At 41.6% G+C, this 53,939-nt stretch overlaps 1 protein-coding gene across 3 annotated transcripts; it reads left to right on the top strand.

Annotated features, from left to right (window-relative positions):
* Positions 1-25,580: 25,580 nt before the first annotated feature.
* Positions 25,581-53,677, top strand: dazap2 (DAZ associated protein 2). 3 transcript variants are annotated; one of them, XM_069906421.1, is made up of 5 exons: positions 25,603-25,686; positions 37,951-38,314; positions 39,661-39,791; positions 51,515-51,745; positions 53,334-53,677. In XM_069906421.1, exons 3-5 carry the CDS (start codon positions 39,696-39,698, stop codon positions 53,460-53,462), a joined length of 456 nt encoding a protein of 151 aa, XP_069762522.1. In that variant the 5' UTR covers positions 25,603-25,686; positions 37,951-38,314; positions 39,661-39,695; the 3' UTR covers positions 53,463-53,677. The 3 variants fall into 3 exon arrangements, with proteins under 3 accessions (XP_069762521.1, XP_069762520.1, XP_069762522.1); XM_069906420.1 differs by lacking the exon at positions 37,951-38,314 and having other exon boundaries at positions 25,581-25,686; positions 39,661-39,779; XM_069906419.1 differs by lacking the exon at positions 37,951-38,314 and having other exon boundaries at positions 25,581-25,686.
* The last annotated feature ends 262 nt before the right edge of the window (positions 53,678-53,939 follow it).

Below are 53,939 nucleotides of genomic sequence, written 5' to 3'. Positions count from 1 at the left end.
TTGGAGAGTGCCCAGACAGAAAAATCAAGTGTTGTTCCTCCAATTTACAGATGGTCTTGATGGGACCATGAGGCCGTGGACAAACATGTGAGCATGGGAGTGGGGAGCAGAATTGAAGTGGTCGGCTGCTGGGAGATCCCTGTCACTGATGTGGACAGAGTGAAGGTGCGAAGCGAAGCGATCTCCCAGTCTGCACCTAGTCTTTCCGATGTAGAGAAGGTCATAAAGGGAGCACCAGATGCAGTAGACGACACCCACAGATGTACAGGTGAAATGTTGCTTCACTTGGGAAGACTGTTTGGGGGCCTGAATGGTGGTGAGGAAAGAGGGGTGAGTGCAAGTGTGACATTTCCTGTGGCCACAGGGGAAGGTGTTGGGGGGGGGGGGGGAGATTGGTGGGGAGGGATGAGTGCATGAGGGAGTCATGGAGGGAGAGTTCCCTGTGAAAGGCCAAGAGGGGAGGAGAAGGAAAAATGTGTCTGGTGGTGAGATCCTGTAGTAAGTGCTGGAAATTCCAGAGAATAATGTGTTGGATGCGGAGGCTGGTGGGGTGGTAGGTGAGGATAAGGGGGATTCTATGTTTGTTGCATCTGGGGGCAGAGGGGACCAGGACAGATGAGCGGGAAATGGAGGAGATGTGAGTGAGTGGTGGAGAGGAAGCTACATTTGTGGAAGAAGACAGACATTTCGGAAGATCTGGACTGGAAGACCTTATCTTGGGAACAAATGTGATGGAGAAATTGAGAGAAGGGGATAGAATCCCTGCAGAGGACAGGGTGTGAGGAAGTGTAGTCCAGGTAGTTGTGGGAGTTGGTGGGATTGTAAAATGTCTCCCAAGACGGAGATAGAGAGATCCAGGAAGGGGAGAGTGTTATCGGAGATGGACCAGGAAAGTTTGAGATCAGGGTGAAAGTCGGCTGCAAAGTGGATAAAGGTGCAGGTGCATGAGGCAGCCCTGATGTAGCCATTGATATACTGGAGGAAGAGGTGAGGGGTCTTGCCTGAGTAGGCTCGTAGCGTGGATTGCTCCACAAAACCCACAAACAGGCAGGCTTAGCTGGGGCCCATGCAGGTTCCCATGGCTACTCCTTTGATTTTGAGGAAGTGAGACGAGTTAAAGGAGAAATTGTTTAAAGTGAGGACAAGTTCTACCAGGCAGAGGAGGGTGGTGGTAGAGGGTCTCTAATCTAGACAGAAGTGGTGTGCTTTAAGACCTTCTGTATGATGGATGGAGGTACTAAAGGGATTGGACATCCTTCGTGATGATGAGGCAGTCCTGTTCAGGAAATCTGAAGTCACTGAAGAGAAGGAAGGCATGTGAGGTGTCCCAGATGTAGGCAGGGAGGGATTGGACCAGTGTAGAAAAGATAGTCAAGGTAGGATGAAACTAGTTCGGTGGGACAGGAGCAGGCAGAAACAATGGGTCTGCCTGGATGGTTGGGTTTGTTTCTTGGGGAGAAGGTAGAAATGAGCAGTGTGGGGATGGGAGATAGAGGTTGGCGGCCATGGGAGGGAGATAAGCAGAGGTGATGAGGTTGGAGATGGTGTTGGAGACAGTGGCTTGACGAGTCGTGCTGGGGTCCTGTGGGAGGGGTAGCGAGGAGGAGGTGTCTGAGAGCTGTGGTCTGGCCTCAGCAAGGTAGAGGTTAGTGCACCAGACCACAACAGTACCATCCTTGTCTGCAATTTTGATGGTGAGGTTGGGATTGTTGTGGAGAAGGTGGAGGGGAGAGCGTTCTGAGGAGGTGAGATTAGAATAAGTGAAAGAAGTGGAAATAAAAAGATCCAGAGTGGGCAGCTGGCCAGGACGAGGTGTCCAGGAGGAGGAAGAAGGCTTGAAGCAGGATAAGGGGTCTTGGGTGGGGGATGGAGAGTCATGGTCATGGAAGCGAGCCCAGAGATGGAGGCGATGGAAGAAGAGTTCAGCATCGAGACGAGGGTTGGGGAGAGGTTTGGGGAGGTGGGGGGGTCACTGGAGAGGAGGAGAGATGAGAGGGTCTGGGGGTTGGGGATTTTAAAGAAAAGGGGAGCTCAGAGGGGGAGTTTGGCGTAGAGTAGGAAGAGGTGTAGGCGGATAGTGAAGGGTAAGGAGTGATAGTAGTTGGGGGGATTGGAGAGATAATGATCCTGTGGGATCCAGCAGTGAGGTCAGGATTGCGATAAGTATCTGCGTCATCGGGAACAAGTGAGAGTCGGCGTCGGACACTCTGGCCCGAGGGTGTCCGGGGTCCAGAGTGAGTTGGCGTGAGAGTAGCAGGGAGCTCTGGAGGGCGGGCGGCCAGGTACTAGGCAGTCATCACCGTCTGAGGCATTGGGAGCTCCAGTAGGCCAAAGGCCTATACCCATATTTCAACTTTATTAATGTCTTCTTGTGGTCTATTGCAATCCACCTCGAACGATCTGTTCTGTTACTTTTCCAATGACTGCACACTTTGACTGGATTTATTAGTTTAATAATTGAGTTCAACACTTCATTATCCCACACAGCAGGTCATAAATGTGCTTAATTTAGACAAAAAAAACCTTAAGTGAAATACAGAATCAATCTTGATCAATCCCAAGGTCTGAGATCTAGTTCAGTATTCAAAGGACAGCAACCTCTGGCGATTAAGCCGACAGATCCCACAAGGATCTGTTCTGGGCCCCTTGCTCTTTATAAATGACCTGGACAAAGAGGAGGAGGGATGTGCCAGTAAGTCTGCAGATGATACGAAGTTTGGAGGTGTCGTGGATCATGCTGAAGGTTGTCGTAGGTTACTAAAGGGCTCGGCTAGCGCAACGCTGTTACAGCACCAGCGACTGGGGTTCAAATCCCGCGCTGTCTGAAAGGTGTTTGTATGTTCTCCCCGTGTCTGCGTGGGTTTTTCCCGGGGGCTCCGGTTTCCTCCCACCGTTTGAAACGTACCGGGGTTTGCAAGCTAATTGGGCAGCATGAGCTGGTGGGCTGAAATGGCCTGTTACCATCTAACATAACAATAACATAACAATTACAGCATGGAAACAGGCCATTAGGCCCTTCTAGTCTGCACCGAACCAAACACCCCTTTCTAATCCCACCTCCCTGCACAATGCCCAATAATAACATAACATAACATAACAATTACATTTAAAATTTAGAAAGGATGCAGAATTTGGCAGAAAAGTGGCAGATGGAGTTCAATCCGGATAAGTGTGAGGTGATGTATTTTGGAAGGACAAACCAGAAGGCTGGGTACAGGGTTAATGGTCGGATACTTAACAGTGTGGAGGAACAGAGGGACCTTGGGGTTCAAATCCATACAAGGTCACCAGGCATGTTGATAGGATAATTAAGAAGGCCTATGCTATGCTGGCCTTCACTAGTCAGGGAGATTGAGTTCAGGAGTCGTGAGGTAATGTCACGGCTCTATAAATCTCTGGGGAAACCACACCCAGCAGCACAGAAACAGATCCTCCCCCCCCCCCATCATCAGATTTCTGACTGGACAGAATGGTGCACCAACAACAACCTCTCACTCAATGTCACCAAACCAAGGAGCTAATTGTTGATTTCAGGAAGGAAAAGCCAGAGATGGACGATCCAGTGATCATTGGGGGATCAGAGGTGGAGAGGGTGACCAAATGTAGGTTCTTGGAAGTCACTATCTCCGGGGATCTTTCCTGGACCCAACACACTAATGGCATCGTGAAGAAAGCACGTCAGCGCCTCTACTTCCTCAGGGGTTTGCAGAGGTTCAGTATGACATCAGAAACCCTGGCAAACTTCTACAGAAGTGTGGTGGAAAGTGTGCTGACCGGCTGCATCACGGTCTGGTCTGGGGACACCAATACCCCTGAGTGTAAAGCCCTGTAAAAGGTAGTGGACACAGCCCAGGGCATTGCAGGCAAAGCCTTCCCCACCATCAAGAACATCTATGGGGAACGCTACCGTTGGAGAGCAGCAGCGATCATCAAGGACCCACACCACCTAGCACACGCTCTGTTCTCACTGCTGCCATCAGGAAAGAGGCGTAGGTACCCCAAGACTCGCACCAGCCGGTTCAGGAACAGCTGCTCCCCCTCCACCATCAGACTCCTCAACAACAAACTCAATCAGGGACTCATTTGAGGACTCATACTTTTGCACTTTATTGACATTTTTTATTCTCTCTGTATTGCGGAGTCTGTTTGCGTTCATTATCCGTTTACATGTGTACATTCAGTATAGATTTTTTTACACACCCAATAAGTGGTATTTCTGCCTGGCCCACAGGAAAAGGAATCTCAGGGCTGTATGTGATGTCATGTATGTACTCTGACAATAAATCTGAATCTGAATGCCAATTCTCAATGCATGTCACTATGTTATCCCCAGTTCCAAAAGCTCTAATCTGTGTAAATTCCTTTTGAAAAACACTACATCTCCAGGTTTCCCCATATCAAGCCAACATCTGCAGCTTTTGTGTTTCTCTAGGAGCCTGTATTCTGCTCTGAAGACCAGAAGACCATAAGACATAGGAGCAGAGAAAGGCCATTCAGCCCATCGAGTCTGCCTCATCATTTAATCCTGAGCTGATCCATTCTTCTTCTCAGCCCCACTGCCCGGCCTTCTCCCCATAACATTTGATGCCCTGGCTAATCAAGAACCTGTCAATCTCTGCCAATACACCCCCAATAAACCTGTCAATACACCCAATGATCCGGCCTCCACAACCTCCTGTGACAACAAATCCCACAGATTCACCGCCCTCTGGCTGAAGAAATTCCTCCGCATCTCTATTCTAAGCGAACGCCCTTCAATCCTGAAGTTGTCCCCTCTTGTCCTGGACTCTCCCACCATGGGAAACAACCTTTCAACATCTGCCCTGTCCATGCCTTTCAATATTCAAAATGTTTCAGTGAGATCCCACCCTCATTCTCTTAAATTCCAACGAGTACAGGCCAAGAGCTGTCAAACATTCCTCGTATGACAACCCTTTTATTCCCGGAATCATCCTTGTGAACCATCTCTGAACCCTCTTCAATGTCAGCATATCCTTTCTTAAATGAGGAATCCAAAACTACTCACACTATTCCAAGTGAGGTCTCACCAGGGCCTTATAAAGCCTCAATATCACATCCCTGCTCTTATATTCTAATCCTCTTGAAATGAATACCAGCATCGCATTTGCCTTCTTCACCACCGACATGCAAGTTTCTTTTCAGGCGATCCTGTACGAGGACTCTTAGGTCTCTTTGCATCTACGTATTTTCAATTTTATCCCTATTTAATAAAAAAGTCTGCCTGTTTATTTTGAGAAGAATGTGGGGAGATCATTTAAATGAGTGTAATTTTAATGTGCTTAACAGGTGCGACATTTCCTCTGGCTGGGATGCCTGACTCCGAGAGTCAGTCTCAAAATTAGCAGGGGTCCACTTGGGATAGAGATGAAAAGAGATGTTTAATTCTGAGAATGATGAATCTTTGGATTTTACTGGCTGGAGGGCTGTGGTGGTTCAATCACTGAAAATAATACTTTGGGGCAGCATAGTTAAGGTAGCGGATCGTGACCGGGGTTCAAATCCTGCGCTGTCTGCAAGGAGTCTGTACGCTCTCCCCATATCAGCGTGGGTTTCCTCTGGGTGCTCTGGATTCCTCCCACCATTTGAAATGTACTGGGGGTGTAGGTTAATTGGAGTTTTCTTGGGGGGGGTGGGCTCATGGCCGGAAGGGCCTTTTACCGTGCTGTATGTCTAAAATTTAAAAAAAAACATATAGGTTATTGCAGGAAGTTGGTGCTGAGGTAAAAGGTCTTTGCTGTATAAAGGACACTGTGTGGAGCACACAATAACCTGAGCATAACTGATACACGACTTGGATAGGTTCCAGGTACAGGAGCAAGTGGGGGGAACAAGTCCGGGCACACCAGCCTTTATTGGGAAGTCCAGGGAGGAGACAAGGGAAGGTCAGGGAGGTTCGGATTGGCCAATCCATACATTTATGCAAATACCTTTCACCACACACTGTTTGACCTGCTGAGTTTCTCTAGCATCGTGTTTATAGTTCAACCACGGTGTCTGCAGACTGACATGTTTCACATGATTCAGTTTCACATTCAGTTTCAGTGACACATTCTGAAACCAAGGTCTTAGACTTAAACAAAGGCCAATTATAGAGGTGCGGGAGGGTGTGGCGACAGTAGAGTAAACCATTCCTCCCTGCTCAGACATTGATGGAGAAACTCAACAGGTCACACAGCATACGTTATAGAGCAAAGATAAAGATACATAACCAACGTTTTGGGCTTGAGCCCCTCATCAAGGTCTGGAGGTGGGCACCTGAATTGGTGGGGGGAGGGGCAAAGGGAGGCCCACAGGCAGGAGGGATGAGGGAGGGAGGGCAGGTGAAAATTAAAAATTCCAGGATGAGGGGTGATGCACCATCAATCACTCAGGAGACTATTGTGGAGACACCAATAGGCTTTTATTCACTTGAAGACACAGCACATCCCCACTGTTCGACTGTCCTGCACTGAGGAGGGGGCTGTGGAACAGCCACCTTTATACAGGAGCCTGTAGGGAGGGGCCACAGGTACAACTGGCCAATAGGCGTGCGCGACCAGATAATTATACACAGTAGTGATTTACCACAAGGGGTCCAAGAGGAAAAAGATGGCTTAAGGCAAGAGAAGTCTTCAATTAGGATTTTTTTCTCTTTTTTTGCCCTCCCTCCCTTATCCACCTCTTGCCAGTGGCCTTGTGCTCCTCTCCCTACCCCCCCCCCCCATCTCACCACCACCATTTTATTCAGACACCTCCGTACATTTTGTTCATACCTTGAGGAAGGGCTCAAGCCCTTTATTTTTGCTACATAAAGGACACTGTTTGACTTGCTGAATTTCTCCAGTCATCGTGAATCATGTTATGTTTGTTCTTCCCCAGAGGGCAAATTTACCGTGAGTTTCCGATTACCTGTCCATATCCAAAATACAATAAAAGCATTGTCATCTGGCATTTTACAATCTGGCACGCTGCAATATTTTAGATGGAGAACGGCAAGGAAAACGTTCAGGGCATTGGTGAGGTCGCCTGGGTCAACTCTTGCCACCTGGTACTTGTGTGAGGTACCAAAGTCTGTCTCCTGATTCGTCCACAACACAAGAGTTCCAGGAAATGGTCTCACATGCATTTTATGAACCTGCACTTATGGCTACTCATGGCAATTTGTCTCTCCAGTTTACATTCAAACTGGGAAGTGTGACGCTGACACAGCATCAGTGACCTGGGTTCGAATCTAGCGCTTTCTGGAAGGAGTTTGTGCGTTCTCTCCCTGTGTCTGCGTGAGTTTTCCCAGGAGGGCTCTGGTTTCCTCCCACCGTTCAATCCGTACCGGGGGTTGTAGGTCAATGGGATGGAAATTGGGTGGAAAAGGCTCGTGGCCTGTTACCGTGCTATATGTCTAAATGTGACATTTTTTAAATATAAATTTTTTTAAAATTAAGTTAAAATGCCTATGACTGGGGTGCGTGACAAGATGGCGTAGGGCGAAGACGTGGGAAATTATCTCTCCCTAACTGGACAGTTTAAAACCCGAAATTACTGGACTGATTAATATCTGAATAATTAAGGAAAAGTTCCTTCCACTCTAAGAATGAAAGAAGCAAGAAGAGGAAGAGTACAACAATCAAAAAAACTACATTTTAAAGTATTGGGAAAAAAGGAAAAATCTTTTCCTACCGAAGAATTGAAGCCTCAGGATTGATTTCCGATGGACCAGAAGCCACAGCGTACTTCTCCAGCAAGGTTGGGTGAAGCAGCAGCGCCCTCTGTGCGTGTAGCAATGCAAGATGGCGCTGCCGCAATCTCCCTGGCATCGTTCCAGGAAGCCCACGGGAGCAGTGAGTCGGGCGTAGCTGGTAGCGTGGCCGAGCGCGGGGGGGCAGGGGGACGTGAGCATGTGTGCGTTAGCGGGTCATTGGGCTCACCGGTACGTAGTGACGCACCTTCCCTGGAGGCTCATTCTTGCGCAACCGGAAACTCTGGAGCAGGTCCGGGCTGTGGGGGAGCCCATCCATCGCCACGTTGACGATGTCGGCCCGGCGTGGAGAGGGGTTCAGACCCACAGCCAGGCAGCCAGAGAGGTGATTCTAGTACCTGAGGAGGAGGAGGAAGAAAGTGCTGATTATTTGGATGAAGAGGATCATGAGCTACTTATGGCTGCTGTTAACATTATGGAAGGGAAGCCTAGAACCTTAAAGGTACCTTCATCATATACATCTCCAAGTCTGCAGAGCTCTTCGCCTGGACCTGATGTGGTAACTAACTAAGCAAAATGAAAATATGATGGATTATATGTCTATCAGTTTTCATAACACTGATGACATGTCTGGAGATATTGCTTCAATGAAATTGGATATTAATAAATGTTTGACAGCTGTTGATGTGGTTCAAGTGAAGAATGTTGAAGACAGAGTTGCTCAGATTGAAGAATCGATTACTGGATGGCAAATGGAGAATAATTTTTTTACAGAAAATGGATTCACTGGAAAATGAAAGTCATTGGAATAATATTAAAATAGTGGGTCTACCTGAGGGTATTGAGGAAGCAAATCCTACAAGGTTTTTTAAGGAGTGGATTACTGATGTATTGGGATCTGAATATTTTCCTGAAGGTTTGGAACTAGATAGGGCTCATCATGCTTTAAGAAGGAAACCCTTTCCAGGTCAGCCTCCGCGGACAGTATTGGTTAGATGTCTTAGGTATCAGGATCGGGAGATGATTTGACATGTGGCAATCCAGCAAGGTCATATGAATCAGGGCCCGATGATGGTACAGGGTAATAAAGTTTTTTTTCTATGCAGATTTGAAAGAAATTTAATTCAGCTAAAGTGGTGTTAAAACTGCTTTTCGATATCCAGCAATTTTGAAGGTCTTTTATCAATCACAATTTTTTCAAAAGGCACAAGGTGCATTAATCTTTGCTAATTCTTTGCCAGATTCCGTTGACTCAAGATCTTTCTACAAAACCTTTCGTGACCATAGATAAAGCTGGATATGGACGGGGGAGTAGGAAGTTGGAAACTGAACAATTGGTGGATTTGGAGGTGGAGCTTCCAACTACATCTGAATCTTGATTGGACTATGTATTTCATTACTGAGTTGTCTGGTTGGGGAGAAGATGATGACCCAGTTGTTTCCAAAGTCATCAGCCACTGTTGGTATTAACCGCATCCAGTTAATAGAGGGGGGTACTGCACTTGCAATTTTTTTTTAGGGGGGGATATTTTTGTTTTAGTTTAGAGCAGGGGTGTCAAACTCAAATTCACAGAGGGCCAAAATTAAAAACTTGGACTAAGTCGAGGGCCGAACTAAATATTTATTGAAAATTTTCAACAACATCTGCATATTTTCTCTTCTTTCAACATATGTAATGTTAAACTTTAGGATATAACTTTAGCAGGATAATGTTACAGGTCAGGAGTAGGTAGCTCAAATTCACCCTTTGCTTGACCTGAGGGAAACCTATTTGGTCCCTGTGGAGATGTAGTCAGCATTCACAGGCTGTGTCCATTTTGGCCTGCATCAGGACTCAGCATTTCCTGCTCACTCCTCAGGCTCTAGGCCTCTATTCACCCTCGACCCACCATCCCTCTACCTGACCAGTCCTTTACCCAACCTCTACTCACCCCTCACTCCACTCACTCTGCCTCTACCCACCCCATCCTATACACGCCCCTCTACTGCCTCTCCCCTCAACCTGTTCCTCCCTCTACCCGTCTCTCACCCTCTAATCACCCCTCCCCTACTCGCCCTGCCCCTCCCCTTTTACCTCTTCTTTATCCACCCCTCCTTCTACTCATCCCTCCCTCTAACTGCCCCTCGCACCACCATAACTTCCCCTGCCCATTACTCCTCACCTACACCCTCTGCCCACCCCTGCTTACCCACCCACTCAGGCCCAGCGCGCTGCCGATCAGCATTTGCGGACAGCCACCATCTCTCTCTTCACGTGCAGGGCCGAACCAGCCGTCCCTGGGGTCCACGCGGGTGCAAGCGCTGAAGGCCGTGGCGACCGGGAGAAGTGCGCTCGCGCTGTGGAAGGGCCGTCTGGTGCCAGTCGCGCGGGGCTCGCGCTGCCCGAGGGCCGTGCGCAGCCTGCCATGCCCGTTGCGGCGACAGGAAATCCGCCGCACCGCTCGACAGGTGGGAGAAGTGATTGGTTGTGCGGGGAGCCTTCCAACCGGCTTGCCGGCTGATGACATCGACAGACTTCTCGTGTTACAATTTCTCGTGTTACAATGGGGAAGGATGTGCAATGAAGGGGGAGGATGGTGGGGGTGACATTACCAAAAAACAGCATTGGCTCTCGCTGCAGGGCGGGCCACCTCTAATACATTTTTGAAATGATCTTGCGGGCCAAATATAATTATATCCCGCGGGCCAGAGTTTGACATGTGTGGTTTAGAGGGTTTTTTGTGGGTTTTTTTTCATATAACTTAAAAGTAGTTTGGAGCCTTAGTTGAACTTGTATTTTTATTGTGTGCCTGATTTATCGTAATTACAATGTATAACTTAAATTTTGCACCTTTTCATGTTAAGGGTTTGAATAATTCGATAAAAAGAAAGTGTGTATTAGCTTATATTAAGAAAATGAAAGTGGATATCACTTTTTTACAAGAAACTCATTTGACTGAAAAAGAACATTTAAAATTGAAAAGGGACTGGGTTGGCCAAGTTATTTCATCTTCTTTTAATTCTAAAGCTTGTGGAGTGGCAATTTTAATTTATAAAAATTTGCCTTTTGCATTCGGAAAAGAAGGGCAGGGTATTGATGGTTAATTGTAAGATTTTTTTCTGAAGCATGGACGTTGTTAAATGTTTATGGCCCTAATGTCGATGAGGAAAAGTTTATTACTGAAATTTTATTGGGATTGAATCAAGCGAATGATTCTGTGGGAGGAGATTTTAATTTTTGTCTGGAACCTTTTTTGGATAAATCCCCAAAGCCGGTATGAAAATTAAAGATGGCGGAGCATTTGGCAGAGGTTATGAAATATTTAAATTTGGTGGATATTTGGAGAAGGTTGAATCCGACTGAAAAAGATTTTTTATTTTATTCGCCTAGACATGAATCTTTTTCAAGAATTGATTTTTTTAATAACATCCACTCAATTGCAAGGAAGAAGAGTTAGTGCTGATTATAAAAGTTGAACGTTATCAGATCATTCACTCTTATTAATTTCATGTACTAGTTCTCATATGGTTCCAACCAGTTATAGAAGGAGATTTAATATTGCATTGTTGAAACAGCCAGAATTTCTTACTTTTATTCGAGATCAAATGAATATGTTTTTACAATTAAATGAAAATTCAGTGCAAAGCAAATTTGTATTATGGGATGCTCTGAAAGCATATTTAAGAGGTCAAATTATTAGTTATACATCTAAACTTAGAAAAAAATACTTGGCAGATAGCAATAGGCTTGAGGAAGAGATTTAAGACTGAGAGAAAGATTTACAGAGGAATGTTTCTGAATATAAAAAGATGAGACCATCCAATTTGAAAATGCATAATAATACTTTAAAAACGTATCAGTATGAGAAATTAATCTAAAGATCTAGACAGTGGTATTATGAATTGGGAGAAAGAGCTTATAAATTTTTAGCTTGGCAGTTGAAAACGGAACAGGTTTCTAGGATGATAAATGCTGTAAAAAGAGGTACAAAATTTACTTATAACCCTCAGAAAATTAATGACGTATTTTGCTCTTTTTATCAAGATTTATATGTCAGAGGTTGAACAAGATACAGATCGAGTAGAATCTTTTTTGGTTGGGTTAGATCATCCATTTTTAAATCATTTAGAAATTCAGGAGTTAGACTTTTTTAACGGATTTGGAAATTAAAGAAGTATTACAAATGATGCCTAATGGAAAGTCACCTGGAGAAGATGGATTTACATTGGAATTTTATAAGGAATTTTATAATTTATTACTTCCGATATTTCAACAAGTATTAAGGCAAGCTGCAGAAACATCTTCTCTTCCAGATTCTTTTTCTAGAGCATTGATTACAGTTATTCCAAAAAAAGATAGAGGTCCGTTTAAAGTAGCTTCATATAGACCAATTTCTTTGTTAAATGCAGATTATAAAATTGTGGCTAAAATGTTGTCAAATAGGATAGTGAAATATTTAACAAAATTAATTCATATAGATCAAGTAGGTTTTATTAAAAATCATTATTTAGCCAATAATGTTGTTAAATTAATTACATTAGTAAATGCTTCTAGAGAACAACATAATTTACTTTTGGTAGCGGCTTTAGGCGCAGTAAAAGCTTTTGACCGTGTTGAACGGCGTTTTTTGTTTAAAGTTTTGGAACATTTTAAATTTGGTCTGTCTTTTATTGGTTGGATAAAAATTCTATATAACAATTCTTCAGCTAAGGTAGTAACAAATGGATAAATTTTTTCTTCATTTGCTTTATCAAGATTAACTAGACAGGGTTGTCCATTACCTCTGGCTTTGTTTGCTTTGGTGATTGAACCTTTGTTAATTAACCTATGTTAATATTAAAGGTATTAGTGTAGGGGAAGATTAATATAAAATTAATTTATTTGCGGATGATGTGTTAATTTATTTAACAAACCCTAAATAATCTTGGGAGGAGTCACGTGATGGAGTAGTGGCCGGTCAGGGAATTCCAGCCCTCTCCCGAAAAGTTTAAAAAAAACACAAAGCACAAAGGTACAAGATTAAAATTTATAATAAAGTAAAAATAAAGGTGAGAAGAAAATGGCAGCGAAGAGAGAAAAGTCGAAAACAACGGGAAGAAAAGAGGAAGAAAGAATGTCGGAAGAAGAAGGTGAAGGCCTTACCTGTCCGAAGAGGCCCGCCGCGGAGAGAGAAGCCTGCTCCCTCAGGTCAGTGGAAGTCCCGGGCTCGGGACTACAAAAATAGCTCGCAGAGCCGACTAAAAGTGCGCAACCGCGCATGAAAAAAAACACACTGATGGGAGGGGGGAACAGCTGCGGAATCGATCTCCACAGCTGAGAGGGACACCTGCTGCTGTGCTGCAGGTGCAGAACACAGACAATAACGACAACAAGAAAGAAGAGGGTAAAAAGAAAACAAGGAAACAACAGATGGTCAACCCAGAGGAAGAAGAAGAAGAAGAACAGAAAGAAATGGAAGAAGAAGAGAAAGGCAAGACAATGGATGTATCTTTTTTTAAAGAATATATGGAATCAGTGAAAGAATGGCAATTACAAGAATTTAATGAGATAAAAAGAAGAATTAAGAATGCAGAAGAAAAAATGAATAAAATAGAAATGGCCATGTTAGAGATAGGAAAAAGAGTGGAAAATATGGAAGAATGAGAAATAATTGTAGAAATAGAAGTAGAGGACTTAAAAAATAAATTAGAAGAATCTAATAAAAAAGTTAAAGAGGCACATGAGCTGTTAGCTCAGAAGATAGATATAATAGAAAACTATAATAGAAGAAATAATATAAAGATAGTGGGCCTTAAGGAAGATGAAGAAGGCAAGAATATGAGAGAATTTATAAAAGATTGGATCCCCAGGGTCCGAGGAAGACCAGAATTACAGGAAGAAATGGAAATAGAGAGTGCACATAGAACTTTAGCCCCGAAACCACAACCGCAGCAAAAACCAAGATCCATTTTAGTAAAATTCTTAAGATATACAACAAGAGAAAATATATTGGAGAAAGCAATGAAGAAAGTAAGAGAAGACAAAAAGCCACTGGAATATAAAGGTCAAAAAATTTTTTTCTATCCAGACATAAATTTTGAACTCCTGAAGAAGAGGAAGGAGTTCAATACAGCAAAAATGATCTTATGGAAAAAAGGATATAAATTTATGTTAAAGTACCCAGCGGTACTTAAAATAGTTATTCCAGGGCAACAAAACAGACTATTCTCGGATCCAGAGGAAGCAAGGAAATTTGCAGAACAACTACAAAACAAACAGAGAGATGAAGACATGTAATAAGAGTAAAAATGACCACGAACTATATGTATGTGTGTAAAGGGGTATATATGTGTATATATATATATAGTGTGTATACATGAATGTATCCGTATTTAGAGGAAAATATATAGAGTATAGAAAAGAATTAATAAGGGAGGGAAAGGGAATAGAGGGAATAAGGAGGGAATTAAAAGAGTGACCTTTGTTACATATGAAAATTGAAATCTTTTCTGGGGGGGGCTGGGTGGGGAGGAATTACGGTCACTGCAAAATCAGTTAATGTTTGCGAGTGAATTCGCAAATCCAAATGGAGAGGGGAGATGTGGTTGCCCAACAAGGGATAAAGGGCAACTCAAGAGGGGGAGGGGAGAATGGGGTTAAAGAAGTTTTATATAGGAGAATAAGGAAAATGCTTGATGTTTTAGAAATGTTGTCTTATAAAGTGTTCAAAACAAGAAAGCAGAAATGGATAAGAAGGAAAGGTGATGATGGAGAAACGGAAAAGGAAGATAAACAAAGTATGAAATGGCTACGCTGAACTATATGACTTTAAATATTAACGGAATACAAAACCAAATTAAAAGGGAGAAACTGCTAAATTTACTGAAAAAAGAAAAAATTGATATAGCATTTGTGCAAGAGACACATTTAAGTGAATTGGAGCACAAGAAATTAAAGAGAGATTGGGTAGGACATGTAACAGCAGCGTTGTATAATTCAAAAGCAAGAGGAGTAGCTATATTAATTAGTAAAAATGTGCCAATTAAAATAGAAGAGGAAATAATAGATCCAGCAGGGAGATATGTAATGATAAAATGTCAGATATATTCAGAGTTTTGGAATCTACTCAATGTATATTCACCTAACGAAGAAGATCAAAAGTTTATCCAAGATATTTTTTTGAAGATAGCAGATACGCAAGGGAACATATTAATAGGAGGGGATTTCAACCTGAATTTGGATTCAAATATGGACAAAACTGGGAAAAAAAATTAACAGAAAGAATGAAGAAACCAAATTTATAATTAAATCGATGGAAGAAATGCAACTTTTGGCTATATGGAGGAAACAACACCCAAATGAAAAGGAATATTCATATTACTCGGGTAGACATAAAACATACTCAAGAATAGACCTATTTTTGTTATCAGCTCGTATGCAAGATAGAGTAAGAAAAACAGAATATAAAGCTAGAATACTATCGGACCATTCACCCTTAATATTGACAGTAAAGCTAGAGGACATCCCTCCAAGAATGTATAGCTGGAGATTAAACCCCATGTTACTTAAAAGGCAGGATTTTAGAGAATTTATTGAAAAACAAATAAAAATGTATTTTGAAATAAATACGGAATCAGTGGAAGATAAGTTTATACTATGGGATGCAATGAAAGCATTCATTAGAGGGCAAATAATAAGTTATGTAACCAAGATGAAGAAGGACTATAATCAGGAAACAGAGCAGTTGGAAAGGGAAATAGTAAATATAGAAAAAGAATTAGCAATTAAGGAAGATACAACTAAAAGAAGAGAATTGGCAGATAAAAAAATAAAATATGAAACACTACAAACATATAAGGTGGAGAAGAACATAATGAAGACAAAACAGAAATATTATGAACGCGGGGAAAAAACGCACAAAATTCTAGCATGGCAGCTTAAGACAGAACAAGCTAAGAAAATGGTATTGGCATCAAGGAAAAAAGACAAACAAATCACATATAATCCAACGGAGATCAAAGAAAACTTTAGAGAATTCTATGAACAATTATACCAAACTGAAAACGAAGGGAAAGAAGGGAAAATAGATGAAATTTTAACTAAAATTGAACTACCAAAATTACAAATAGAGGAACAAAATAAATTAACAGAACCATTTGAAATAGTAGAAATACAAGAGATAATAAAAAAATTACCAAATAATAAAACACCAGGAGAGGATGAATAGAATTCTATAAAACATTTAAAAATTTATTAATTCCTCACCTCCTGGAAGTAATCAACCAGATTGATAAAACACAAAGCTTACCAGATTCATATAAAACAGCAATAATTACAGTAATACTAAAGCAAGGGAAAGATCCACTCGCACCAGCGTCATATAGACCAATATTATTACTTAACACAGATTATAAGATAATAGCTAAACTATTAGCAAACAGATTAGCAGAGTATGTACCTAAAATGGTAAATCTAGACCAAACTGGATTTATTAAAAAAAGACGCACAACAGACAATATTTGTAAATTTATTAACTTAATTCATGCAGTAGAAGGGAGTAAAGCGCCAACAGTAGCAGTTGCTTTAGACGCAGAGAAGGCCTTTGACAGTGTAGAATGGAATTATTTATTCAAAGTATTGCAAAAATTCAGTTTACCAGAGAAGTATATTAATTGGATTAAACCATTATATAAGGGGCCATTGGCGAAAGTGACAGTAAATGGATATATATCAAAGCAATTTAACTTAAGCAGGTCAACACGGCAGGGATGCCCACTATCACCCTTATTGTTCGCGTTAGCTATAGAACCACTAGCAGAATTGATAAGAACAGAAAATAATATAAAAGGGATAAAAACAAAAGACAAGGAATATAAAATCAGTTTATTTGCGGATGATGTTATAGTATACTTAACAGAACCAGAACTATCAATAAAAGAATTAGATAAAAAATTGAAGGAATATGGAGAAGTGTCGGGTTACAAGATTATCGTAAATAAAAGTGAAGCAATGCCAATGAATAATGCGGATTTCTCAAAATTTAAGAAGGAATCACCATTCAGATGGCAAATGCAAGCAATAAGATACCTAGGTATACAAATAAATAAAAATCTCGGCCATCTATATAAACTCAATTATTATCCACTAATGAAAAAATTACAGGACGATTTAGAGCATTGGAAAGATTTACCATTAACACTAATAGGAAGGATAAACTGTTTTAAAATGAACATTTTCCCAAGGATATTATACCTATTTCAGGCATTGCCAATACACTTGACAGAGAAATTCTTCAAGGAGTTAAAGATAATAATAAGGAAATTTTTATGGAAAGGGGGGAAACCGAGGATAGCATTAGATAAATTAACAGAATGGTATAAACAAGGAGGCTTACAACTGCCAAACTTTAAAAATTATTATAGAGCCGCACAATTAAGATACCTATCAGATTTTTATCAAACAAGGGAAAAGCCAGATTGGACTAGATTAGAATTAGATAAAATAGGGGAAAAGATACCTGAACACATATTATATAAATGGGATGAAAAATTGTTACAATGTAGGAGTTCTCCAGTATTACATCATCTACTCAATATTTGGAAAAAGATTCATGTAGAAAGGAATAAAACAAATTACCAATTACCAAACTAATATTGACGCAAAATAAGTTACTCCCTTTTACAATAGATAACCTTTCCTTTAGAGAATGGGAGAAAAAAGGGATCAAAAGAATAGAAAATTGTTTTTCAGGAAATAGATTATTATCCTTTGAACAAATGAAAGATAAATACAATATAACTCAAGATACAGTGCTGGCATATTACCAATTGAGATCCTACTTGAAGGATAAATTAGGAAGCAGTCTGAGGTTACCAAAGGGAAGTAACTTTGAATATGTGATTACAGATACAATGATAATCAAAAGATTTATAACAAATAAACTACAAGAAAAGGAGAATGAGGAAACAAATGGTAAAACTAAACAAAAATGGGAACAAGATCTAAACATAAAGATAAGGAAGGAAACATGGGAGAAGTTATGCTCTGGAACTATGAGAAATACAATAAATACAAGGTTACATATGATACAATATAACTGGATACACAGGCTATATATTACTCCTCAAAAGTTAAATAAATGGGACCCAACAGTATCTGACAGATGTTTTCGATGTAAAAAAGAAATGGGAACAACAATTCATGCAATCTGGACATGTGAGAAAGTAGAAAAATTTTGGGAAAATCTAAACCAAATATTAAATAAAATTACAGAAAACAATATATACCAAAAAATCCAGAGATCTTCCTCCTTAGTAACATAAAAAACAAAGAATTTGGAATTGATTTGGATGGTGCACAAAAAAGATTTGTTAAGATAGCTCTAGCCGTAGCAAAAAAATGTATTATGTCAATCTGGAAATTGGAAGATAATTTGAAAATACAACAATGGTATATAGAAATGAATAAATGTATTCCATTAGAAAAAATAACATATAATTTAAGAAATAATATTGAAATATTTGAACAAATATGGGAGCCTTACATGAAACACAATAGAGAAAACCTACCGGGGACATTCACTACCTAAATTAACGAAAGGAGAAGGAAATGAAAAGAATTGACTCAGTGGAATTTCTTGTTTATTTTTATTGAATGACAACATTGTTTGACTGGTTTAATATATCTTAGATTTTGTACTTTAAATGGATGGGGGGGAGGTAGGGAGGGTGGGATGGGAGGAGGGAGGGGGGGAGAAAATGGCACTGCATATATTTGAAAAGGTAAATGTATGTATCATGGTCAATGTGGTTTATGGCGTGAAAAATAAAATATTTAAAAAATTTTTTTAAAAACCTAAATAATCTTTAGTACATTTGCAGACATGTTTGTAATAGTCTGGAAAAAAAGTCTGGGTATAAAATTAATTGGGATAAGTGAATTATTACCAGTTTCAAATGAAGATTACTTGGAGTGTAAACAGATTACCCAGTTTTGTTGGTCTGATAAGATAAAGTATTTAGGAGTGATAATAAATGTGGAATACCATCAGTTGTATCAGTTGAATTATATACCTCTGTTAAGAAAAATCAAAGCAGATTTGAAGTGGAAAGATTTACCTTTAACTTTTATAGGAAGGGTGTATTGTATTAAAATGAATGTGTTTTCTCATATACAGTATCTTTTTTTTAAGGATTCTTACTTTTGTGCTTTATTGTTTTTTTCTCTCTCTGTATTGCACAGTCAGTTTATTTACATTTATTTATTTGTTTACACTACCAAAAGTGGTAATTATGCCTCGCCCACAGGAAAAAGAATCTCAAGGTTGCATGTAATGAAATTGATGTACTCTGGCAATAAATTTGAACTTTGAACTTTGCATAGAATTATTAAGATTATTGAGTTCATTATCAGCTTTAAAACCTAGGAGAATATTTGGTGAAAACTATGGTGATTAAAATCAGTCAAAAACCTGCAGCAATCCACTCTGTTGACAAATTCTTGCAAAACTCCATAACACAAGATCAATCCAGCCATTGGATCCCAATGCATCGCCAACAAAACCACTCATCTCGTGGAGCAATCCACTTGGACCTTGGATCTCATCTCAAAACCTTCCAGATTACAATGAACTCAGACCTCCTGACTCATAATCACGACCTTGAGATTCATGCCTTCCAGAGAGCAAGACTTGCAAATTATACTATCTTCCAATAAGCATCTTATTTAAACAAATGTATTGTGAAAAGTCTGCAGACGCCATAGATAAAGTAAAAACACAATGTTGCAGAACCTCAGTGAAAACCATGTACTTTATAGAGCAAAGATAAAGATGCATAACCAATGTTTGTGAAGATAAACTTATCCCTCCATTCATTTAATTATTTTTATACTCACATTAATGAATTTTTATACTCACATCAATGAATTTAAAATAGTTAATGAAGTCACAGAATAGAATTGCTGAACATATGTAATGAAAAATCACATCCTTCTTGAAGCAATCCGCTTATCTAAAATGACAATGGCAAAACTATTTTTAAATACAATTATCTTTGCTGAAATATTTATCTTTTTTTTTTAATTTTTTATTTTTCACACCATAAACCACATTGATCAAGATACATACATTTTTCTTTTCAAATATATAGTGTCGTTTTCTCCCCCCCCCCCTCTTCCCATCCCACCCTCCCTACCTCCCTCCCATTCATTTAAAGTTCAGAATCTAAGATACATTAAACCCGTCAAACAATGTTGTCACTCAATAAAAATAAACAAGAAATTCCACTGAGTCAATTCTTTTCATTTCCTTCTCCTTCTGTCATTTTAGGTGGTAGATGTCCCTGGCAGGTTTTCTCTATTGTGTTTCATGTATGGCTCCCATATTTGTTCAAATATTGTAATATTATTTCTTAAATTATATGTTAATTTTTCTAATGGAATACATTTATTCATTTCTATATACCATTGTTATATTCTCAAGTTATCTTCTAATTTCCAGGCTGACCTAATACATTTTTTTGCTACGGCTAGGGCTATCCTAACAAATCTTTTTTGTGCACCATCCAAATCAAGTCCAAATTCTTTGTTTTTTATGTTACTTAGGAGGAAGATCTCTGGGTTTTTTGGTATATTGTTTTCTGTAATTTTATTTAATATCTGGTTTAGATCTTCCCAAAATTTTTCTACTTTCTCACATGTCCAGATTGCATGAATTGTTCCCATTTCATTTTTACAGCGAAAACATCTGTCAGATACTGTTGGGTCCCATTTATTTAACTTTTGAGGTGTAATGTATATCCTGTGTATCCAGTTATATTGTATCATACGTAACCTCGTGTTTATTGTATTTCTCATAGTTCCAGAGCAAAACTTCTCCCATGTTTCCTTCTTTACCTTTATGTTTAAATCTTGTTCCCATTTTTGTTTAGTTTTACCATTTGTTTCCTCATTCTCCTTTTCTTGCAGTTTAATATACATATTTGTTATAAATTTTTTGATTATCATTGTGTCTGTAATCACATATTCAAAATTACTTCCCTCTGGTAACCTCAGACTGCTTCCCAATTTGTCCTTCAAGTAGGATTTCAGTTGAGGGAGTCACGTGATGCAGCAGTGGCCGGTCAGGGAACTCCAGCCCTCTCCGGAAAAGTTTTTAAAAAATACACAAAACACAAAGTCACAAGAATAAAAATTAAAACAAAGTGAAAGTAAAGGTGGGAAGAAAATGGCAGCGAAGAAAGAAAAGTCGAAAGCGACGGGAAGAAGAGAAGAAGAAAGAAGAAGAAGGTGAAGGCCTTACCTGTTCGAGGAGGCCCGCCGCGGAGAGAGAAGCCCGCTCCCTAAGGTCAGTGGAAGTCCCGAGCTCGGGACTACAAAAATGGCTCACGGAGCCAAGTAAAAGTGCGCAACCACACATGCGCGACAGTCATTAGCGACCATCAACGTGGTGGCTGTGTTTCTTCCACTGCTCACACCCCCACAGTGGTGACCCCCAACAAGCCCAGACATTTTTCTGGACTCAAAACACCATGGATTCAGCAGAGATTAACGCTGTTTCCATCAAGCCTCCCCATTTTTGGACCCACCGACTGAGAACGTAGTTCGGGCAGGCGGAAGCACAATTTCAACTCTGCAACATCTCCTCAGACGCCACGATCTTTTATCATGTCATGAGTGCTCTGGACCAAGATACAGCAGCGAGGGTGGACGACATCATCCACCACCCCCCGGCTACGGGCAAATACACCGCCCTCAAAGACATGCTGCTTGGAACTTTCAGGCTAACTCCCCAGCAACGGGCTTCCAGGCTCCTTCACCTAGATGGGCTTGGGCACTGTAGTCCGTCAGCGCTGATGGACGAAATGCTGGCCCTGGCGGACGACCACAAGCCTTGTTTTCTCTTCCACCAGATTTTCCTGGAACAGATGCTGGAAAATATCCAGCTGGTCCTCACAGATGAAGACTTCTCGAACCCGAGGAGAGTGGCAGCCTGTGCGGATGCCCTCTGACGCACGAAGAGGGAGAACAAGGTAGCCCTCAACCAGGTGGCACGACCAGGAGCCAGCTGACCACAAGCCGCTCCCAAGACCAAGCTAGAGGAGGACCAGTCGACCTGGTGTTTCTACCGCCAGCGCTGAGGAGCACAAGCCTGTAAGTGCCGCCAGCCCTGCAGGTTTCAGGGAAACAACCAGGCTAGCCGCCATTGATGGCTGCGACGGCTGGACACACAGCCTCCTTCATGTGATGGACAATCCATCGGCCGCTGATTCCCGGTGGACACAGGGGCTGAGCTCAGCATCCCTTCCCCCCACATCATTAGAGACTCGCACCCGATCTCAAGGTCCAACCCTGCAGGTGGCCAACAGCTCCACTATCAGGACCTACGGCACCTGCAGGGCACAGATCCAGATCGAGAAGGAGAAGTTGTTTGGGGCCGACTTCCTCAGAGTTGACGGCCTACTGGTTGACATGAAGGGCAAAAGGTTGGTCAATGCCCAAATGTTCCACTCCACCCAACTGGACACAGCAGAAGCCCGCAGCCCCGAAATTGCCACCGTAGCGTCTGCCAGGGACGAGTTCGATGAGATCCTCCACGAATTCCCTGCCATCTTAGAGCCACAGTTCAACACCGCCCTCTCTGGACCAGACAGGGTGGATGAACTACCCTGGATCCTCCTCGGGATTAGGACGGCACCCAAGGAGGACCTGCAGGCTTCAGCAGCGAAGATAGTCTATGGCGCACCGCTTTCCCTGCCGGGTGAGTTTTTCAGCCCAGACCCTGACACCACAGCCACCGACAAAAACCTGCTGGCAGACCTATGCAGGCGACTGGCCTCCCTAGCTCTCCCACCCCTGGCACCCGGCCGTTTCATCTCCCCAAAGAGCTCAACTCGGCCCAGTTCATTTTCGTGCAGAGGGGACCATACGAGGGGCCATACAAAGTCTTGCACCGGTGCGGTGGAACCTTCACCCTGGACATTGGGGGACGAGAGGAACTTTTTACGGTGGACCGCCTGAAGGCGGCCCACCTAGACTTATTACAGCCAGTGCTGACGGCCGTGCCCAAGCGTCGGGGCCGGCCACCAAAGCGACAGGACACGTAGCCGGTTCTGGGGGGGGAGGTGTTGTGTGACGGTGCACATCCTCACGGCGAACCGGCCCCGCTTGTATCGCCACGTGGCGGGGCAGCCATGGGGAAATGGCATCGTCAGAGGTTTCTCTCTGACTCCAGCATCCCTTCCAGCGCGCACCCTGGGCAGCGATTATGATGTCACAATGCACCAGGTGACTGAGCTCATGCTGCCCTTAAAGGGGAGCGCTGAATGCGAATAAAAACAGTCGTTAACGACCCTCAACGTGGTGGCTGTGATTCTTCCACTGGTCACACCGTCACAAGATATAGTTTAGTTAATTATAATTTCTTACATCATTTATATTTGACACCGGAGAAGTTGAAAAGATATGGTTTTAGGGATTCAGATTCATGTTTTCGGTGCGGAATACAAAAAGGGACTTCTTACACTCTTGGTCATGTGAAAAGGTGCAAAATCTTTGATTAAAAGTTAGACAATTTTTAGAATGTTTCTATAATATTCAGTTATTACTTACCATATAACCATATAACCATTTACAGAGCAGAAACAGGCCATGTTGGCCTTTCGAGTCCGCACCGGTTCACTGATTTTGTGCGCCCTCTTCAGGCATTGGTCCTTGATCCTTTATTATCTTTATTGGGATTTATGATGGACTTAAAGGGATTGAAATTGAATAAATTTCAAATTCCTTTTATTCGTTTGGCTTTAGCTGTAGCAAGAAAATGTATAGCAGTAATGTGAAAAGATGATGTAGAGATAAGTATTCAAAGATGGCACAGAATTGAAATCATGTATCTGTTTAGAAAAAAATAACATGTAGCTTACATCATAATTTTTTTTTACTAAAATGTGGGTTTCATATTTAACATGTATGGGTCTTAGAATATAGTAATGAGCATGTTAATTACTTTTTATATATGTAATGTTGAGGCACTTCTTATTTTTGTAAAAGGCTCCATTATTATGCAGAAGTAGGGGTAATTTGGATTTTTTTAGGGGGTGGAGGGGTGGGGGGATGGGTTGTTTATTAATCTACTAATTTATGATTTTGTTTTTTACTAATGTATTTTTGTAATGGGTTTTTTATTGCATTATTTTTTCTTTTTAAAAAAATTATAAATAAAGTTTTCCAAAAAATGCCTACGACCATTTTTCCTGTTTTTGCTGCCTTTAAAGGAATACCTTCACATTTAGCCATTGCTGACTTACCCCTCTATATAGTTTCCAAATTTTCAATAATCTGATTCCTCATTTTGTACCCTTAAGATCATGGTTTCAGGTTGAATTTGCTCACTTTTGGTCTTTATATGCAATTCTGTCATGTTCTGATTATTGTTTTCCAAAGGCCCCTTCACTACCAGATCATCATGAGCCCCTTCTCATGAGAAATACAGTCACAGGAACAGTAGCCTGTTCCCTCCTCGGTTCCTCACTCCACTGGTGAGACCTCACTTGGAGTATTATGAGCAGTTTTGGGCTCCTCATTGAAGAAAGGATATGCTGATGTTGGAGAGAGTTCAGAGGAGGTTCACAAGAATGGTTCTGGGAATGAAAAGTCAAGTTTATTGTTGTCTGATTGTACAAGTACAACCTGACAAAACAGCGTTCTCTGGTTCTCAATGCAAAACACCCAGACATAACACACACATGGACAAACATTACATACGCAGGACAAGTATTCATCTCTACAGATAAATATTGTTTCATGAAATGAGTCTGGGAGGGTGAGTGTGAGCAGTTCCTTGGGTCGTTCACATTCTCACTGCCCGTGGGAAGAAGCTGATCCTCAGCCTGGTGGTGCTGGCTCTGATCCTCCTGGATCTCTTCCCTGATGCCAGCAGCTGTGTGCAGGATGGAAGGGGTCCTCAATGATATTGTGCGCTCTCTTTAGACAATGATCCTGGTCGATCATGTCGATGGAGGAGTGGGAAACTCCAGTGATCCTCTCTGGCCCTCTTATGGTCCTGTCGATTGACCTCCGATCCATTTCTCTGCAGCAACTGGACCAACCAACCAACCAACAAAAAGCTCATCATATGAACTTTTGCACGTTGGAATTTAGGAGGATGAAGGGGTGCGGTCGGGGGGGATCTCATTGAAACATTTTGAATGTTGAAAGGTGTGGACAGAGTAGATGTAGAAAGGTTGTTTCCCGTGGAGAGAGAGCCTCAGATATGAGGGGACAACTTCAGGATTGAAGGGTGTCCATAGAAAACAGAAATGTGGACAGAGTCAACATCAGATCTAATCAGGCTAACCACAGGGTGGGGGGGGGGGCAAAAAAGGCCGTTCGAGAACTCACTTAGCAGGTGGGGGGGGGAAGCGGATGCCACACCTGCCATGGATCTCCTCCGCCTGCCACGCCATCACACATCCCCCTCCCTCCGGCAATTCAGACAAACGCGCGCAGAGATGAAACCACGTGATTCATTTTGGTGACCCCCCCCTCCTGATGGCGTCACCCCATGCGTCCCACAACCCCCCCTAGTGATGCTAGTGCTGCGGGTGGGTGGGCACAATAACTCATTTGGGGTGTGGGGGGGTGGCAGGGCAGCTGTGGAGGGCAAGTCACTGGGTGGATTTAAGGCTGAGATTGGTCGGATCTAGATTAGCCAGGGCATCAAAAGAGGTCAGGCAGTGGGGAAATGGATCCACTCATGATTCAATGGTGGGGCAGCCTCGATGGGCTGAACGGCCTATTTCTAGTCCTATACTATAAAATGCAGCAAAACGAACCCAGCAGAAAGGCTTTTTTTTCCCCCCAAAAAATGCATTGATAGCTTAACAGGGTAAATGTCCCTTTAAGAGCTTGGGATTGTTTCCAAGCGTCAAATGCAAAACTGTCACGTCGCCTGAATAAGGAAGTAAGAGGGAAGCAGCGAACGAACAACAAGCTGTGCGGCCGATATCTGCGTTTCGTTGCATCATGAGTAAAAAAGGTAATGCGGGGTATTGATGAGCTGACTGGGGCCGCGGGCAGAAGCAGGAGCCGCAGATCTACCCTCGCTGCGCAGACGAATGATTGACAGCTCGCCCAGGGCCAGCGGACGCCAATCCTTGTCGGTCTGCGACAAAGCGTTATACAGGGGCTTAAAAAAAGCAACGGGAGAGGAAGATCTTTTATTTTCAAATGATCTGCAGAAGCATATTTTCTAAAAATTTTTTTTGGCAGTCGACACGAATGTTTGTGCAACTTTTGTTCAGCCCTGGAGAGAAACTTGTTGTTGCACTTTTTTTTCCCCCGAGGGCCATTCAGCCCTATGGGTGTGCCAAGCCCTTCAATCATGAGCCGATCTGTTCGCCCAATTGTAACCTTTGATGCTCTGGCTAATCAAGAACCTGCCTTAGATACACCCAATGACCCGGCCTCCACAACCGCCTGGGGCCAACACTCCACAGATTCACCCACCCCTAGCTGAAGAAGTATCTCCGTCTCTCAGTCCAAAGGGGACGCTTAGATCTGGGTGTGGGGGGGTTGCATTCTGGTAAAAAACGATACACGCTCCAATCATTTGTTGCCTCTGCTTCTGTGCACAAAGTGATTCCCGTCGACTCCATCCAGTGGCCAGGTCTTATAGTTTCGTTTCCTGCTGACTGAACAGCGTTTTGCAGGAGATCAATTGTATTTTTCAACTCAGGAGATCCGCCATGAAGAGTTAGAACAGAACAAGCTCCACAGTTTGTGCCTTGCTTTATATTTGTCAAAATTCACTAAAACCTCAGTGCTGCCCAAGTGTCCGACCCAATGCTTTTTATTCAGGCTTTTAAAAAATATTTTATTTTTGGCTTGTTTTTCAGAAATTATACATAGTAAAATTTTTTATACACAATATATTAAACTTTTTTCACACAAACAAAACAGTCCCTGCCCCCCCCCCCCCATATGTATACAGACCCATTCCCCACCAGAGCTTATTTTAAGTATATTGAGCACAGTTGGGGGGAAACTACGTTTTTGTATATAGTTGTGTTTACTCCCTTTCCTGTTCCTTTTGATTACTGTATCTAGGCCCCCATGTGGTCCAGACCTTTACAAAAGTGTCATATTTATTCTTTAAGTTGTATGTGTTTTTCCATAGGGTTACAGCTGTTTATTTCTGCGGTCCATCGTGCTATAAGTAGAGGGGAATCGGACGTCCAAGTTATCGCGATACATTTTTTTGCTACCACCAGTGCTATTTTTTATAAATGAGATTTGATATTTGGTCAATTGGTCGCTTATCTCCATGAAATTGCCTAGAGCTCGGGGTCGCCCGCAAAGTCCCCACCTGTTGTCCTGGTTAAATTTTTCTTTTCATTCAAGCTTTCTTGCATCAGTGCTGCCTCGTGTCTCCCACGAGCTTCCTGCTGGAGCAAACGTAATCTGGAGGACAGAAAGGAAAGTGGGCAACCGATTGCCCCTTCCCCTCCAGAAATCAGGCCACTCCCAGCTCAGCAGTTGATCTGCAGTACGCCGACCATGATTGCACGTGCGTGCGTTTTGAAGCCGAGCTCCAAGACGTTGTCAACTCATTCTTTGAAATGTGGAAAAGTTTTTCCCTTCCAGCCAATGTCTATAAAAGTCCCCCAGCAACCTGCCTCCACTGGACTGCAGGATTCAAGATTCCTTTACTGTCATGTAATAAAACAGAAAACGTAATATTGCACAAAATTTCTTTTAGTCTATTGTAAGGCAGACAAAGATTCACCATCAGCAGAAATTGCCCTGTGCCCCTTTACAGCCAGAGAAGCAAAAGTGACCCCCCCCACCTGGGTCTCTGAACGTCCATGGCTTTACCTCCAATGCTCCCGCAGCCTTCAGTCCAAATCATTATCAACCTGAGCTCCAGGTCCAAACCTCCAAAACAATCAGGAAGCCTGTTGCGGTCGTGTACCTATCTTTGTCGGGAGCGGTGCCGGCCGCCGCTGATGATGTAAGAGATGTGACACGCTGGGGGGGGGGGGTAATAGTGCGCGGTTGTGTTAAGAGTCAGTGTATGGGTGATGGATCTCAGATGCAGGAGGAGGAGAACGAGTGTCAGGATCATCCGTGTGGCAGTGAGCCAACGGGAAGGTCGGAGGAGTTTAGCTGGGTGGTGTTTGGGGGGGGTTGCCGTGTTGTGTCTAGTGAATAAGAAAAGAAAGTCAACCTCATGGCGTGCTGAAAGAAACGAGTGAGGGTGTATTCTTTATTGGTTTGTAAGCTGGGGTGAATTAGTGCCATTACAAGTCTTCAGCACCCTTGGCACCCTCTCACATCCCGGTTCCAATATCTGGTACCCCTTTGGCCAGTCTCCAGTAGTCTGCAGCCTGGTTTTGGTCCCTTGACTGCAGTCACCTGCAGCCCATATGGGTTCCTCGCCTCAAGTCACCTACAGCTCGCCCCCTGTGTGTTCTTCAGCCTCCGAGCCCCTCGCTAGGTCCGCCGCTGTGGTGTGGGCGATAATCTTTACATGCTCCTTGGCCATGTGGGAAGTGCCGGAGGATTGGAGAATAGCAGATGTAGTCCCCTTGTTTGAAAAAGATAATAGGGAGAATCCTGGGAATTATAGACTGGTGAGTCTTACATCAGTGGTGGACAAACTGTGGGAGAGGATTCTTAAGGACAGGATTTACGAGCATTTAGAGAAGAACAATCTTCTCAGGGATTGTGAGGGGAAAGTTGTGCCTCGTGAGTTTAATTGAGTTTTTTAAGGAGGTAACAAAAGAAATTGATGAGGTAGGGCAGTAAATGTGGTGTGTACGGATTTTAGGAAGGCATTTGACAAAGTCCCCCATGGGAGACTCATTCAGAAAGTCACGAGGCCTGGAATCCAAGGAACCTTGGATTCTTGGATTGGCTTGGCTGCAGAAAGTAGTATTGGAAGGAAAGTATTCTGCCTGGAGGTCGGTGAGTAGTGGAGTGCCATATAGATCTGTCCTGGGACCCCTGCTTTTTGTAATTTTTATACATTACCTGGATGAAGAGGTGGAGGGATAGGTCAGTAGGTTTGTTGATGATACAAAGGTTGGAGGTATCATGGATGATGCTGAAGATTGTTGTAGGTTACAACAGGATATAGCCAGGATGCAGAGTTGGGTGGAAAAGTATAAGGTGATGCATTTTGGTCAAACTTGGAGGCTGGTTCAGTTCTGGTCACCTCATTATAGAAAGGATTTAGAAGCTAGAGAGAATGCAGAGGAGATTTACCAGGATGTTCCCTGAATTGTAAAAATATCTTGAAGGGCAGAATCGATGTCAGAAGAGATCTAATCGGGGAGGGGGGGGGGGGCACAAACTGCCATTCGAGAGCTCTCTCTTGGATAGGTATACCTTGGATAAGTATATATAGGTTGACACAACATTGAGGGCCTGTACTGTGCTGTAGTCTTCTATGTTCTAACATTAGTCCCATTCCTATTTTTTTTATGTGCTCTAACATATTCTCCCTCTTGCGTGCCATTAAATCCCCTTTTTCTGCCTTTAATTGGCACTGTGTAGAGAGGCTATGTCTTTGAGATGTGGGAAGTTCTGGAGCATGTAGTGGAAACCGCGCAGACACTCAGAGAATGTGCCGATTCGATACAAACGGCATCAGGATCGAAGGCAAACCTCTGAAGTTGTGAGACAGGAACACGAATAGTTGATATCTTTGCTGGCAACTCGTGATGGGCAGAAAGGTAAATCCTTCGAAGTCTCTTGGTCGACCTGAGCTGGCAGCTTAGAAGAAAGGAATGTGGGGGAGTCACGTGATGGAGTAGTGGCCGGACGGTGAACTCCAGCCCTCTCCAGAAAAGTCGGAAAAAACAAAGGAAAACACAAAGGCACAGAAATAAAAGTTAAAGAAAAGTGAGTATAAAGGTGGAAAGAAGATGGCGACGAAAAAAGAAAAATCGAAATCAACGGTAAGAAGAGAGGAAGAGAAGACAACGGAAGAAGAAGGAGAAGGCCTTACCTGTTCGAAGAGGCCCGCGGTGGAGAGAGAAACCCGCTCCCTCAGGTCGGTAGAAAGTGGACTACAAAAATGGCTCGTTGAGCCGAGTAAAAGTGCGCGGTGCGCATGAAAAAAAACACACTGACGGGAGGGGTGACCAGCTGGGGAGTCGATCTCCACAGCCGGCAATGACAGCTGCAGAACACCTGCAGCAAGAAGAGAACACAGAAGACAATGAAAACAAGAAAGAAGAGAAGAAAAGGGCAACAAAGAAACAACAGATGGCCAACCCAGAGGAAGAAGAAGAGGAAGAGGAAGAGTACAGTGAAATAGAAGAAGAAGGGAAAGGCAAGATAAAGGATATACTTTCTCTTATTAAAGAATACATGGAGTCATTTAAAGAATGGCAAGCGCAGGAATTTGATGATTTAAGAAGAAGAATAAACAATACAGAAGAGAAAATGAATAAAATAGATATGACCTTAACAGAAATGGAAAAGAGAATGGACAAGATGGAAGATCGGGAAGCAGCAGTAGAAATGGAGGTAGAGGACTTAAAAAAGAAATTAGAGGAATCTAATAAAAAAGTTATAGAGACACAAGAACTGTTAACTCAGAAAATAGATATAATGGAAAATTATAACAGAAGAAATAACATAAAGATAGTGGGCCTTAAGGAAGATGAAGAAGGCAAGAATATGAGAGAGTTTATAAAAGATTGGATCCCTAGGATCCTAGGATGTCCAGAACTACAGCAAGAAATGGAAATAGAAAGGGCACATAGAGCATTGGCATTTAAACCACAACCACAACAAAAACCAAGATCTATTTTAGTAAAATTCCTAAGATATACTACAAGAGAAAAGGTACTGGAGAAGACAATGGAAAAAGTAAGAGAGGGCAACAAGACACTGGAGTACAAAGGGCAAAAAATCTTCATTTATTCAGATATAAGTTTTGAACTCCTAAAGAAGAGAAAGGAGTTCAATACAACAAAGGCGATTTTATGGAAGAAAGGGTATAAATTTATACTAAAGCATCCAGCGGTATTGAAAATATTTATTCCAGGACAACAAAACAGACTATTCTCGGATCCAGAAGAAGCACGAAAATTTGCAGAACAATTGCAAAATAGACTGAGCGATGAAGACGTGTAATGAGAGTAAAAATGACCACGATTTATATGTATGTGGGTAAAGAGGTATAAGAGTGTATATGTATAATGTGCACACGTGAATGTATCCGTATTTAGAGGAAAATATAGATAGTATAGACAAGAATTAATAAGGGAAGGAAATGGAATAGAGGGAATAAGGAGGGAACTAAAAGAGTGACCTTTGTTACATATGAAAAGTGAAATATTTTCTGGGGGGGTGCTGGGTGGGGAGGAGTTGCGGTCACTGCAAAATCAGCTGACGCTTGCGAGTGAATTCGCAAACCCAAATGGAGAGGGGAGATGTGGTTGTCCGACAAGGGATAAAGGACAACTCAGAAGGGGAAGGGGAGATTGGGGCTAAAGAAGTTTTAAATAGGAGAATAAGGAAAATGTTTGATGTTTTAGGAATGTTGTCTTATAAAGGGTTTAAAATAAGAAAGCAGAAATGGAAAAGGAGGAAAGGTAATGATGGAAAAACGGAAAGGGAAGTTAAACAGAGTATAAAATGGCTACGTTGAACTATATGACTTTAAATATTAATGGAATACATAACCAAATTAAAAGGAAGAAACTGCTAAATTTACTGAAAAAAGAAAAAATTGATATAGCCTTTGTGCAAGAAACACACTTAACTGAATTGGAGCACAAGAAATTAAAGAGAGATTGGGTAGGACATGTAACAGCAGCATCGTATAATTCAAAAGCAAGAGGAGTGGCTATATTAATTAGTAAAAATGTGCCATTTAAAATAGAAGAGGAAATAATAGATCCAGCAGGGAGATATGTAATGATAAAATGTCAGATATATTCGGAGTTTTGGAATCTACTCAATGTATATTCACCTAACGAAGAAGATCAAAAGTTTATGCAAGATATCTTTTTGAAGGTAGCTAATACGCAAGGGAACGTATTAATAGGAGGGGATTTCAACCTGAATTTGGATTCACATATGGATAAAACTGGGAAAAAAATTAACAGAAAGAACAAAGTAACCAAATTTATAATTAAATCAATGCAAGAAATGCAACTTTTGGATATATGGAGGAAACAACACCCAAAAGAAAAGGAATATTCATATTACTCGGCTAGACATAAAACATACTCAAGAATAGACCTATTTTTGTTATCAGCTAGTATGCAAGATAGAGTAAGAAAAACAGAATATAAAGCTAGAATACTATCGGACCATTCACCCTTAATATTGACAGTAAAGCTAGAGGACATCCCTCCAAGAATGTATAGATGGAGATTAAACCCCATGTTACTTAAAAGGCAGGATTTTAGAGAATTTATTGAAAAACAAATAAAAATGTATTTTGAAATAAATACGGAATCAGTGGAAGATAAGTTTATACTATGGGATGCAATGAAAGCATTCATTAGAGGGCAAATAATAAGTTATGTAACCAAGATGAAGAAGGACTATAATCAGGATACAGAGCAGTTGGAAAGGGAAATAGTAAATATAGAAAAAGAATTAGCAATGAAGGAAGATACAACTAAAAGAAGAGAATTGGCAGATAAAAAAATAAAATATGAAACACTACAAACATATAAGGTAGAGAAGAATATAATGAAGACAAAACAGAAATATTATGAACTGGGTGAAAAAACGCACAAAATCCTAGCATGGCAGCTTAAGACAGAACAAGCTAAGAAAATGGTATTGGCATCAAGGAAAAAAGACAAACAAATTACATATAATCCAAAAGAAATTAAGGAAAACTTTAGAGAATTCTATGAACAATTATACCGAACTGAAAACGAAGGGAAAGAAGGGAAAATAGATGAATTTCTGACTAAAATTGAACTACCAGAACTACAAATAGAGGAACAAAATAAATTAACAGAACCATTTGGAACAGTAGAAATACAAGAGATAATAAAAAAATTACCAAATAATAAGACACCAGGAGAGGATGGATTCCCAATAGAATTCTACAAAACATTTAAAGACTTATTAATTCCGCCCCTCCTGGATGTAATCAACCAGATTGATGAAACACAAAGCTTACCAGATTCATGTAAAACAGCAATAATTACAGTAATACTAAAGCAAGGGAAAGATCCACTCTCACCAGCGTCATATAGACCAATATCTGAACTAAACACAGATTATAAGATAATAGCTAAACTATTAGCAAACAGATTAGCAGAGCATGTACCGAAAATGGTAAATTTAGACCAAACTGGATTTATCAAAAAAAGACGCACAACAGACAATATTTGTAAATTTATTAACTTAATTCATGCAGTAGAAGGAAATAAAGCACCAACAGTAGCAGTTACTTTAGACGCAGAGAAGGCCTTTGACAGAGTAGAATGGAATTATTTGTTCAAAGTATTGCAAAAATTCAGTTTACCGGAGAAGTATATTAATTGGATTAAAGCATTATATAAGGGACCGTTAGCGAAAGTGACAGTAAATGGACATGTATCAAAGCAATTTAACTTAAGCAGGTCAACGCGGCAGGGATGCCCACTATCACCTTTATTGTTTGCGTTAGCTATAGAACCACTAGCAGAATTGATAAGAATAGATAATAATATAAAAGGAATAAAAATAAAAGACAAGGAATATAAAATCAGTCTATTTGCGGATGATGTTATAGTGTACTTAACAGAACCAGAACTATCAATAGAAGAATTATATAAGAAATTGAAGGAATATGGAGAAGTGTTGGGTTACAGGATAAACGTAAATAAAAGTGAAGCAATGCCTATGAATAATGCGGATTTCTCAAAATTTAAGAAGGAATCTCCATTTAGATAGCAAATGCAGGCAATAAGATACCTAAGTGTACAAATAAACAAAAATCTCGGCCAACTATATAAACTCAATTATTATCCACTAATGAAAAAATTACAGGACGATTTAGAGCATTGGAAAGATTTGCCACTAACACTAATAGGAAGGATAAACTGTATTAAAATGAACATTTTTCCAAGGATATTATACTTATTTCAGGCATTGCCAATACAACTGACAGAAAAATTCTTCAAGGAGTTAAAGAAAATAATAAGGAAATTTTTATGGAGAGGGGGGAAACCGAGGATAGCACTAGATAAATTAACAGAATGGTATAAAGAAGGAGGCTTACAACTGCCAAACTTTAAAAATTATTATAGAGCCGCACAATTAAGATACCTATCAGATTTTTATCAAACAAGGGAAAAACCAGACTGGACGAGATTAGAATTAGATAAAATAGGGGAAAAGATACCTGAACACATATTATATAAATGGGATGAAAAATTGGTACAACATAGAAGTTTTCCAGTATTACATCATCTCCTCAATATTTGGAAGAAGATTCATGTAGAAAGAAATAAAACAAATTAACAATTACCAAAACTAATATTGACGCAAAACAAGTTACTCCCTTTTACAATAGATAACCTTTCCTTTAGAGAATGGGAAAAAAAAGGGATTAAAAGAATAGAAAATTGTTTTTCAGGAAATAGATTCTTATCCTTTGAACAAATGAGAGATAAGTATAATATAACTGGAGATACAGCACTGGCATATTACCAATTGAGATCCTACTTGAAGGATAAATTAGGAAGCCGTTTGAGTTTGCCAGAGGGAAGTAACCTTGAATATGTGATTACAGATACAATGTTAATCAAAAGATTTATAACAAATATGTATATTAAACTGCAAGAAAAGGAGAATGAGGAAACAAATGGTAAAACTAAACAAAAATGGGAACAAGATTTAAATATAAAGATAAAAAAGGAAACATGGGAGAAATTATGTTCTGGAACGATGAGAAATACAATAAATACGAGGCTACGTATGATACAATATAACTGGATACACAGACTATACATTACACCTCAAAAGTTAAATAAATGGGACCCAACAGTATCTGATAGATGTTTTCGATGTAAAAAAGAAATGGGAACAACAATTCATGCAATCTGGACATGTGAGAAAGTAGAAAAATTTTGGGAAGATCTCAATCAGATATTAAATAAAATAACAGAAATCAATATACCAAAGAATCCAGAGATCTTTCTCCTAAGTAACATAAAAAACAAAGAATTTGGAATTGATTTGGAGGATGCACAAAAAAGATTTGTTAAGATAGCTCTAGCCATAGCAAAAAAATGTATTATGTCAACCTGGAAATTGGAAGATAATCTGAAAATACAACAATGGTATATGGAAATGAATAAATGTATTCCATTAGAAAAAATAATATATAGTTTAAGAAATAATATTGAAATATTCGAACAAATATGGGAGCCTTACATTAAATACAATAGCGAAAACCTACCGGGGACAATCATTACCTAAGTTGATGGAAGGAGAAGGAATGAAAAGAATGGACTCAGTAGAATTTCTGGTGTATTTTTGTTGAGTGACAACATTGTCTGACTGGTTTAATGTATCCTAGATTGTATACCTTAAATGAATGGGAGGGGGGGTGTTGGGGGGTGGGTTGGGAGGAGGGAGGATGGGGGGAGAAAATGTCACTGTATATGTGTGAAAAGGAAAAAGTGTGTATCATGGCTAATGTGATTTATGATGTGAAAAATAAAAAAATTAAAAAAAAGAAGAAAGGAATGTGTTGTATCTGTGATGATGTCACAGCGCTGTCTGTCCGGAGTTTGTACCTTCTCCCCGTGTCTGCGGGGGATTACCCTGGGGGCTCTGGTTTCCTCCCACCGTTCGAAATGTACCAGGGGTTGTAGGTCAATGGGGTGTAATTGGGCGGCAGGGGATGTATACTGTATGTCTAAATTTAAAATTCAAAAAAATTAAATGTGGCTTTTGAATCGAGGTTATTGTCATAAACATGTGTGATGAAATGTGTTTTGTGGCAGCAGTATTGTACATTACAGGTGCAAAAACTGCTATAAATTACATTTCCTTAAATACATTATTTAAAATTAAATTATTAGTGGAAAGGTAGAGGGAAAAAGTGAGGCGGGGGGGGTATCTAGGGTGTACCAGGTGCCCTGGGTACCACTTGAAGGGGAGGCGGCACTGAGCAGTTTCTGCCCCCAGTGGTCTCCTTCACCACCCCAGGCCCCCGGTGGTCCCCGAACCTCCCCCGATGACTAGAAGTAGCATATTGAAGGAGGCATGATCAGCGTAGACGGAGGCCCAATTCACCTAGATGGAGGCCCCCACCCTCCAGCCAGCGCTATCACCTCCCTCGAAATACAAAGAACTCGCACCTCTTTCATTTCCGCTTCATCCTCCCGTTCGCTCTCAACTTATTAAAAGGCCAAGCCAAATATAACGTGGCGGCCACCGAGGCCCGCTCTAACGAGACCTCCTTTATTTTGACATGTGGAATGTAAAAGTTTGGCCACCCCCTGCCATAGGCGCTATTTTCTGTAGATGCGTCCTTTCAGGAACCCGAATTTTTTTTTTTTGCAATACTGGGTCTTCGTCTTCAGGCTCCCGCACCTCCTTCCTGACTGGTGGTAGCAGAGTGAAGAAGGCACGGTGCTGGGGGTCCGATAGGATCGAGGCTGCTTTCTTGAGATGCACCTCTTAGAGATGGAGGGAAGACTGAGTTCACAACCCTCTGTAGCCACAGCCATGTTTCCAGTTGTGAAACTGCAGCATCTTTTACTGTGATTTGTCCTTCGATGCAGAACATTGGTTCGTTCTGTATAAATTGTAGAAAGTTTAGGGAAAAATTGTAGGACCCCAGACGAGGATATTTGTATCTTTGTTAGTCACGGGTGAGGCGCTGGAAGGCTGAAGGGTGGCTAATGCTATGCCTTTATTTAAGAAAGGCCACGAGAACAAGCAAGGGAACTACAGGCTGCTAAGTTCCATGTCAGTCATGGATACGATACTGGAGGGGATTCTCGGAGTCAGGATCCACATGCATTTAGAAAGGCCAGGACCGAGTAAGACAATAAGACATGCACAGGTGCAGAAATAGGCTATTCAGCCCATCGATGCTGCCCCACCATTTAATCATGGACTGATCTATCTTCCCACTCAGCCCCACTGCCCAATCTTCAGAATCAGAATTTATTGTCTTGAACAAATCACAAAATTTGGTGTTTTGCGGAGGCGTCACAGGGCAAACATCTTACAGCAACAATATAAAAAAATAATAATAGTGCATGAGAAATAAGGCAGTGTCTCTGGTTCATTGATCATTCAGGAATCTGATGGCGGAGGGGGAAGAAGCTGTCCTTGTGCTGCTGAGTGCTCGTCTTCAGGTTCCTGTACCTTTTCCCCAATGGTAGCAGGGTGAAGAGGGCATGACCTGGGTGGTGGGGGTCTTTAAGGACACCGCCTCATGTTAATGTCCTCGATGGAGTGAAGTCTGGGACCTATGATGTCTCAGGCCGAGTTAACAAACATCTCCCTTTAATGCCCTGGCTAACCAAGAGACATATCAATCTCTGCCTTAGATATACACAATGACCTGGCCTCAACAGCTGCCTGCGGCAACAAATTCCACAGATTCACCCCCCTCTAGCTGAAGAAATTCCTCTGTATCTCTGTCCTAAGAGGACCACCCTTCAATCCTAAAGTTGTACCCTCTTGACCTGGATTCTCCCACCATGGTTCTGGTCACTGAGTTACAGGAAAGATTATCTTTAAGGTGGAATGGGTGCAGAAAAGATTCACAAGAATGTTATTAAGACTGGAGGGCTTGAATTATAATGGAGAACTGAATAGGCTGGGACTTTTTCCCCTGGAGCTGAGAAGACTGAAGGGATGGGGCTTGGAATGGTGAGATGTATAGAGATTGATAGTCGTTTGCCCATGGTGACGACAAGCCCTTGACTTGAGATGAGAGGCGGACCTGAGGGTTTAATTTTTCACACAGAAGGTGGTGGGTAAGTGGAATGAGCTACCGGAGGAAGAGGTAGAAGTCAGAATCAGAATTTATTGTCATGAACATGTCACAAAATTTGTTGTTTTGTGGCAGCATCACAGGTGCAAATATTGTGATAAATTCCATTTTTAAAACTAGCTAATCTTTGTCTGCCTTACAGCAGACTAAAGGGAAGTTTGTGTAATATTACACCTGTTTTTAATTACATGACAATAAAGGAATCTTGGATCTTGCTTTTCCGCAACAGCATGGGGCAAAGGGAGTCGTTTGTGGGTGGGGCGGGGGGAGGGGTGGTTTAGTGGTCCAAGCTGTGTTCACAACTCTCTGCAGTTTCTTGCAGTTGTGGGTAAGAGCAGCTCCTGCACCTGGAGAGTGATGCACCCTGACAGGAGACTTTGGATGCTGCATCTGTGGAAGTTGCTGAAGATTGTTGAGGACCCCTTCCACTCCGCATCTTTCAGCTGCTCCCCTTGGGAGGATACAGGAGGATCAGAGCCAGCACCACCAGGCTGAGGAACAGCTTCCCACGGGCAGTGAGAATGTGAACGACCAAAGGAGCTGCTCACACTCACCCTCCGAGGCTTTTGTATTTACAAAACAATAATTATTCATTTTTATACTATTGTGTTTGGAAAGTATCAGGTTCGGTGGGTTCACAGAGAGACAATTCTGGACACAGGTGTTACAATTACAGGTAACTTTATTGAACACACAGAGGACAAATGGGAGAAAGTCAAACAATACTTAATTACTACTAAACAACTATTATAGATACAGGCAGTCCTCAGGTTACGATTGAGTTCTGTTACCTGGGTCTGTCCATAAGTCAAATTTGTACGTAAGGCGGAACAGATTCTTATGGTTCTTATTTAGCGTTCATGAGGTAACAAATTTGTACATGCGTGATTTGGGGAACAGCCCATTTGTATGTATGAGTTGTTCGTGACCTGGACGTTCATAACCCGGGGACTGCCTGTATTCACATCAGACCCAAGTTGGACTCTGATACCAGTGGCCACTTATTTTCTACACGTGAATGCACTCTACAAAGAGGGACTTTCAAACACACTCCTGATTCCCTGTACCAATGGGGGTGCGGCTCTCTGCAAGCACTGATCTATCGCAGTACTACAGCTCAGCTTCAGTGTAGTGCACACCTTACCCGTGACTCCTCCAGCGATGTCCACAGTAGCGACCTGGTGTGGAGCGATGTCCGGGGCTTGGACCACAAGACCAAGAGGAAATGTTTCATACTGTTCTGAGCTGGGCGTCTGGCCAATGATGACACTGAGTCATTTAAATGAGCCAATGGGAAGGTGTGCACTAACTAGGTGGCCGGAGTCCAACCTTGATTGGCATGTGATGTGACTTCCGAATAAGTTTCAGACAAGGAGGTCACGTGACCATCCACAATCTACACATTCCAGACAAGGAGGCCACGTGTTCCTCCACAATCCACATATAGCATATACATGGATATTTGTCCTGTGTGTATATTGTCTGTTTGTGTGCTACATCTGGTTGTGTGTCTGCATGTTTTTTGCACCGAGGACCAGAGAACGCTGTTTCGTCAGGTTGTACTTGTACAATCAGACGATAATAAACTTGAAACTCTTGAAATACCGCTGATAATTGTGTTTGTAACCTTTGCTATTTTTCCCGTGTGGTCTGGGGAAATTTCTACCAGTTTCTTTCAATTGCTCCTCATTTGGGGGCAACACGGTTAGCACAACGCTATGACAGCGCCAGCAGCCGGGGTTCGAATCCGGCACTGGGTGTAAGGATTTTGTACATTCTCCCGTGACCTGCATAGGTTTCCTCCGGGCGTTCTGGTTGCTTCCAGCCCTCCAAAAAACATACCTTCAGGAGGGCGTGTTACTGTACCAAATTAATGGTACAGTATGTGCTAGCTTCATTGATGTGCGATTTCCCCATTACCTGCAAAAAGAAGGGGTTGAGGTTGAGACGTTATCTGTTCAAGAGTAAAATCTTAATGTTCGCAATTGAATATCTTTTTCTCCTGTCTCCATTTTATTTTAGGTGCACACCCTTGGCCATCAAGTTATCCTCGACAGATGATGGTTCAGGCCCAGTGTGTGCCTGGTGTTCAATTTCCTCAACCACCACCTTACACTGAACCCCCTCCATCTTATGCAGAGGTGTGTGACCAGGTTTGTGTGAACTTTGACATCCTAATGGCAATTCTAGCTCATTTTTCGATATACAAAGAGTGTCAACTTCAACAACAAAACAAAAATCGGGGCGCTACCCTGGTGCGGACCCAAAGGGAGCCGGGAGAGGAGACACAGTGCTGCTCTCCGGGGTCCAACCACCCAGTCCAACTCCCAATGGGGCGTACAGGTTTTAAGCGGCCTGTTAAAGGAGCCAACGGTGGTTTTATTTTAAAATCCTGTGACTGTGGGGTCTGTGCCCGAGAGGGCGGTGCCTGTGATTGGCAGCGGCCTTGAGGGGTTGCAGACTCCGGGGAAGCAGAGGACCATCGGAGGGCACCAGAAAATCTGGACATCCCTCCCCCCACCCCCCGTTTGAGATGGAGAAGCAGACAAATTCACCCACGGGATGGTGACTATGGCGACGGACCTGCAAGGGGCTCTGCGGCTAAAAAATGCACTCAGGCATCGCCAGACTGCGGACCGCTGGAGACTGGCTGAAGGGGCACCAGGTATTGGAACCGGGATGTAACCAGGCGGTGGAGGCTTCCTGATCGGGTCGGCGGTTCGCATCTGGAGCTCGGGCTGCCGATGATTTGGACCCAAGTCTGTGGGGCTGCGGGAAGCGCTGCCGAATCCACAGACACACAGTGTCTCTGGGGGGACTCTCTTTTGCTTCTCTTTCCCTGTCTGTAAGGGGCACCGGGCAATTTCTACCTCAGACAAAGTAAATTTTGTGTAATATTACACCTGTTTTCTACAATAAAGGAATATTGAACAAATTTTGGAAAATTAATTGGTTTCCTCCCAACTAGGAGGAAATGGAGGCTAATTTGAGGGGAACAGGTATTGCTGAATGTCTGTATCTGTCTGTATTTATAGGTAATAGCAATCACTTTCTCTGCTCCTCATTCCCAAAACATGCATCTCCCTCCCATGTGTACATCTGTATCCAAGATTCACCCGACATAAGCTGCAACTCCCTCTAATTTTTAGCAAAAATCTTTCATTGTGCAAATTTTTTCAAATTCCCAGTTACAAAAGCATGTGCGCACTGAATGCTTGCAAATGTGAACTTGAAATTTAGCACAGCCTGTCTCTCTTGTGGCGAATCAAATTGTATTGGCATGTTTTAATATAATACACGTAGAATTGTATTCTACGAAGTATAATTATTAATCACTACATTATTTTAGGTCACTCACCTTTTGTGTGCACATTAATTTCCTTTGTGCGCTGGTTGCAAAGCCTGTGAGCATGCGCAGCTTAGAGGGAACGGTGCTTAGAATGCAGCACCACCAATTGATGCAGAATCAGAATTTATTGTCGTGAATGTGTCACAAAATTTGTTGTTTTGCGGCAGCAATAAAGGTGCAGATATTCCTACAAATCAAAAATAAATGAGTGCAAAAGAAGACAAAGTGAGGCAGTGTCTTTGGTTCATTGATCATTCAGGAATCTGATGGCAGAGGGGAAGAAGCTGTCCTCGTGCCACTGAGTGCTCATCTTTAGGCTCCTGTACCTTCCCCCCCCCCCCCCCCCCCCCCCCCCGATGGTAGCAGAGAGAAGAGGGGTCTTTGAGTCTTCGAGGATAGAGGCTGATTTCTTAAGACACTACCTCATGTAGAGTCCTTAATGGAGTGATGTCTGGTGCCCATGATTGTGCTGACCAAGTTCACAACTCTCTGTAGACTGTTCCTATCCTGAGCATTGGCACCTCCATACCAGACAGTGATGCAATGAGTCAGAATGCTCTCCACGGTCCACCTGTAGAAATTTGCAAATGTCTTTGGTGAGGAACCAAATATCCTCAAACTCCTCACGAAGTCTAGCCGCTGGTGAGCCTTCTTCACGGTTGCATCAATGTGGAGGCCTCAGGACAGATCCTCAGAGATGTTGACACACCCAGGAATTTGAAGTTCTTAACCCTCTCCACTGCTGACCCCTAGATGAGGACTGGATTGTGTCCTCCTGACTTCCCCTTTCTGAAGTCCACAATCAGCTCCTAAATTTTGCTAACTTCAAGTACGTGGTGGTTGTTGTGACCCCACTCAACTCGCTAATCTATCTCACTCCTCTTCGCCGACTGTGATTCTGCCGACGACCGAGTTGTCATCTGCAAATTTGTAGAATTGTGCCTGGCCACACAGTCAAGGGTGTTTAGTGAGTGGAGCAGTGGGCTAAGAATGAAATACAAAAGTCTGCAGACTCTGTGATTGTAGTTAAAAACACACCAAAATACTGGAGGTACTCAGCTGGTCTTTTCAGCGTCCGCAAAAAGCAAAGATATGTTGCCGACGTTTCAGGGCCGAGCCTTTCTTCAAGGAATAGGCAGAAGCAGGAAATCTCAGAAAGTCTCAGAATTTAGACAGTGCCGGCTGGGGGAGGAATCCAGACCAACACAATGTGGTGAGACCTCCTAGTTCCTGTGTATTTTGACACGTGGAACGTAAAAGGTTGGCCACCCCTTCTACAGGCGCTATTCTCCGTAGATATGCCCTTGTATAGGGGAAGGTCGTTATGGAAACATGCAGTGGTTTCTTTGTTCAGCATGGACATTATAACAAGATGGATCATGTTATATGTTGTTTTTTCTATGCTGCACAATCTGAGTGATTAAAATGCTTAAACTCGTCATGTTAATCTGAGCATTTGACTGGATGAGGATAATGTGTTCTGAGCAGGGAAATCCAATACTTGGAGATAATTCACCTGCTTTGTTTCTTTCTCACTCTCTCTCTCTCTCTCTCTCTCTCTCTCTCTCTCTCTCTCTCTCTCTCTCTCTCTCTCTCTCTCTCTCTCTCTCTCTCTCTAATGAGAGGAGATGTGCCCCTGGTGTTGGTGGTGAGCAACTCATTTCTTGACTGGCCCCTCCAGACCACAAATTCATTGTCTGTTGAAATATGAGGGTGTTTCTGCAGAATCAAATGCAAGTTTATACCTTTCAAAATAGCATACAACTGAGCAAATCCCTTCTCTGACACTGTCATTCACAGGAGGCACTGAGGTGAGATGTTAATCTTTTTTTGTGTCAGATGGAGTCTTCATTTCAGTTGGCAGGTGGCCATGGACTTAGTTCTGAAGTTCTGCTGAATTTATCATTCTTGAGAGAACCCAAAAAGATGGGTATTAACAGAAAGCATTACAGCACAGTACAGGCCCTTCAGCTCTCGATGCTATGCTGACCTATACAACCTTAAAAAAAACTAAACCCTCCCTACCCTGTAACTCTATTTTTCTTTCATCCATGTGTCTGTCTAAGAGTCTCTTAAATGCCCCAAATGTTCCAGCCTCCACCACCATCCCTGGTCAGGCATTCCAGGCACCCACAACTCTCTGTTTATTTTTTTAAAAAAACTTATCCCTGACATTTCCCCAAAACTTTCCTCCCTTCACATTGTACATTAGTCCTCTGGTGGTTGCTACTCCCACCCTGGGAGAAAGGTGCTGACTGTCCACCTTATTTATGCCTCTCAGAATTGTGTAGATCTCTACCAAATCTCCTCTCATTCTTCTTCGCTCCAAAGAGAAAAGTCCTATCTCTGCTAATCTTGACTCATTAAGACTTATTTTCCAATCCAGGCAACATCCTGATAAACCTCCTCTGGACCCTCTCCATAGCTTCCACATCCTTCCTATAATGAGGTGACCAGAACTGAACACAATACTCGAAGTGTGGTCTCACCAGAGATTTGTAGAGCTGCAACATGACCTCTCTACTCTTGAACTCAATCCCCAATTAATGAAGCCCAGCATCCCATAAGCCTTCTTAACTAGCCTATCGACCTGCACGGCGACCTTGAGAGATGTACGGACTTGGATTTCAAGATCCCTCTGTTCCTCCACATTGTTAAGTATCCAACCATTAACCCTGTACTCAGCCTCTGGTTTGTCCTTCCAAAATGCATCACCTCAGACTTATCCGGATTGAACTCCATCTGCCACTTTTCTGCCCAACTCTGCATCCTATATTCCTTTTGTAACCTTCAACAACCTTCAGCACCATCCACAACTCCTCCAACCTCTGTATCATCCACAAACTGACTGACCCATCCATCCACCTCTTCATCTGGGTCATTTATAAAAATCGCAAAGAGAGGCGTCCCAGAACAGATCCCTGCGGAACTCCAGTAGTTTTGGGCCTGAGCCCTACTTCAGGTTTGCTGAACGATGCCTGAACGGGAAGGTGGGGAGGGAAGGGGAAGGAGCACGGGGGGGCGGGGGGGGGGGTGAATCAGGTAGGTGGCAGGTGGACACAGGTGGGAGGTGAAGCAGCTGAGAAGTGATGGTGGAAGAGGGCAGAGGGCTAAGAAAGATGGCTGTCTGATAGAAGGAAAGGAAGGACCTAGGGATCTGGAGAAAGGGAGACAAAGGGATGACGGAGAGCGAGAGACCAATGGAGGGGTTTTTATTTTTTAAATTTTTTATTTTTCACACCATAAATCACATTGACCATGATACACACTTTTTCCTTTTCACACATATACAGTGCCATTTTCTCCCCCCCCACCCTCCTCCCATCCCACCCTCCCTACCTCCCCCCTCCCGTCCATTTAAGGTATAAAATCTAGGATACATTAAACCAGTCAGACAATGTTGTCATTCAATAAAAATACACCAGAAATTCCACTGAGTCCATTCTTTTCATTTCCTTTTCCTTCCGTTAACTTAGGTAGTGATTGTCCCCGGTAGGTTTTCGCTCTTATGTTTAATGTAAGGCTCCCATATTTGTTCGAATATTTCAATATTATTTCTTAAACTATATGTTATTTTTTCTAATGGAATACATTTATTCATTTCTATGTACCATTGTTGTATTTTCAAATTATCTTCCAATTTCCAGGTTGACATAATACATTTTTTTGCTACGGCTAGAACTATCTTAACAAATCTTTTTTGTACATTCTCCAAATCAATTCCAAATTCTTTGTTTTTTATGTAACTTAGGAGGAAGATCTCTGGATTCTTTGGTATATTGTTTTCTGTTATTTTATTTAATATCTGATTTAGATCTTCCCAAAATTTTTCTACTTTCTCACATGTCCAGCTTGCATGAATTGTTGTTCCCATTTCTTTTTTACATCGAAAACATCTATCAGATACTGTTGGGTCCCATTTATTTAACTTTTGAGGTGTAATGTATAGCCTGTGTATCCAGTTATATTGTATCATACGTAACCTCGTATTTATTGTATTTCTCATCGTTCCAGAGCATAACTTCTCCCATGTTTCCTTTTTTATCTTTATATTTAAATCTTGTTCCCATTTTTGTTTAGTTTTAACATTTGTTTCCTCATTCTCCTTTTCTTGCAGTTTAATATACATATTTGTTATAAATCTTTTGATTATCATTGTATCTGTAATCACATATTCAAAGTTACTTCCCTCTGGCAAACTCAAACTGCTTCCTAATTTATCCTTCAAGTAAGATCTCAATTGGTAATATGCCAGCGCTGTATCTTGAGTTATATTGTATTTATCTTTCATTTGTTCAAAGGATAATAATCTATTTCCTGAAAAACAATTTTCTAATCTTTTAATCCCTTTTTTCTCCCATTCTCTAAAGGAAAGGTTATCTATTGTAAAAGGGAGTAACTTGTTTTGCGTCAATATTAGTCTTGGTAATTGATAATTTGTTTTATTTCTTTCTACATGAATCTTCTTCCAAATATTGAGTAGATGATGTAATACTGGAAAACTTCTATGTTGTACCAAATTTTCATCCCATTTATATAATATGTGTTCAGGTATCTTTTCCCCTATTTTATCTAATTCTAATCTAGTCCAATCTGGCTTTTCCCTTGTTTGATAAAAATCTGATAGGTATCTTAATTGTGCGGCTCTATAATAATTTTTAAAGTTTGGCAGTTGTAAGCCTCCTTGTTTATACCATTCTGTTAATTTATCTAGTGCTATCCTCGGTTTCCCCCCTTTCCATAAAAATTTCCTTATTATTATCTTTAACTCCTTGAAGAATTTCTCTGTCAGTTGTATTGGCAATGCCTGAAATAGGTATAATATCCTTGGAAAAATGTTCATTTTAATACAGTTTATCCTTCCTATTAGTGTTAGTGGTAAATCTTTCCAATGCTCTAAATCGTCCTGTAATTTTTTCATTAGTGGATAATAATTGAGTTTATATAGTTGGCCGAGTTTTTTGTTTATTTGTACACCTAGGTATCTTATTGCTTGCATTTGCCATCTAAATGGTGATTCCTTCTTAAATTTTGAGAAATCTGCATTATTCATAGGCATTGCTTCACTTTTATTTACGTTGATCTTGTAACCCGACACTTCTCCATATTCCTTCAATTTCTTATATAATTCTTTTATTGATAGTTCTGGTTCTGTTAAGTATACTATAACATCATCCGCAAATAAACTGATTTTATATTCCTTGTCTTTTATTTTTATCCCTTTTATATTATTTTCTGTTCTTATCAATTCTGCTAGTGGTTCTATAGCTAACGCAAACAATAAAAGTGATAGTGGGCATCCCTGCCGTGTTGACCTGCTTAAGTTAAATTGCTTTGATACATGTCCATTTACTGTCACTTTCGCCAATGGTCCCTTATATAATGCTTTAATCCAATTAATATACTTCTCCGGTAAACTGAATTTTTGCAATACTTTGAACAAATAATTCCATTCAACTCTGTCAAAGGCCTTCTCTGCGTCTAAAGCAACTGCTACTGTTGGTGCTTTATTCCCTTCTACTGCATGAATTAAGTTAATAAATTTACAAATATTGTCTGTTGTGCGTCTTTTTTTTGATAAATCCAGTTTGGTCTAGATTTACCATTTTCGGTACATACACTGCTAATCTGTTTGCTAATAGTTTAGCTATTATCTTATAATCTGTGTTAAGTAAAGATATTGGTCTATATGACGCTGGTGTGAGTGGATCTTTCCCTGTCTTTGGTATTACTGTAATTATTGCTGTTTTACATGAATCTGGTAAGCTTTGTGTTTTATCAATCTGGTTGATTACTTCCAGGAGGGGCGGAATTAATAAGTCTTTAAATGTTTTATAGAATTCTATTGGGAATCCATCCTCTCCTGGTGTCTTATTATTTGGTAATTTTTTTATTATCTCTTGTATTTCTACTATTCCAAATGGCTCTGTTAATTTATTTTGTTCCTCTATTTGTAGTTTTGGTAGTTCAATTTTAGTTAGAAATTCATCTATTTTCCCTTCTTTCCCTTCGTTTTCAGTTCGGTATAATTGTTCATAGAATTCTCTAAAGTTTTCCTTAATTTCTTTTGGATTATATGTAATTTGTTTGTCTTTTTTCCTTGATGCCAATACCATTTTCTTAGCTTGTTCTGTCTTAAGCTGCCATGCTAAGATTTTGTGCGTTTTTTCACCTAGTTCATAATATTTCTGTTTTGTCTTCATTATGTTCTTCTCCACCTTATATGTTTGTAGTGTTTCATATTTTATTTTTTTATCTGCCAATTCTCTTCTTTTAGTTGTATCTTCCTTCATTGCTAATTCTTTTTCTATATTTACTATTTCCCTTTCCAACTGCTCTGTTTCCTGATTATAGTCCTTCATCTTGGTTACATACTTATTATTTGCCCTCTAATGAATGCTTTCATTGCATCCCATAGTATAAACTTATCTTTCACTGATTTCGTATTTATTTCAAAATACATTTTAATTTGTTTTTCAATAAATTCTCTAAAATACTGCCTTTTAAGTAACATGGGGTTTAATCTCCATCTATACATTCTTGGAGGGATGTCCTCTAACTTTACTGTCAATATTAAGGGTGAATGGTCCGATAGTATTCTAGCTTTATATTCTGTTTTTTTACTCTATCTTGCATACGAGCTGATAACAAAAATAGGTCTATTCTTGAGTATGTTTTATGTCTAGCCAAGTAATATGAATATTCCTTTTCCTTTGGGTGTTGTTTCCTCCATATATCCAAAAGTTGCATTTCTTGCATCGATTTAATTATAAATTTGGTTACTTTGTTCTTTCTGTTAATTTTTTTCCCTGTTTTGTCCATATTTGAATCCAAATTCAGGTTGAAATCCCCTCCTATTAATATGTTCCCCTGCGTATCTGCTATCTTCAAAAAGATATCTTGCATAAACTTTTGATCTTCTTCGTTAGGTGAATATACATTGAGTAGATTCCAAAACTCCGAATATATCTGACATTTTATCATTACATATCTCCCTGCTGGATCTATTATTTCCTCTTTTATTTTAAATGGCACATTTTTACTAATTAATATAGCCACTCCTCTTGCTTTTGAATTATACGATGCTGCTGTTACATGTCCTACCCAATCTCTCTTTAATTTCTTGTGCTCCAATTCAGTTAAATGTGTTTCTTGCACAAGTGCTATATCAATTTTTTCTTTTTTCAGTAAATTTAGCAGTTTCTTCCTTTTAATTTGGTTATGTATTCCATTAATATTTAAAGTCATATAGTTCAACGTAGCCATTTTATACTTTGTTTATCTTCCCTTTCCGTTTCTCCATCATTACCTTTCCTTCTTATCCATTTCTGTTTTCTTGTTTTGAACCCTTTATAAGACAACATTCCTAAAACATCAAACATTTTCCTTATTCTCCTATTTAAAACTTCTTTAGCCCCAATCCCCCCTTCCCCTCCTGAGTTGTCCTTTATCCCTTGTCGGACAACCACATCTCCCCTCTCCATTTGGGTTTGCGAATTCACTCGCAAGCGTCAGCTGATTTTGCAGTGACCGTAACTCCTCCCCCCCCAGCCCCCCCCAGAAAAGATTTCACTTTTCATATGTAACAAAGGTCACTCTTTTAATTCCCTCCTTATTCCCTCTATTCCATTTCCTTCCCTTATTAATTCTTGACTATACTATCTATATTTTCCTCTAAATACGGATACATTCATGTATGCACATTATACATATACACACATATACCTCTTTACCCACATACATGTAAATCGTGGTCATTTTTTCTGTTATTACATGTCTTCATCTCTCTGTTTGTTTTGTAGTTGTTCTGCAAATTTCCTTGCTTCCTCTGGATCCGAGAATAGTTTTTTTCCATAAGATCGTTTTCGATGTATTGAACTCCTTCCTCTTCTTCAGGAGTTCAAAACTTATGTGTCTTTTTAGTTTGCAGTCTTTTGTACTCTCGTTACACGTCTTCATCTCTCAGTCTATTTTGTAATTGTTCTGCAAATTTTCGTGCTTCCTCTGGATCCGAGAATAGTCTGTTTTGCTGTCCTGGAATAAATATTTTCAATACCGCTGGATGCTTTAGTATAAATTTATACCCTTTCTTCCATAAAATCGCCTTTGCTGTATTGAACTCCTTTCTCTTCTTCAGGAGTTCAAAACTTATATCTGGATAAATGAAGATTTTTTGCCCTTTGTACTCCAGTGGCTTGTTGCCCTCTCTTACTTTTTCCATTGTTTTCTCCAGTACCTTTTCTCTTGTAGTATATCTTAGGAATTTTACTAAAATAGATCTTGGCTTTTGTTGTGGTTGTGGTTTAAAGGCCAATGCTCTATGTGCCCTTTCTATTTCCATTTCTTGCTGTAGTTGTGGACATCCTAGGATCCTGGGGATCCAATCTTTTATAAACTCTCTCATATTCTTGCCTTCTTCATCTTCCTTAAGGCCCACTATCTTTATGTTATTTCTTCTGTTATAATTTTCCATTATATCTATTTTCTGAGCTAACAGTTCTTGTGTCTCCTTAACTTTTTTATTAGATTCCTCTAATTTCTTTTTTAAGTCCTCTACCTCCATTTCTACTGCTGCTTCTCGTTCTTCCACCTTGTCCATTCTTTTTCCCATTTCTGATAAGGTCATATCTATTTTATTCATTTTCTCCTCTGTATTGTTTATTCTTCTTCTTAAATCATTAAATTCTTGTGCTTGCCATTCTTTAAATGACTCCATGTATTCTTTAATAAGAGAAAGTATATCCTTTGTCTTGCCTTTCCCTTCTTCTTCTATTTCACTGTACTCTTCCTCTTCCTCTTCTTCTTCCTCTGGGTTGGCCATCTGTTGTTTCTTTGTTGTCCTTTTTTTCTCTTCTTTCTTGTTTTCGTTGTCTTCTATATTCTCCTCTTGCTGCAGCTGTTCTGCAGCTGTCATTGCCGGCTGTGGAGATCGACTCCCCAGCTGGTCACCCCTCCCGTCGGTGTGTTTTTTTGCATGCGCGGTTGCGCACTTTTACTCGGCTCAGCAAGCCATTTTTGTAGTCCACTTTCTACCGACCTGAGGGAGCGGGTTTCTCTCTCCACCGCGGGCCTCTTCGAACAGGTAAGGCCTTCTCCTTCTTCTTCCGTTGTCTTCTCTTCCTCTCTTACCGTTGGTTTCGATTTTTCTTTTTTCGTCGCCATCTTCTTTCCACCTTTATACTCACTTTACTTTAATTTTTATTTTTGTGCCTTTGTGTTTTCCTTTGTTTTTTCCGACTTTTCTGGAGAGGGCTGGAGTTCTCCGTCCGGCCACTACTCCATCATGTGACTCCTAGACCAATGGAGGGGTTAATGGAAATTGGGGTCTGACTGGTTGGAGAGTGCGAGATGTGGTATAAGGTTTTATTCCTCCAACTTATGAGTTGGCAGTACAGGAGGCCAAGGACAGATACGTCCGTGTGGCAGTGGGGTGTGGTTGGCCACTGGAAAGTCCCTGCTGTTGCAGTGGACAGAGCAAAGGTGCTCAACAAAGTTATTTCCCCCAGTCTGTGTCCAGTAAAGGAGGCTGCATTGGGAGCACTGGATGCAGTAGACGACCCCATCAGATTCAAGGGTGAAGTGTTTCTTGGAAGGACTGTTTGCCCCTCCCCTCTTCCCTGTATAGTAAGAGGAGGTGTAAATGCAAGTACAGCAGGGATGGGAAATTGGTAGGATGGGATGAATGGGCGAAGGAGTCACGGAAGGATTGATCCCTATGGAAAGCAAGGAGGGGAAATGGATTTAGTGAAACATGATAGGATGCAGTCACTGTGACTGTAGTAAATACACCGAAATGCTGGAGGAACTCAGGCGGTCTTTGCAGTGTCCATAGGAGTCAAAAATATGTTGCCGACATTTCAGGCCTGAGCCCTTCTTCAAGGAAAAATCAGAAAAGGCAGAGGCAGGAAATCTCAGACTTCAAACAGTGGGGGAAGAATCCAGACCAACTAAAGGTGTTAATTGGATGGGATAAGAGACAAGGTAGAATTGATCATGTCTGTGCAAAAGGAGACAGGGAACGGAGAGACAATGGGGGTGGGTTAACGAAAGCCAGAGAAGTCGATGTTAATGCCATCCGGTTGTGGAGGGCGCCCAGTTGGAAGATGAGGTGTTGTTCCACCAATTTGTGGGTGGTCTCAGTCTGAGACCACAGACAGACATGTCAGCAAGGATGAGGCGGGGAATTGAAGTGGGTGGCCACCAGGAGAACCACGCCTTTGCGGCAGGCAGAGCTGAGGTGCTCGACGAGGTGCCCAGTCTGCATCCAGTCTCTCCATTGGAGAAGAAACCTCCCCCCTCCCATTCTACTCTTGTCTTTAATTCAGAATCTTGTATCTTTTCCTTCATACCTCAGGCACGAAATGTTAATTTTATATCTTTGCCTCTTATAGAACGCTGCGAGACTGGCTGAGCCCCTCCAGCATTTACTGTGTTTTGACTAAAACAGGACTTTAACATCAAGAACAAAGGGAAGATGTTGAACAGTGTTGGACAAAGTTATTAAATGATAATTTGTTTCCATCTCAGCTTCAACAGCCCCCAAGATATGTCCAGGTTCCACCTCACGTGAATGCTAACCATCCAGTTGATATGTATGTGCCAGCCTCAGCCCCAATGCAAGGGAATCCATCGGGGCCAGCCACGCCCCAGATGTACTATGTTGTCCCACAAATCGTCCCTCCGCAATCAACTGTGCTCATGGAAGGAGCCTACGATGCAGGTGCCAGGTTTGGGGCTGGAGCTTCTGCTAATATCCCGGTAAGTATTTGGAACAGCTGGTGTTGTGCTGCAGTATTATCTTGTGGTGTCTGTTTTTAGCTTCAAGGTTTTTTAAGTTTTATGTTTGTGTAATATGACATATAACAAATATCAAACAGCCACAACCTCGCAGATAATGAAATAGAATGACGGAAAATGTACGGTCATGCTCTTTGGGAGAGGAAATAAACGGGCAGACTATTGTTTAAATGGGGAGAACATTGAAAGTTCCCAGATGCAAATGGACCTCGGCCAGGGCGGCCTGAAGGTAAGCTTGCAGGTTGAGTCGGTGGGGAAGGAGGCAAATCAGGGTCAGCACCAAGGGAGGACATCCAAGGGCATTGCCCCCCTCTCCCCAAGTGAGGTGCTGTGCCCCCCCCACCCACATGGTTATGGCTGTCACTCGCTGTCAGACCCGCCCCCCCCCCCATCCTTCCCGCGCCAGTAGTATGCAGGTCTGATGCACGCTAGCGACTCTCCACCCACCCCCAGCCGCGTCACTAGCGTGCGTCAAGCGTCAGTAGCGTCTAATGATGACACCACAAAAGCAGCGCTCGTCACCTACATTGGAGAGGGCGGGTAAAAGAGGACTAGTGTATGAGAGCAGGGATGTGATGTTGAGGCTTTATAAGGCACTGGTGAGACCTCACGTGGAGCATTGTGAGCAGTTCTGGGCTCCTCGTTTGAAAAAGGATGTGCTGACGTTGGAGAGGGTTCAGAGGAGGTTCACAAGGATGATTCCGGGATTTAAAGGGTTGTCATAGGAGGAGCGTTTAACAGCTCTTGGCCTGTACTCATTGGAATTTAGGAGAATGAGGATGATCTCATTAAAACATTTCAAATGTTGAAAGGCGTGGACAGGTTGTTTCCCACAGTCGGAGAGTCTCGGACAAGAGGGCACAACTTCAGGACTGAAGGCCGTCTGCTTAGAACAGAGATGTGGAAGGATTTCTTTAGCTAAAGGGTGATAAATCTATGGAATTTGTTGCCAAGTCATTGGGTGTATAGTTAAGAAGGCCGATGGTATGTTGGGCTTCATTAGTCAGGGGATTGAGTTCAGGAATGTTGCAACTCTAAATTTTTGTGTTCAGTTCTGGTCACCTCATTATAGGAAGGATGTGGAAGCTATGGAGAGGGGGCAGAGGAGATTTACCAGGATGTAGCCTGGATTGGGAAACAAGTCTCTTTGGTGCGTAGAAGGATGAGAGGTTACTTGATAGACACCTGGAAGATTATGAGGGGCACAGATAAGGTAGACAGCCAGTACCTTTTACCCAGGGCTGTTGTAGCAAACACGAGAGAACATCTGTACAAAGTGTAGGGAGGGAAGTTTACGGGAGTCATCAGGGGCGTTTTTTTTTACACCGAGAGTTGTGGGTGCCTGGAATGCCTTACCGGGGATGATGGTGGAGGGTGAAACATTAAAGCCTCTTAGACATGCACATGAATGCAAGAAAAATAGAGGGTTACGAGGTCGGGAGGGTTTAGTTTAGCTTTTGTTTAGTATATATAGGTCGACACAACGTGGTGGGCCGAAGAAATGCTGGTTCAATTTAAACGCACATTTTACTTTTCTCTCCTGATTTAGCCACCTCCACCTGGTTGTCTTCCCAACGCAGCTCAGATCGCAGCCATGCAGGGTGGCAACGTGATCCTCACCAAGAAAAAGGGCAACTGGATTTCCGGAGGTTCCGATGGTGGTTACACTATTTGGTGATTAGATGAAGGTCACAACAAGAACATGCAGCAGAAGAAGCAATCAATCTTACCCATCTTTTTTAGACAAATAATGGATGTTTCTTGACAGCTTTTAACCTCCTCGCAACTTTAAAGAACATTTTTTTTTCAAGCATTCGCTTTCAAAATACTGTAGTAGCACTAAGGAGAAAAATCCAAACAATAAAATGTTTCGAATTAGCAACAAAACCTAAATTAACTGTTTTGGTTTGTTCCTTTTTAAGTTTCAGAATTCAAGCAAAAAAAAGCCAAGTAAATAGCATTTACCAGGGCAGCACGGTTAGCGCGACGCCTTCACAGCGCCAGCGACTGGGTTCAAATCCCGCACTGACTAAGGAGTTTGCACGTTCTCCCCTTGTCTTTGTGGGTTTTCCTCCAGGGGCTCCGGTTTCCTCCCACCCTCCAAAAACATACCGGGGCTTGTAGGTTAATTGGGTTATTTGGGTGGCAGGGGCTC

This window comes from Narcine bancroftii, chromosome 12 (assembly GCF_036971445.1).
Source record: "Narcine bancroftii isolate sNarBan1 chromosome 12, sNarBan1.hap1, whole genome shotgun sequence".
Classification (NCBI taxonomy): Eukaryota; Metazoa; Chordata; class Chondrichthyes; order Torpediniformes; family Narcinidae; genus Narcine; species Narcine bancroftii.
Note: the sequence above shows the minus strand (reverse complement) of the source record. Positions and strands in the feature narration are given on the sequence as shown.

Bases quoted from the DNA above. Each gene is read 5' to 3' on its own strand.
- dazap2 (XM_069906419.1), top strand. The intron at 39,792-51,514 runs GTTTGTGTGAAC...TTTCCATCTCAG, and splicing joins ATGCAGAGGTGTGTGACCAG to CTTCAACAGCCCCCAAGATA. The intron at 51,746-53,333 runs GTAAGTATTTGG...CTCCTGATTTAG, and splicing joins GAGCTTCTGCTAATATCCCG to CCACCTCCACCTGGTTGTCT.